The sequence below is a fragment of the Helianthus annuus genome, chromosome 1, assembly GCF_002127325.2.
Source record: "Helianthus annuus cultivar XRQ/B chromosome 1, HanXRQr2.0-SUNRISE, whole genome shotgun sequence".
Lineage (NCBI taxonomy): Eukaryota > Viridiplantae > Streptophyta > Magnoliopsida > Asterales > Asteraceae > Helianthus > Helianthus annuus.
Window position 1 is genome coordinate 75,649,392 of NC_035433.2, and position 72,089 is coordinate 75,721,480.

At 37.4% G+C, this 72,089-nt stretch overlaps 4 protein-coding genes and 2 long non-coding RNA genes across 25 annotated transcripts; 3 read left to right on the forward strand and 3 right to left on the reverse strand.

Annotated features, from left to right (window-relative positions):
• The first annotated feature begins 20,227 nt into the window (after positions 1 to 20,227).
• LOC110869422 lies at positions 20,228 to 22,637 on the forward strand. The gene is made up of 3 exons (XR_002553031.2): positions 20,228 to 20,776; positions 21,080 to 21,173; positions 22,095 to 22,637. It is a non-coding gene; the product is annotated as an uncharacterized LOC110869422 (long non-coding RNA).
• Positions 22,638 to 23,876: 1,239 nt separating this feature from the next.
• LOC110869430 lies at positions 23,877 to 25,989 on the reverse strand. The gene is made up of 2 exons (XR_002553034.2): positions 25,601 to 25,989; positions 23,877 to 24,116 (listed from the first exon to the last, which is right to left on the reverse strand). It is a non-coding gene; the product is annotated as an uncharacterized LOC110869430 (long non-coding RNA).
• A 2,899-nt stretch (positions 25,990 to 28,888) lies between these two features.
• LOC110869435 (uncharacterized protein At3g17950) lies at positions 28,889 to 29,872 on the reverse strand. Its single transcript, XM_022118690.2, has one exon. The coding sequence runs from the start codon at positions 29,625 to 29,627 to the stop codon at positions 29,022 to 29,024; it is 606 nt and encodes a 201-aa protein (XP_021974382.1). The 5' UTR covers positions 29,628 to 29,872; the 3' UTR covers positions 28,889 to 29,021.
• Positions 29,873 to 39,166: 9,294 nt separating this feature from the next.
• On the reverse strand, positions 39,167 to 41,522 carry LOC110869441 (biogenesis of lysosome-related organelles complex 1 subunit 1). Its single transcript, XM_022118697.2, has 3 exons — positions 41,310 to 41,522; positions 41,015 to 41,220; positions 39,167 to 39,396 (listed from the first exon to the last, which is right to left on the reverse strand). Exons 1-3 carry the CDS (start codon positions 41,461 to 41,463, stop codon positions 39,307 to 39,309), a joined length of 450 nt encoding a protein of 149 aa, XP_021974389.1. The 5' UTR covers positions 41,464 to 41,522; the 3' UTR covers positions 39,167 to 39,306.
• Positions 41,523 to 55,862: 14,340 nt separating this feature from the next.
• Positions 55,863 to 60,679, forward strand: LOC110869455 (ATP-citrate synthase beta chain protein 1). 20 transcript variants are annotated; one of them, XR_004866815.1, is made up of 9 exons: positions 55,863 to 56,500; positions 56,784 to 56,860; positions 57,174 to 57,328; positions 57,423 to 57,571; positions 57,923 to 58,024; positions 58,116 to 58,410; positions 59,804 to 60,090; positions 60,156 to 60,470; positions 60,551 to 60,679. XR_004866815.1 is itself a non-coding variant. In XM_035977427.1 (7 exons), exons 1-5 carry the CDS (start codon positions 56,310 to 56,312, stop codon positions 57,242 to 57,244), a joined length of 411 nt encoding a protein of 136 aa, XP_035833320.1. In that variant the 5' UTR covers positions 55,863 to 56,309; the 3' UTR covers positions 57,245 to 57,328; positions 57,423 to 57,571; positions 57,923 to 58,025. The 20 variants fall into 20 exon arrangements, 4 of the variants coding, with proteins under 4 accessions (XP_035833320.1, XP_021974401.1, XP_035833318.1 ...); XR_004866819.1 differs by lacking the exon at positions 57,923 to 58,024 and having other exon boundaries at positions 55,863 to 56,542; XR_004866817.1 differs by lacking the exon at positions 57,923 to 58,024 and having other exon boundaries at positions 57,178 to 57,328.
• Positions 60,680 to 62,895: 2,216 nt separating this feature from the next.
• On the forward strand, positions 62,896 to 67,091 carry LOC110869447 (peroxidase 4). The gene is made up of 3 exons (XM_022118702.2): positions 62,896 to 63,117; positions 63,215 to 63,406; positions 66,444 to 67,091. Exons 1-3 carry the CDS (start codon positions 62,902 to 62,904, stop codon positions 67,005 to 67,007), a joined length of 972 nt encoding a protein of 323 aa, XP_021974394.1. The 5' UTR covers positions 62,896 to 62,901; the 3' UTR covers positions 67,008 to 67,091.
• Positions 67,092 to 72,089: the final 4,998 nt, after the last annotated feature.

Here is a 72,089-nt window from a genome sequence, read left to right on the forward strand (position 1 = left end):
CTGATTAGCTGGCGCGAGGTTGAGAAAGCTACCAAATTGGTTTGATAAGAGTATGGTCCCACGCGCGACCTGAATAATCAGCGCAGAATTTGGGATCATACCCCTTCACTACATAAACCCTACAAGATTTGGCACCTTTATGTTCACCATCTCTATAAAGTTCACCAAATGAGAAATTGTAACTTACCTTATGATTATGAGGCTTAGATGATTAGGAAAAGATATTCATGCATAAGATTAACCTTCAATTTCTTCTTAATTTGCTGAACATTTAGATGTAGTTTTTTGAAGAGAGCTTTCTCTCTTCCCTCTCTATCTCGACACACACACACACATATGCACACCTACACTTTTTTTATCTAGTTCTTCAAAAACCCACTTTTAGCCCTTCTAGTTTTACTTATAATTTATCTGGTCATAACTCACTTTCTTTCATTTAAAGTTAACTTTAGGGAAAATAACTAGGTTAAATACCCCTAGTCATCGTGCTTCATACTAAATGCTAAAATTTCAATAAGCTACTAGTTAACGTTTAATGGTTCGTGACGCTAGTTACCATTTTCCATACGAAGGTATTAAGTATAAAATAAAAATAAAAACATATACGCATTTTGGGATGGGGGAAGGTTCATTTGAGAAGAATATTCTTAAAAGAAGAAAAATAAATTAATCTAGACCCCATAGTTTTTTGATCAATGGTGGTGAATCAAGATATCATTTTTATCCACTTTTAATTAATGTTTTAATTACTAAGGGTAGTATAGACAATTTGATGTGGAATATTAATAAATATTTTAAAGTGTCACTCAAGTCTCATTAATGCAACCATAGTTTCCTCCTTCACCACCATTAATGTGTTGGTTGTTACACCAATTTTATTAGATCTGGAAGAAATATTTTAAAAATGTTGTGTCCTACACATATTTTATTATGAGTCATAAAGTTTTTAAAAGTGTTTGAGTTCTACACATTATGTATCCTACATTAAAATATTGTTTTAATAGTGTAGGAAACGTTGAATATGTAAGATCATGTGCGGGATTGTTTTTATTATGTAAGGTGCACAACTATTTTATTAGATAGACTCATTAAGGGTGGGCGGTATGATTATCGGGGAGTGATTCGGTGAGTGGGTGTCACCGAGCGGTGACCATACCGCGGTGATGATTGGTTTCGGTGAGTGGGTATGCGGTGAGCAAAATCGGTGTGTAGTCACCGAATGTGATTGATGAGAAAGGTGTGCCCATTTTTGACCGTTACATTTTTTTTGACCGTTGCTTATTTTTTTTACCGTTCCATATTTTATATAAAACCCACAATTTTCAATCAATTTAAAACACACAACTCTTTCAAAACATCTCACTTTCTACACCCACAAACACCATGGATAAACAAAACACACGTGAACCCAAGTAAAAAGGTTCCGCTAGCCGAGGATCGGATTCAAGAAAAAAGGTTTCACAAACGAGACAAGGTGATTTTAGAGGTCCAAGTGCACCGGTTCAAACCTCCTACGGATATTCACCAACCTCTCAACCTCAATTTTTTTACCCCCAAACTTCACAACCAACTTTTTTTAGCACCCAACCTAATTTTCCACCACAAATATTTTCACACCCAAGCTTCACAACCGAGTTCGATCCATTTGCATTTAGGACCCTGCCAATTCAATCTCTAAGAGAGAATGTCGAGCGCCCACTTCCTATCTACAATGAAGACCAAGATTTAGAAGTTGTCTCCGAAACACAACATTTGGATGTAGATAGTGGCGAGGACGAAGAAGAATATGAGGATGAAGACGATGATATTGGTGAAGCAAGTGAGCTGACACAAAAGGGAGTCAAGGCGGAGCGTCAAACTTGGACGAAAAAACATGAAGAGTCGTTAGCCAAGGCATGGGTTGATTGTTCTTTAAACAAGAAACAAGGAAATGTACAAAAAGGGGACAATTTTTGGAAAAAAGTTCTCGACCATTACAACGAAACGGTCGGCGGAAGTACTCGAACAGTTCATCAGGTATGTTCAAAATGGATGCCTATGTTGACTAAGATAAACCACTTCAACGGTCTTTGGCATCAAGCGGTAATATTTTATTTGAACATTTAAAAAATATTTTCCATAACATTGTTTATGTTTAATTTTTTTTACTTTATATTTGTTATCTATGTAGGATCGTATTCGTGGTAGTGGGTGTAGCGACCTCGACATCATGAATAGGGCTTTAAGTGATTTCAAACCCAAATATCTGAGTGGTTTTCAACATATTGAGGCATGAGAGGTCGTTCGTAAACATGACAAATGGGCACCGGTACCATTTTTGGCTGAAGATAGTGGAAGTTCGGGACAAAAAAGAAAGTCGTCCGATTCGGATAACTACAATACGGGTACACCGGGAACCGAGTCACCGATCGATATACCGGACATAAACGTAGACCCCTCACCGACAAGACAAAAAAAGAAAGAAAAGAGGCCCGCAACATTATCAAACGATAGCCAAGAGGCCCTCACCGAGAAGCTCGCGCAATACACTCTTATGAAAGAAGAAAAAAAAGCACGGGCGATAGAGTTGACGAATGTAAGAAAGAAACGCGAGGAAGACACCATAGCGTTAGTGGCGGAACAACGCGAGGCGGTGAAACAACTTATATATGATCGGGATTTGAAGACATTTACTGAGCCACACGACCATGCTCCACCCGAGATGTTGCCGTTTATTCTTGCGAGGAAACGAGATATCGTAAAAAATATAATTGGCCATGCAATTTCTAAATATTAGGTTTATTATGGTTTATTTTTTTAGTTTTAAATGTAATGTGTTCTTTTTAATTAAAAGTACATTTATTTAGTTTAAAATATGTTTTATTTATTTATGTATGGTTTAAAAATATATAACTCAAACACCCTAGAATGATTAACCATACCTAGTGATTGAGTGCAAAATGGGGGGTGGAATGGGGAGTTGACATGGCATAATATTATTGGATAGAGAATCACTCAATCACCCTAGAGTGATTAACCATACCCCCACCCTAAGTGATTATAGTTCATTAATTTGATTAGCAAAAATAAATAATAGACTCATTAAATGATTTGTTCAAATTACCTTTGTATCCTTTATTCTTTTTGTTCTTAATTTGTAATTTTTTCTCATTTGAACTCTCCACTTATGGGGTGTTACATTTTAAAAATCATTATGTAACAATATTCCAAAAGCTTTTATAAAATCGTCAACGAATTTAACTTCGAGCCTGGATTGCACAACTAAGTTAATAATATGCACACCATATATGAAGAAAATCGCCTCCACAAATCAGTTTATATTTTAATTTAAAATTTTCAATCACAGTGGTATTATTTGAGGTATTATCGAATGACATTGAAAATAATTTATTTTGTAAATTAAATGTTGTTATTCTATTATCGAGTAAATTACTTTTTGATTCCTTGTGTTTTAGTGGTTTTAACCAATTGAATCCAAAATCAAAAAGTTTAACGTCCTAAGTCCCTAACTGCTCATTTTATAACGTTTTGAGTCCAATTTTTAACACTTGTACTTTTGATTTTGGACTCAAGTGGTTAAAACCACTAAAACACAGGGATTCAAAACGTTATAAAATGATTTGTTTAGGGACTCAAGTGGTTATGGACTGATGTGTGTAAAATGCAACATATAAATCACATCAATTAAGGCATAAAACTAACCCTTTTTGAGTACTAATGTTGGAAAAATAGTGTTTTTGTCTTCCTTTTGTATTTTCAGGATTAAATGAGCTCAAAATCACAAAAGAAGCAAAAAGACAACTAATTCTACCATAAATACAAGAAAAGGAACAAAAGTAGACTGCCCGGACCCTCAACGGCACCTCCCAAAGCAAAGGAGAATAAACAGAGTCTGAACACGCCCCGTGTCCAGCGAACACGGGGGCGTGCCCATGAAGCAGCAGAAAAGACAAACCAGTAGAAGCTTCCATTGCCCACCACGGGGCCGTGTCCAGCGTGCACGGGGGCGTGGTGAAAGTACAGCAGGCGCATTAATTGTAATTCGCAATTACAATTAATGAAGAGAGAGAATGTCAGACGGGCACGGGGCCGTGTCCAGCGGACACGGGGCCGTGTCCAGCCTTCTGTTCAGCCTATAAATAGAGAAGCTTGGCTTCATTCTCTCTCATCCCTTGGCACACCACCTCTCTCACACTTCATCCACCACCCACCACCACCATAACACCATCATCCACCACCATCATCCATTGTCCATCGTAGAGTGTGTGAGTCGTCTCGGGATCCAAGATTGATCGTAAGAGTTCTTGACAATCAAGGCCATGTTTGCCTAAGTCTCTTACATCACTTGGTGAAGACAAGTGTTTAGTATAATACTTTTTATTTTTAATCTTTTGCACTTTTTATTTGGTTTTGTATTAATGACTTTAATAACTAGTTACTTATGTTGAAGGTGATCTTTCCTTATCGTTTGTCCGTGGTGTCTTGGCATTATTTTACTGTCTATATAAAATAAAAGATTTTCACCATTCATATCTCCACGGTTTATATGGAGGTATGTTGGCTACCTGGTCGGGGGTTAAGGGAACGGTTTGGTAAGGGTCTTGCCCTTGTTCAGCGTTTAGAGGTCCTGCTTGGGACCTGGGTCAAATTTAGTAGGATCTCCTTCAATGCCCATAGGTATTGGATGGCGGGGATCCAAACTCTTTGACCCCCTCATAAGTTAACTACTATTAATACTATAACCCGGCTATTTAAGACTGTATCCTTGCTGACTCAGACTACTTAGCCGAGGGTAACGTCACCGCCAAAAGCGGGGCCTACCACAATTTGCATTAATAACTTAATTCATTATCTTTCAATAATCCGACCCTTTAGGATTGTATCCTTGCTGACTCAAACTACTGGGTTGAGGGTAACGTCGCCTTCAAAAGAGGGGCCTACTACAATAACTAAGATAATCTCTTAAACAAGTGCAAAAGTGCAAAAATAATCAAAGGTTATACTAATACACGTGTCGGATCCAAGTGATTCATCTTGTCTATCTGTTTTTATTTTATTTTTATTTTCAGCATTTAGTTAGTTTTTATTTTTCTTAGTTTAAAACATTTTTCTAACTTTTTGATTTGATTAGACGTTGAGGATAAACCGGTATTAAAAGCTCTTGTGTCCTTGGACGACCTCGGTATCTTACCAACACTATACTACGTCCACGATGGGTGCACTTGCCCATATGTGTGTTTAGTGTTAGTGAATATCGTGTTTTATAAATTTAAAACTTGACTAAAAGTGTAAAAAAGGGGCTTAAATACTCATAAAAAATATAACACACTTCACGCACATCATGGACTCAGAGTGTTAAACTTCTTTATTTTGGACTCAAGTGGTTAAAACCACTAGAACAAAGGGACTCAAAAAGTAATTTACTCTGTATTATCTTTAATTTTAAATAAATTAGTGGGTTACGTGGAGACGGAAAACTTTCAAACGCCATCATCCGTTTCATCATTTGCCATGAATTGGGATCTATCCAATGGACGGCGACACAAATGTACGATTCTTGTAAACTCTGTGGAGCTGACCAAACATCACTAGTTAAATTCACACCATTGTTTAATTTTTCAAAAAAATACAATTAAATCATTTTTTGCTTCATTCCACAATTTTAAACAATGACGTCTAAGTGTAGAAAGACTTACGTGAATGTAACGGATTTGAAGCGTCTCTGGAATCATGGTTGTTAACCGAGGGTTGTCTAAGTGCTTGAAAGTCAACGCTTCTTGAATCACCAACTTCGCCATTTTACCTTGAACCGCAACGGGGTCGTAGCGAAATATAGTAATGATGTGTTACAAAATACATCTATTTTCCGTGTATAATTTGTATAGTTTTCGAGTCCATTTACGTCGTTTTTAGGTAGAATGTGTATATTACTGATTAGTTTGTGTTTTCCAGGTCTCGGGTGATAAAGATAGCTGAAAAGGGAGAAAAACGAGCCATATATTTAGAAAACCGAGTACTGGAATGCGTACGGGAGATCGAGAAGTTAAACCGCACAAAAACCGAGAGAAAATACCTCGTCGTGTCGCGTGACGGGGTAAAGGAAGCCTCCTCGCGTCACGCTAGGATGAGAATTGACCGGAGTTGACTATTAGCTTCTCGCGTCACGTGGCCAACTATGTAATGCTCCTCGCGCGACGCGAAGAGCCTGTTTTCACAGAAAGAAACGGTGTTGGCCACGGCTGTGAGGTAGATTGTCGACTAAGGGTACTTTATTAGTCTAGTTGGATAGCCCGTCAGGGAGTTTACTTAAACCGGCAAATTAACAACTTATTAGGTTTCCATAGGTGTCTTCTCGAGAAGGGTCGAGGGTTCTGTTCGGTTACCCCGTATGTTTAGTACTCTAAGATCCCTGTTCTATAACAATTCATGTCCGATAGAAAGCCAACTTATAATAATGTGTAGGATTCTAGCCTAGGTGGTATTCTTATCATCATCTGAGTAAAATCCAAAAACCCAATTTGCGTCTTAGTTCGATTATTGAGTTAGTCTTTAATTAACTGCAATTTAAGTTATTAGAAAACCCCTCTCAAAATATAAAACAATTTAGTTGTGTCAGTCAATAAGTCTAGTGAGTCTAGTAACGTAATAAATAGAGTCTCGTGGGTTCGATATCCGAACTTACTTAGCTATTCTAGAGTCGATCGATTCACTTGTCGGTTAGTAGTTTAGTCTGGTTTTAGAGAGTATAGAGTTTAACTTAGTGTCTAGATTAGGGTTAATTTAGTTAATAATTATTAAACTATTTTTGCCACATCAAGTACCATCACCACCCAATTCGGCCTGTTCGACATCTGGAGATTCTTTTAACGCCTTACAAAATTTCCTTTGAATATGCTTATTCAAAGTAGAGTTTGAATCACTTTTTAACAAAGTGTCACAAAACTTGCAACGAGCCTTTGTAGAACCATCACTCATCTCCACCAAATCTCAATTGCACCATATTTCCTTGTTCCGATTATGCGGAATTACACCAATAACGAACGGGGCGGAGGAAGAATCAACACCAACAGTTGATGTTGATTTTAATGCCATAACGAGTGTAGAAGCTAGAAAGTGTTGAACGAGAGTAAACTGAGAGTATCTTTTTCGTTTTTTGAGTTCTTTAATGCGTTTTCGAGTTAGGTAATCAACCATTACATCCCCCAACTATTTATACTCATTTGTGGGGGGTCAAGAATAGGTTCTAATGGTTATAAAATGGTTGAAAACAACTATATAGCCGTTACCAACAGTTGGAATCGATCCCCCAACTATTTATACTCATTTGTGGGGGGTCAAGAATAGGTTCTAATGGTTATAAAATGGTTGAAAACAACTATATAGCCGTTACCAACAGTTGGAATCGATTCCAACGTGTTTCAACAGTCATAACCGGTTCCTACCCAGGCACCTTCGGGTCACTACTAGAAAAGTGTTCATTTTTGTTACGAAAATTTCCTACGCAAAAAAAATGCGTCACAAATTCTAACACATTTGTAACGCATTTTTTACTAAAAAAAACCCATAATTTTTTTAACAAATTTGCAACACAATAGTAACACAAACAAAAAAAATCCCAATTTTGTCACAGTTTTGTTACAAATGTGATGGAAATATTTTAGTAAAACTATTAACTTAACGAAATTATTATTACCAAATACAATCTAACTATTTTACGACACATTTCCAGCGAGATACGTAGACATTTGCTACGCAGTTCTAATGAAACTTTATTAAATTAAAAAACCCCTTGGATTACGGGACCCATAACTCAAGTGCAAAATAACCCATATAATTACATTTCTGCCATCACTTTTAAAACCACTATGGAAAGGGGAAACCATACCTTCTGTCAAAAAAACATGTTTGCTAATTTAAAATTCGAAACCCTAAATCCCCAAATATTCATCATCGTCATCGTCCGGTAAGTTCTCTTCTCCGGTGAGATCCACATCTCTGATGAGAGTCACCAATTTCTTCCATTTTCAATCCATTACTTCCATAATCGCACTATCTTCACATTTTCAATCCATTCATCTTCCAATTTATTGATCAATAACCAGATCATATCTTGAATCGCAACTACGATGAATTACTGGATGAAATTTGGGAGCTAATACTGAACCAATTAGGAGATAATCATCATCAACAATTCGAAGAACTTTCATTGGTAAGCAAACTATTATCGGTTACGCCGCCATTTCACCGTCGTAGATCAGACGTAAGTCGTTCACAGTATGATTTCTGGATTCATTTACCGATTTAAAAACCTAAAAACCCTAGATATTAGTTAATTGCAAAACTGTAAGGTAGAAACTGCTATTCGTGAGATTGCTCGTACTTCTGTTGCTTTGAATTTAGAATCTATTGATGTTTCGATTTGTGTTTTGGTTCTGATTGATGGATTTAGGGTTGAGTAATAGGAAAATTAAGGTGTTGAGATGTGCGAATGTTGATAAGTTACGTGATGTTGATTTGATAAAGCGAAGTTTCCTCTGGATTTGGAGGAACTAGATGTAAATTATCCGCGTAACAAGCTTGAAATTGATGAGTTACGTGATGTTGATTTGATATAGCGAAGTTTCATCAAGATGTGGAGGAATTAGATGTAAATTATCCACGTAATAAGCTTGAAATTGATGATTTACGTGATTTTGATTTGATATAGCGAAGTTTCATCCAGTTTGAAGGAATTATATATAAGTTATCCGCGTAATAAGCTTGAAATTGATGCTTTGCGTAGTTATAACATTAGTGAAATTATGATCACTGGTGCTGGAATTGAATGTTTGTGTTGTGGTTTGTGTAATCTGATTAAAATTAATATCTCAATGAATCCTCTGCTTACAGATAGGTCACTGATGCGTGTGTAGTGTAATATATTTTTGATATATAATTAAGCCCTTTTTACACTTTTAGCCAAGTTTTAAATTTATAAAACACGATATTCACTAACACTAAACACACATATGGGCAAGTGCACCCATCGTGGACGTAGTATAGTGTTGGTAAGATACCGAGGTCGTCCAAGGACACAAGAGCTTTTAATACCGGTTTATCCTCAACGTCTAACCAAATCAAAAAGTTAGAAAAATGTTTTAAACTAAGAAAAATAAAAACTAACTAAATGCTGAAAAATAAAATAAAATAAAAACAGATAGACAAGATGAATCACTTGGATCCGACACGTGTATTAGTATAACCTTTGATTATTTTCGCACTTTTGCACTTGTTTAAGAGATTATCTTAGTTATTGTAGTAGGCCCCTCTTTTGAAGGCGACGTTACCCTCAACCCAGTAGTTTGAGTCAGCAAGGATACAATCCTAAAGGGTCGGATTATTGAAAGATAATGAATTAAGTTATTAATGCAAATTGTGGTAGGCCCCGCTTTTGGCGGTGACGTTACCCTCGGCTAAGTAGTCTGAGTCAGCAGGGATACAGTCCTAAATAGCCGGGTTATAGTATTAATAGTAGTTAACTTATGAGGGGGTCAAAGAGTTTGGATCCCCGCCATCCAATACCTATGGGCATTGAAGGAGATCCTACTAAATTTGACCCAGGTCCCAAGCAGGACCTCTAAACGCTGAACAAGGGCAAGACCCTTACCAAACCGTTCCCTTAACCCCCGACCAGGTAGCCAACATACCTCCATATAGACCGTGGAGATATGAATGGTGAAAATCTTTTATTTTATATAGACAGTAAAATAATGCCAAGACACCACGGACAAACGATAAGGAAAGATCACCTTCAACATAAGTAACTAGTTATTAAAGTCATTAATACAAAACCAAATAAAAAGTGCAAAAGATTAAAAATAAAAAGTATTATACTAAACACTTGTCTTCACCAAGTGATGTAAGAGACTTAGGCAAACATGGCCTTGATTGTCAAGAACTCTTACGATCAATCTTGGATCTCGAGACGACTCACACACTCTACGATGGACAATGGATGATGGTGGTGGATGATGGTGTTATGGTGGTGGTGGGTGGTGGATGAAGTGTGAGAGAGTGGTGTGCCAAGGGATGAGAGAGAATGAAGCCAAGCTCCTCTATTTATAGGCTGAACAGAAGGCTGGACACGGCCCCGTGTCCGCTGGACACGGCCCCGTGCCCGCCTGACACTCTCTCTCCTCATTAATTGTAATTGCGAATTACAATTAATGCGCCTGCTGTACTTTCACCACGCCCCCGTGCTCGCTGGACACAGCCCCGTGGTGGGCAATGGAAGCTTCTACTGGTTTGTCTTTTCTGCTGCTTCCTGGGCACGCCCCCGTGTTCGCTGGACACGGGGCGTGTTCAGACTCTGTTTATTCTCCTTTGCTTTGGGAGGTGCCGTTGAGGGTCCGGGCAGTCTACTTTTGTTCCTTTTCTTGTATTTATGGTAGAATTAGTTGTCTTTTTGCTTCTTTTGTGATTTTGAGCTCATTTCATCCTGAAAATACAAAAGGAAGACAAAAACACTCTTTTTCCAACATCAGTACTAAAAAAGGGTTAGTTTTATGCCTTAATTGATGTGTTTTATATGTTGCATTTTACACACATCAAATACCCCCACACTTGAACTTTTGCTTGTCCTCAAGCAAAACTCTTTAAATGTGGCTTACACTCCCAAATGGAATAGGTAGAAGAGAAGTTTTTAGCTTGTCCTAGAGTGTCGGGAATCCAAGGTTTTTATAGGCTTTATTTTTATTGATTTACAATCCTATTCGTTATGATTTATTTTGAACTTTTCATAAGATAAATTACTTATTTGGGCATAGCATGCCTTATTAAAATTCCATTTATATACAAGTTCACATACCTCACGGGAGATCACTCAACACTCGGCCGAAGGTGTATATTTTAGTGAATCACTCGAGAGCGGCACGGAACTTACGTCTTTCCATAGGCTTGCCAAGCAATCAATCCTCCTCCTTTTTAACTTTTTACCTTTGTAAATATCAAGAGGACTTTTTGGGTGAAGGCTTGGGTTTAAAGGTGGGTGGTTGGTTAGTGGTTAGTAAAAAGGGCGAAAAATCGTAACAAGCGTCGGTTTTCGTGAAGTACCTTATTTTTAGTGACTTTTTATTTTTGAAGTATTTCTCCAAACAAGCTTTTTATAGCTTTTGTTTGTTTTTGACTTCATCATCATATAATTTTTTTTTTTTTTTTTTGATGTCACATGAAAGGGCAATTTGACGAAAAACCGAGCTTGTTACTAAAATAAAGGGTGAAAAAAAAATGAAAAAGGTTTTTGGTGGGTAAAAATGGTTTTTGGGGTAATGAAATGAAAGGTTTAGGCTCAAAGGGGCTATCTAGGGGGATTTTGGGTAGGTAAAAAAAATGAAAAATAATGGTTTTGAAAGAAAAATAGTTAGTCCTAATGCCTCCATCATTTACTTACTTGGGTTTAAGTTGGTAAGGACCGGGAATGTATCGTCGTGGCAAGTTCTAGATTTGTAAGGACCGAGCGGCTATTCACACAAGAAACGAAAAATGAGCATTTAATCTAAATATGTGTATTTTTATGCTCAATAAAGGCTCAAAACTCACTTTTGTGGGAATGGGTTTTTAATGTGACCAAGCATATATAATCGAATTTTAAACTAGACTTATTATGCCGTTTCATAATTTTCTTATGTTGGTTCCTTTTTTATCACGACGCTATCGGTTGTAAACTTGTAAAAATATAACCTTTTTTTGAACTTGTTCTTCCCAACTTAAACTAAGACAAGTAAATAAAAAAAAATGAAAAAGTTTTTGAAAAAATTTGGGGTGTTTAGCGGTTCCAATAGAGTTTTGTGTAAGGCTTGTGTTTAGGATTTTGCAAAATTTCAAGGTTTTAGCATCCCCCCCACACTTAAATTACACATTGTCCTCAATGTGTCCAAAAATAATATTTTTGGTTGATTAGAATGTATAAAAGTGTGTTAAAAAGCAAAGATTTATGTTACTGGCATCCTGGACACGGCCCCGTGTTCACCGGGCACGGCCCCGTGGTCAAGTGCCAGTAACAAAATTTTCAGAATTGAAACAGAAGCCTGGACACGGGGGCGTGTCCGCTGAACACGGCCCGTGTCCAGTTACCTGAACTGGGTGATTTTTCTGCAGGGGCTCAGCACGGGGCCGTGTTGGTTGGGCACGGCCCGTGTTGAGCCTTCTGTAATGGAGATTTTTGTCGTGTTGCTCTGTTCTTCGTGCATGGTTCCATTTTTTCTCGTTCCCTTTTTCATCCATTACCACCATGAGTGTGTTTTATTCTCAAAACAACCATCAATCATAAAAACTATCATAACATTGCAAATCATAGAGAGACATTACACTAAGATAAAGACTACATAGATATTAAACTTATGGAGTTCTAGCCCTATGTTTTATTTTAATTTAGCAAAATTTTCAAGAAGATACTAGTCTTGGTTAGATAAGGCTTTGTAGAACTCCTCCTTTCGGGTACGGTTCTCCTCATATGTCGGCAAGCCACTCCTCTACCTCCCTTGGGAGGAGAAAAGAGGGCTCGTTTGCATTGGTTTGAGGAGTTTCAACTTCCGCTGGGACTTCTTGTGGGTTTTCCATAGGAGGTTCTGCGGGAAAGTCTCCCCACCCGGTAGGGTTGTTAACACCGAGTGCCAAGTTCTAGTCTTGTTGTGGAAGGACTGGTTCCATAGGGGGTGCTACCAAGATGTTTAACCTTTGGTGCAAAAGGTTAATCTCTTGGAAGCTGCTTTCCAGTCCCATTGTAAGATCGTTAATACGGTCAATGAGGACCTCCTCTACGGACGTCATCTCGTCGAGAGCTTCCCTTAGCGCTATCACGTAGTGCACAAGTGTAGCTTCAACGGAGGGCCTCCTTCCCCTTCGGCTGTTTGAGGAATGAACGGATGATGTTTCGCTGTTCTCACTCGCCATTCTACGAAAAATAAACCAAAAATAGTTTATAGGACGAAACAGTTTCTAGACACAGCCCCGTGCTCACTGAGCACGGCCCCGTGTTCATCTTTCTGCAGAATTTTGGAGCAAGGAATCTTGGGTTTTTAAGTTACTTTCTGAGTTCATGCAAGCTTTTTGACAGTAAATAACTTTAAACAATGTTAAATAACATGTTTTCACCAAGATTCTATGATCAAAACTCATTGTTCCCTACCACAAAGATTGAAAATTCAAACTTTTCATGGTAGTTCTTGAAGAAAGATGAAGAAGAAGGAAATGTCTAGAAGAGGAAAGGACAAGATGGGTTGTTGGAAACTTCTTTTAGACTTACCTAGGATTGTTTGAGAGAAGATTCCTTCAAATCTCTGTCCCCAAGTTGGTCCAAATGTGCAGGATTTTTGGCTGCATTTATAGAAAATGACAGCCTGCTGGACACGGCCCCGTGTCCGCTGGACACGGCCCCGTGTGCAGATGAAATTCTGACACAGTTTGTCCGTATTCTGACGTTCTGATCAGAGGGGAATCTTTTGGTGGACACGGGGGCGTGTTGGCCGGGCACGGCCCCGTGTTCGGAAAGCTGACTTATGAAGTTTTGTCTTTATTAAGGAGCTAATTTGTATCGGGTGGCTCCTGACTTGTTGGAACAACCCCAAAGTGCCTAAGATACCTTAATTGTCCTATACTAAGGCGAGAACGCAAGAGGTTGTCGGTGAGGGTAATTCCTATTTTCATTCTAGGTGGACAAGTCCAACCCTTTCCCGGGCTCTCGTTAAAGAAGGTGTATGCCGAATCGCTCAGGTCTATGTATGCACCGAACGAAGTCGATGGGGAGTCCTTCACGGCACAATCGGCACAGGGACGACTATCGTCCGCGTCTTGTCTAGGTAAGAAGGTATTTTCGTGAGCAACGAGGTTGTCGGAATGCGGTTCCAACATTTCCTCATGGTCATCATGTCACACCCCGATTTCCACGTGTCTCACCGGTGGGCCCGGTGGGGGATTACCGTGACGATGTTGGCAACAATATAGTCAAACCACACAATTATATAATGCACAGCGGACGCTTAAAGATAAATATATAAACTCAACCTCTGGTTGTAATATCAAATGTATTACAGAAGTTGAATATATCCACAGTGGATTGTAAATAAACATAAAGTATTGTTCCATCAGATACTGCAATCAAGCTTGCGAGACTTATCACGACGCTAGGGAGCTAATACCAGCCAATTTACGTTTAGGTACCTGCACTTAATCTTTTTGGGGAAAATACGTCAGTTTACACTGGTAAATACATTCAACTGACACATTTGAAAATGTTTATTTAAAATTGATTTGAATGCACAAGGCACAAACTCTTTTATAACTTGGGAAAATTATAATAAAATCTTGTGAACGTTTTACATGTTCTTTTATGCGTTCAGTAGCCCGGGTCGTGCCGGGTTAAAGATTTATAGACACACCACGTTTGCGTAAAACCGTAGTATAAAAACCAACGACTACGTCTTTTAATTTAATGTCGACACTTTATACCGGCTGTACGCCTACACCGGGATGTCGACCTGTCACACCCCGATTTCCACGTGTCTCACCGGTGGGCCCGGTGGGGGATTACCGTGACGATGTTGGCAACAATATAGTCAAACCACACAATTATATAATGCACAGCGGAAGCTTAAAGATAAATATATAAACTCAACCTCTGGTTGTAATATCAAATGTATTACAGAAGTTGAATATATCCACAGTGGATCGTAAATAAACATAAAGTATTGTTCCATCAGATACTGCAATCAAGCTTGCGAGACTTATCACGACGCTAGGGAGCTAATACCAGCCAATTTACGTTTAGGTACCTGCACTTAATCTTTTTGGGGAAAATACGTCAGTTTACACTGGTAAATACATTCAACTGACACATTTGAAAATGTTTATTTAAAATTGATTTGAATGCACAAGGCACAAACTCTTTTATAACTTGGGAAAATTATAATAAAATCTTGTGAACGTTTTACATGTTCTTTTATGCGTTCAGTAGCCCGGGTCGTGCCGGGTTAAAGATTTATAGACACACCACGTTTGCGTAAAACCGTAGTATAAAAACCAACGGCTACGTCTTTTAATTTAATGTCGACACTTTATACCGGGTGTACGCCTACACCGGGATGTCGATGGTCGTGGCCATTTCGTAAAATGATGCCAAGGATATCCGGGACAACGGTCATTAAACCCCCCCAAAGGCTTATAAGCAACAAAACTGTTTAAATGAGCCGATCATATTTAATCAATTAACCACCTAAGCGATGGAATTATATAATGCTCAATCAAGCGGTATTAATATACCGTAACCCAAGCCCATATAGGGGAAATAAGTTAAAGTATTTACCTTTGCAAGTATATTTCCTTATTTTGGATTAAATCACCGATAGCTTTTACTGGGGCTCCTAATCTGGAACGAAGGTTTTAATTAACCTCTTAGAATCCTAACGGGTCGTTATAATGGCCGTAGCCTAGACCGGTTGGTTCCGATATGTATAGATATGGTTTAATCGCGCGAAAAGGCGAAAACCGAGAATGGAGTGTGATTCTGACCCAACAAGTTCAGAGACTTGTTTTATATGGGTTAATGGTTCACACTCTGGATTTTGGGGTTCAAATAATATAATTTGACCCGTATCGGCTACTTTATGAAAACTAGTTTCATAAGCCGAACCGTGCGCGCAATAGGCGAAACGGTTAACCATGAGAGTCGTACGCTTATTTCCTAAGTCAATATGCCTTAAATGGGTTGTGGTATCAGTAAGATACCTTCCGTGATGCCCGTAACGAGTTTAAGTTAGTAATATGCCCCGTAGGGGCTTTTCGGTCATTTTAAAGACTTTAAAAGGGCTTTTCGAGTTCTACAGGAAATCTGAGTTTCCCGAACAGCTTATAAAGCTTAAAATACTTTATTTATTATTTAAAACCAGTAGCAACTGGAATCGGGTCAAAAGACCTTGTAGAACTCATATTTTGGCCGAAAAGGGCATATTCGGTATTTACCGAACCGTAGCCATAACCGCAGGTTATGAGCAAGGTAAAAATTATTAAAAATCTTTAAAATTCCCAAAATATTAGTTTATAACAGTGGGTAAAAGATTTGGTGACGAAATCTTGGTTTAGATAGGCGTTATGCTAATTGCGCCGTTAATTACTAAAGTTTACTTTAATTGCGCTTTTTAGCATAACTCTCATTCTAGACCTCGGATTGACGTGAAACTTTAAGGACATGCTTATAATTTAATAAGCAAGGTTTTGGCCCGTTCACGTGTCCGTAATACTCGTTTTAATTTTAAAAGGCCGTTACGGTCAACTTTTAGGCGAATGACGGAAATGCGCAAAAGACTCGGATAACTCATGAACCGACCACAGAGGTTTATACCAACATGTGACCTGGTCCTAAGAGAGTCCTAAGGTATATTCATACCTCACTAAAATGGGTCAGAACTGAAGTCAAAGCAAAAGTCAAACTTTTGCGACATTCGGCTCCGAACCGGTTCAATATAGCAAATGATCGATTCAAACGAGCGCAAACAAGTTTATATACTTATTATCATGTTTTATGATTGTCAAAACAGGTTCCATAACATATACATTACAGATTATGCATAAATCGCTAAAATAGCTTTCTGTTGACTTTTTAACCGCACGTTTGACTCGATATTTGACATAGTTAGAGTGGTGATCAGGGGGAACCTTTTTAGAGGTTTATTACCCACATAATTACCTACTCAAAACTACTTTTGATCCGTCATAAGACTGAACCATTTGCAAGTTATTGTAATGACAACCGTTAGTTACGACGGTTGCGTTTTTGAGCTATAACTATGGAAATGCAGGACCAAATGAGTATGAACGACTTACAGAAGTGTGTTCTTGCTTATAGAGCAGAGAAAGATGCTAGAGAGCTCTTGGAATGATCAGATGAATGTGTTTTTGTGTTGTGTGATTGTAATGCACATAGTGTGGCTATTTATAGCCAAGGAAAGCTCTCTAGATCACTACACAACATCCTATACTGGTCATGATGATGGGTAGATGTCCCCTGAGTGATATGGGTCGAGCATAGAGTGCCCATGCCCCATTAATTGGTTGTTGGTCGTTCAAAGGGTCCAAAGGTCAAGTAGTTACAATGTTTCTGCATCTGGGCGTCCCACGCGGCCCACGTGGGAGTTCCATGCCATTTTAATGCGGGTCGCCTAGGATTTGAATATCAGACGCGTAATACAGGAGGCTCGCGGCCCGCCTCAACTTAACCATAACCTTCACGCGGGTCGCGAGAGGTTAAGTTTTCAGAAATTTTAAATCTTTTGTCATGATTGCGAAATCCTGGTAATTAATAACGAAATCTTTCGTAATGATTTACCTGACCTTTCGGGTTTGAAGGGGTAACTTTGCGGTTTGGCCCTCGGTTATTTACCGATAGGGGCCTCGTGTTATTTACCCGCATTATAAAGTCCCCGGTTTATTTATTAATTATTCAGAAAGTCTTAACTTTCATTATTGACGCTTTTAGCCCTTCTCATACGAATTCGAGTATAACTCTGTCGTTTTAAAACGGAACTTTGCGGAATTTATACAGTATATTCTAGTGAGCGTATAATACTGTTACGAAGCTTTGGGAACGTTAAAGGGTCACTCAGAGGTGTAATTAAACATGTTGACACAGTTAACCCCTGTAGCTCGTAATCTCTCACTTTCTTCCGCGTTTTGCTTCCGTATGATTTATGATTTATTCGTTTGAAGGTACAAGCATTTATTTAGGGTTACTATACAGTATATTTACCCTTGTTGACATTTATAACCCTCGAATTTATATACTTTCAAGGTTTGTCAAAATTAATCCTTTATTTATTATAGATGCCACGTGTAATCAAATGACACGTGTTAACACATCATTGGACACAAAAATTCGAGGTGTTACACATCATCTTGGGATGGATCTAAAAAATCCTTCCTAAGTTCTTTTGACCAATTTAGAAGTAGTTCTTCTAGTTGAAATAACTCGTCAAGGAGCATTTCTCCTAGAATATCTGGCTGGGCGCATTCGAGGGAGAAATAGTGCTTATTTTTACTTTCGCCCCTCTTAAGGTTACAAGGAATCGGTGGGTCTATATAGTGGGGCCTATAAGTGAGGAAGAAACATTTTAATTCCTCATGTTCGCCTCCACATATTCGACACCACAAACCATAAGAGTGCCGAAAGTAAAAAGAATTACTATCACTCATGTTTGTGTCAGAAATTACCAACCGCCGGGATCTAACGGTTCTGTTTTCAGTAACTGAATCTTGGGCACGGGGGCGTGTTGAGTGGACAAGGCCCCGTGTTCAGCCTACTGTCTGACTTAAAACAGGATTGCCAGTTCCAATGATTGAGCACGGGGCGTGTTCAGCAGGCACGGCCCCGTGTTGAGCTCTGCAGAAGCTAAAAATCTAAGAAAAATCCTAAAAAAAAATAAAGAAAAATAAAAATATGATTAGGCCGTTGATTCCTAACTTTCTTAAAATCCTTGTGTCCCCGGCAGCGGCGCCAAAAACTTGATGCGTGTGTAGTGTAATATATTTTTGATATATAATTAAGTCCTTTTTACACTTTTAGCCAAGTTTTAAATTTATAAAACACGATATTCACTAACACTAAACACACATATGGGCAAGTGCACCCATCGTGGACGTAGTATAGTGTTGGTAAGATACCGAGGTCGTCCAAGGACACAAGAGCTTTTAATACCGGTTTATCCTCAACGTCTAACCAAATCAAAAAGTTAGAAAAATGTTTTAAACTAAGAAAAATAAAAACTAACTAAATGCTGAAAAATAAAATAAAATAAAAACAGATAGACAAGATGAATCACTTGGATCCGACACGTGTATTAGTATAACCTTTGATTATTTTCGCACTTTTGCACTTGTTTAAGAGATTATCTTAGTTATTGTAGTAGGCCCCTCTTTTGAAGGCGACGTTACCCTCAACCCAGTAGTTTGAGTCAGCAAGGATACAATCCTAAAGGGTCGGATTATTGAAAGATAATGAATTAAGTTATTAATGCAAATTGTGGTAGGCCCTGCTTTTGGCGGTGACGTTACCCTCGGCTAAGTAGTCTGAGTCAGCAGGGATACAGTCCTAAATAGTCGGGTTATAGTATTAATAGTAGTTAACTTATGAGGGGGTCAAAGAGTTTGGATCCCCGCCATCCAATACCTATGGGCATTGAAGGAGATCCTACTAAATTTGACCCAGGTCCCAAGCAGGACCTCTAAACGCTGAACAAGGGCAAGACCCTTACCAAACCGTTCCCTTAACCCCCGACCAGGTAGCCAACATACCTCCATATAGACCGTGGAGATATGAATGGTGAAAATCTTTTATTTTATATAGACAGTAAAATAATGCCAAGACACCACGGACAAACGATAAGGAAAGATCACCTTCAACATAAGTAACTAGTTATTAAAGTCATTAATACAAAACCAAATAAAAAGTGCAAAAGATTAAAAATAAAAAGTATTATACTAAACACTTGTCTTCACCAAGTGATGTAAGAGACTTAGGCAAACATGGCCTTGATTGTCAAGAACTCTTACGATCAATCTTGGATCCCGAGACGACTCACACACTCTACGATGGACAATGGATGATGGTGGTGGATGATGGTGTTATGGTGGTGGTGGGTGGTGGATGAAGTGTGAGAGAGGTGGTGTGCCAAGGGATGAGAGAGAATGAAGCCAAGCTCCTCTATTTATAGGCTGAACAGAAGGCTGGACACGGCCCCGTGTCCGCTGGACACGGCCCCGTGCCCGCCTGACACTCTCTCTCCTCATTAATTGTAATTGCGAATTACAATTAATGCGCCTGCTGTACTTTCACCACGCCCCCGTGCTCGCTGGACACGGCCCCGTGGTGGGCAATGGAAGCTTCTACTGGTTTGTCTTTTCTGCTGCTTCCTGGGCACGCCCCCGTGTTCGCTGGACACGGGGCGTGTTCAGACTCTGTTTCTTCTCTTTTGCCTTGGGAGATGCCGTTGAGGGTCCGGGCAGTCTACTTTTGTTCCTTTTCTTGTATTTATGGTAGAATTAGTGGTCTTTTTGCTTCTTTTGTGATTTTGAGCTCATTTCATCCTGAAAATACAAAAGGAAGACAAAAACACTCTTTTTCCAACATTAGTACTAAAAAAGGGTTAGTTTTATGCCTTAATTGATGTGTTTTATATGTTGCATTTTACACACATCAGTCACTCTTTACAAAAATCTGATTTAGTTCTTGATGAGAACTTTCATATTGTTATTTCTTCAAGGTTTGTCTTTATAGGTGTTTATTTATTAATGAACATTTTAAATAAAAAGATGAAATGACCAGAATACCCTTAAATAGATAGACATAACTGAAAATTTTAACTTGGTTAGTGCTAAAGGACGAAAGGTGTAATGCGTTTTCGAATAAAGGACGGTGACTGTAATTATTGAAGTTAAAGGTTATCCATTGCAACTCGCTACAAACATAAAGGACGAAAAGTGTAATTTACCCTTTGTTTAATCAAGCTAATACTGGTTGTTAATTATGAATCAAGGTTCTGTGTTAATGATTCTCGTTGTTCGTTCGGTTATCAATGCTGGAGTTGTGATGGACATTTGGTATGACATAACTGCTGTTTTTGTTGGTTATGTTATGAGTATTATCATTCAAATTTGTGCTTGCAGAACATAGTTGAGGATTGAGATTGAACTTAGTTTTGATCGCGAATTCTAAACTAAACATGGTGCATAGTAGTTGGGAAGCTGATACGATGTAAGCACTCTTCATCTTTTTTGTTCTAGTTGTTATTCATTAATGGAGCATTATTAGTTACTAAACAAGTGTTCTGGTTGTAAACACTTGTTGCCTGAGATTCTGCCATAAGTTTCTAATCAAACAATGGAAGTTGGTTATTTGCTCTCTAGTATCTTTTTTTTGTGATAAAATAATAACATAGGTGCTTAAAGCACTTCACTAAAATGGAAATCGACTCAAAATTCACCTTTATGTGTATACTGTACGCGGAATCCGTTCAACCAAATTTCACTCTTGATGTGCACTACAATCGTGATTTAGGTTGTTAAATGCTGGACCCACTGTTGCTGTTCTATCAACAAACTCAGTCTCCATTTTAACCTTTATTGTTGGAGAATTAACAATCTAAGTTCAAGTAAGATGCTTCGTCGAACCTTACTTTTCTATTTTGAATGATATACTTAGGAGATTTGGTCATTCATTACTATATATTGTTTTAATTTGCTGTTAATTGTTGATTTCATTCACCATAAACAATTAAGTAACATTTGGTAGTTTCGACTCTTGACTGATGGAACAAAACTGCATGCTAGCTGTGCTTAGTTGTCGATATCGAATAGCGACAAGGCACCTATAGGCTACGTAGCGAATAGCGACGATTATTTTATAAATAGCGATTACACTAGAAAAAGAATTTTGAAAATTTTTATATGTATATTACATCAAAATACCCTTGTGTGTGCAAAAAATGAGTTTATGAACTGGAATTTAATTGAACTCGTGCGTGCCCGCATCCTGCGGACACGAATGCAGCTCCGAAAACCCGGGCCCGCGTGGGGCATAAATGGTCCAAAGAGGTGCGAAATACAGCCTGAAACCAAAAAAAACTGTCGCCATACATTGCTAAGACCCATTTAACCTTCGTTTTTTAAGCAGGGTTATGCGGTTTTTTTCGGTTTTTAAATGGTCCAAACAAGAGGAAAAGAGGTGCGAAATACAGCCTGAAACCAAAAAAAAAAAAACTGTCACTAACTTCGCTATACATCGCTAAGACCCATATAGCGACACTTGGTCGCATGGCTACATAGCGCGCTATAGCCGCTATTAACAACTGTGTAGCTGTGTGAGGCTAAAATTATAGTTAACCCCTTAATCTTTGATTCTTGTGTTTTTATCTTAATCTATTTGATTCTTGTGTTTTTACCTTAAACTTGATATTTTTGTACATGAATAGTTTGCGTGCACTACTCAGAGAAATATTTCTTACAAACCATTTTTATTATATGTGAATCACAATAAAACATTAAGTGTAAATTATTAATTGTATGTCATCCAGTTGCCTAAAAGGAGACTGAACCATAGTCACATAATTCGCTAGTTGAGCCATGATCTCCGATCCAGTTTGAACGATCCCAATCGCGGTACGTTCGCCATCGACCCGGATCGCGATTTCGAAGTTAAAATTGGCATTCCCAACTCGTCAATTCAATCGTATTACGTGCTATCGGGATCGCGATTTGCTGGAATTCGGAACGTGTAATCGTGTATGCAGTTCAAGAGTTAACTCTAGCAAGTAAGTATTCACTATGCTTTAAGTGATTTGAGGATGTTTTGGCTATTTGTAAGGATCGATCTTTAGTGTCCTATGATTATATGCTTTAACAAATTGAGGCTGTCAACTGGCTGGTTAATCTCACAGAAACAACAATTGCTTATGGGAAGACGAAGGGTGCATAAAGTTTATTGTATTGAACGTTAGATTGTTAGAAAACATATTGTTATGTATGATTTTTGAAGTATGGCGACTTCAAACAGGATTTGGAAACTTTTTGGTCAAATTTTCTGCAATTTTTTAGAAAAAAAAAGGATTTTCCAGTTTTTTTTTTTTTTTTTTTTTTTTTTGTTTTTTTACATATTCCGTCGCAATTGCGTTGCAAATAATTTGTTTATTTCTTAGATATTCCGTCACAAATGCGTTGCAAAACTTTAAAGAACAATTGGGAAATGGCGTAGGAAATGCGTTGCAAATTTCTGGCACAATATTTTCGTAGGAATTACGTTGAAAATTGCGTAGTAAATGCGTAGTAATTAGTTTCCGACGGGGCTTTTTCCAACATCAAGGTTCTGTTGCAAATGCGTAGCAAATCTGAGTTTGCTACACATTTGTAACGAAAAAGCTTGTTAGAAAAAGCCAAATTTCTAGTAGTGGGTAGGGCCGGGAACCGGTTCGGGTAGGAATCGATTTTCAAAAGAATATGAAGAACCAAGTAGGAACTATCAGATAGTATTAGGTCTGAACAGGGGGTTGATGCCACCCGGTCAGACCTGAAACCGGTTCCAAGTCGGGTCCGGAATCGGTTTTTTATCCATTTCTAAATTAGACCTCTCTAGAGCATGAAATTACTGCAACTTCATGATCTTTTTATGTGTTAATCGAACTACAGTACTTAATTGTTTTTTTATTGTGTTAATCGACCTACGCTACGTAAATGAGAAAAATAATTTGGCACTTTTTGTTTACCTAATTTTTATATTTAGATCATGGGTAGTTTATTTCCGTTTATTTCAACACTAGAGGGTCACGTTCCAGTTATTTCTTTCCATGTAGCCTATATATGGCATTGCATATTTGTTATGGTATTCGTATGTAACCTTTTTAATCATTTAGATTATGCACAACTTTGTGTGCAATCCTTGTGTGTGAACCGCCCCAGGTTCCTACATGCAACACTTTGTTTATTCCACTTCAAGTTACCAAAGACGACCATTTGCAACTTTAAAAAGAAAACAATCAATGAGTTGGAGGCGAGCCGAATTGGAGCTCAGTTTCTGGCTCAGCTAGAAAAATCATTCAAGCAGATTCAACCTGTATTGTTACTACTATCACGAGCTGATGCAAGCTTGACTTAAACTCAGCTCGTAAAGACTAAACAGGGTGATTTAATAACATTAATTATAACCTCTTTTTTTAAATAAAAAAACCAACTCACCTTCCAGAATTTGAACCATTCACTTTTTAGATAGCGGGAAGACACCTTTAATCTAATGGTAACCTCTTGTTGATTGTAAACTACTCACCTTCCAGGGGCTTGAAAAATATTCAGCTATTGCATCGGGGTGTTAAAATATATTATATATTAAGGGATATTTTTTTTCTGGCAAGTTGTACAAATAATTACACGATAAATCATTCTTGCTCATTTACCTTTGACGATACCATCATTTCATTTTCCCATGTAACTTCACACTTTTTAGATATATGTAACTATGTTTAAATTTTTATTTCCATGGTAGATTAAAAGCACCAAAATAATCACAACAATAGCCACCGCAACCATCACAACCGCTAACACCACAACTGTCAAAACCAAAGTTGGAAAAAGGAAAAAAGAGGATCAGATTCAAACATCCCCTTCGGCATAATCAACAAAGCAAGACTTAGTGCCGCTACGGTTGCAACCGGAGTTGCCATGTCAAAACCCGCCGCACCACGCGATGCGGCGGGGATTGATTTCATCTATATCATAGTTAATAAAGCCCAGCCCAACTGTTTTCACCATTAAAATTTTTTGAAGATGTTTCTGTTTGTACACTTGTATCCTCAGTTTGCAAAGACAAGTACAAACCAACTATTAGGACAAAAACGACTTAGCTTACCACTAACCATTTTTTTTAATTACTCGGCGACGGTTTCTTTATATTTATGCCACCAAGTTTATCAATTACAAAATCAAAACGAAGTACTGAACAATAAAAATTTAGGTGAAACTAAATTATATAATAGTATTTAAACTTCATTTTTAAGGCCAAAAATAAACCACTTGTGTATGATCAATTCTTCAAAAGAAGATTAAATTATATCTAATTTGTTGAGTTATGTATACTTACAAAATTATACCCAGATTATTATCGAAGACAAGGGTAGACTTTCGTTCATTGGACCTTGGTCGTAACATGACCGGAATTGAGAGGCGCTGCCGTGCGCAGCCGGGTTCACCACCATAATTGGTTAGTTACCCAAAATAACCTGATGATACCCGTTAAGCGATGTGTTTCTAATAAGTTTAAACTTTAGTCCCTGAATCAGGTTTAAGACGAAATGACTATTCTACCCTATCGTTTACACCCCGTGGTCTGTAATATATAAGATTTTTAGGCCCAGAAGTTGGTTAATGTTTCCTGCCTAAATTAGGTTTGACCATGCAGAGTCAAATGATGAATTAAAGTTGACCTATAAAGTCAAATGGACAATTCAATTCATAAATCACACAAATCGACGTGATATACACAAAGACAATAGCTATAGTTAAAATACCATTGAGTTTAAATATGTATCTTAGTTAAGTACATCTTACTTAAAATACCATTCATGATGATAGTTAAAATAATAAAGCCCTAGTGGATGATTATAGATAATATACTAAAGGTGGCTTAGATGATCCTCTGTCTATCCCGTGGATAATGCAGGTTCACGATTGGATGGCCATAAACCATGACCACCACATCAAATATCTAGGATGTGTGTGTCCAGTTGGCCCTCAATTCAAGTGCAAAACATGAACGATTATAAGCACATTACACTCTACATTAACAAATGTACACTATTCAAATTTTCAATGATCTATTAGGTTGGACATTGCTGGTTATACCATCATTTTATAGCAATAGCATGAAAACCAAAAACTTATCGGTTTACTAAAAGTATGACTTTACTTAGTCAAAATGATGACTTGATTCAATATCATATATACATGTTTAACATGGATACAGTTTGTTCTATTGCGGTTCCTTAAACATCAGTATCAAACCAAAAATTTAGTGACTAAAACAATCTTATCTTACCTCAAAATCGGAGACCTGGTAGAAACCCTAGTTACCGGTAACAGATCTGAACCCTAAACAGATTTGAACCTTAGCCGGTAGTACTGCCATCATCGTTCGCTTGAGTTAACCGACGCCGCTCTAAGAACCACCGCTGCGAGGCTCCATCTCCTTTACCGGTAACAGATCTGAACCCTAAACATATCTGAACCCTAGCCGCTAGTACTGCCATCATCGTTCGCTTGAGTTAACCGTCGCCGCCCTAAGAACCACCGCTGCGAGGCTGGTCTCTCCCTCTTGAAGTCTCTCTATCTCATGATCTCATCTGATCCCTGAGTTTCTTGATTATGTTGCAGGTAGAAAAGGCCGCGTGTGGATAACAAAAAAGTGTTGGAAAAGCTAGTACAACATTCTAAGCAGGATGTACCAACCTCATTGCACCGAATTGTTGTAAATTAGAGTATATATAAATAGGTCGATTATCGATTCCATATAAAACCATACGTAATGGGCATTATAGAGACGTGAAGGGCTTGATAATGCCTCCAACACTGTCCCTGGGCGTCACAGGGGCATGAAGAGTAAGGGACGTTTATAGTATAAGGGTGGAGGGAGTCGTTCAATCACTTTAGGGTGCTTGAGTTATTCTCTAGCCAATAATATCATGCCATGTCAAGTCCCCATTCCACTCCTCATTTTGCACTCAATCACTAGCAATGGTTGTTTAAACGCCTGGAGAGTGGTAAAGAATTTAAAAAAAAAATTGTGATTAGTTGAAAGGGGTTGGGACCCACCATTAAACTCCACTCTCTCCTCCTTCCCTCCTCTTCCCGCATCAGTGAGTAGCAGGGCCGGCTTTGGGCCCGGCAAACCCGTGCCGACGCCCGAGGCCCAAAATTTCAAAGGGCCCGAAAAGTCTTTATAAGCTTGTATATATTTATTAAATTAAATTATATATTTAGTATATTCATCTATTTATTATACAAAAAAATATTGGTGGTGTAGTGGCAAAAACCATCTCAAATAATATAAAGGTCTCAAGTTCAAGTCTTTGCTCTATCACTAAATTTTTATTTCTGTAATCCATTTACCCTTAACCATAATTTTGGGCCTACTTCTTTTCGTCGCCCGAGGCCTAAATTTTTTCAAGAGTTTTCGGAGACTCCTCTGATGAGTAGTCACCGATTTAATCTTTCACCAAACACCGAATGGGGAGTGGCGGCAATATCCTGATCGGCAAACTTGGTCCCCGCTCCCCGCCATGACTCCGTTCACCCAAACGTCAAATGAGGAGAAAAAATTGGAAAATAATGAGTGAAATGATATTAAAAACCATTAACCATTACACATTTTCTGAAGAGACGTTGTAATGCCGATGTGGTGTAAGATGCATTAAGGGGTATTAACCATTACAGATTCTAAGGTATGATGCTAAAACTATGTAAGGGTGTAGGTAGACCTGGCAAACGGGTTGGGTCGGGTTGGGTCGGGTCATGGGTCAAAACGGGTTCGGGTCGAAACGGGTTCGGGTCGAAACGGGTCAATTAAAAAATGGGTTGTTTTGGTTCGGGTCGAAACGGGTTCGGGTCAAAACGGTTTAGGGTCAAAACGGGTTCGGATCGGAACGGGTTCGGGTCAGAACGGGTTTCGGGTCGGGTTGGCTAATTTTTTTTTTTAAAGTGACTGTACATCAACTTTTCCTAACATAATTTAATTAAATAAGCTTACAGATCTGAATTCCATCAACTTTTCATAACTGGTGCCCAGTTCCGTATCCCTGCTGCACATGTGATTGTTTAACTAACATTAGGTGTTGTTTTTGTTTCCATATTCAATGAATAATTTAACGGTTCGATTCGAAACGGTTCGCGTCGAAACGGTGCGCGTCGAAACGGTGCGCGTCGAAGCGGTGCGCGTCGAAGCGGTGCGCGTCGAAGCGGTGCGCGTCGAAGCGGTGCGCGTCGAAGCGGTGCGCGTCGAAGCGGTGCGCGTCGAAGCGGTGCGCGTCGAAGCGGTGCGCGTCGAAGCGGTGCGCGTCGAAGCGGTGCGCGTCGAACCGGTGCGCGTCGAACCGGTGCGCGTCGAACCGGTGCGCGTCGAACCGGTGCGCGTCGAACCGGTGCGCGTCGAACCGGTGCGCGTCGAACCGGTGCGCGTCGAACCGGTGCGCGTCGAACCGGTGCGCGTCGAACCGGTGCGCGTCGAACCGGTGCGCGTCGAAGCGGTGCGCGTCGAAACGGTGCGCGTCGAAACGGTTCGCGTCTACGCGTCGAAACAGTGCGCGTCGAAACGGTACGCGCCGAAACTGTGCGCGTCGAAACGGTGCGCGTCGAAACGGTACGAAACTCGTCCCGATCCGAAACTCGTCTCGTGCGGTAACTCGTGCCGGCCAGAAACCTGACCCGAACCGACCCGTTCCGATCCAAAACCTGCGTCGTGCCGAAACCCGACTCGGCCCGATACTCAATTTGAACTGATCCCGTTCCGATCCAAAACCCGTTTCGTGCCGTAACCCGTCTCGTGCGGATACTTGTGCCGGCTCGAAACCCATTCCGATCCGAAACCTGACCCATTTCTTTAAGACACTAACCCGCATCGACCCATTTCTTTAATGTTGTCGACCCGTTTTGACCCGAAAATAACAAGATGGAATTTCAAGTGACCCATTATGACCCATTTAGTTAAAATATCTTACCCAAACCAACCCATATAATTTTAAAAGCAACCCAAATTGACCCACTTGGAAGGCTTTGGGTCAAGATTACCCCCTCTAGGTGTAGGGAGTGGTTACGCACTTTGAATATGTAAACTCTCAAATCACCCAATCAAACAGTGTCATGTCATTTTACTTATTTTGTTTACCTATTGCTCAAAAACGTGACACTTTGAATATGTAAACTCTCAAATCACCCAATCAAACAGTGTCATGTCATTTTACATATTTTGTTTACCTATTGCTCAAAAACGTTGACGGTGGTTAGACATTTTGGAATATGTAACATGTAAGTAACCTATTTAAAAAAAAGAAAAATATGTGATTGGTTGAGAAAGCATGGATCCCACCACACACCCCTCTCTCTCTTCCCTTCCCTCTCTCTCCCCGATTCGGTGAAGGTTCACCGAAATCCTTTAATCTTGATCGGTAAACTTATGTTGGCAGTGGTATTCCTGATAGGTAAACCAAGTTTACCGCATGAAACCGATGACACTCCGTATAGCGTAAGATACTTGCATGAAAATAATCATTAACAAGAAACAATTAAGGAAATAATACAAGGTCAAATTGAGACAAATAAGTGGTTTGTCAGCTTTACTAAAGCAAGCAGTGAAATTAGGGCATATTCTAAAGCAAGCAAATCAGCAATCAGTCATTTCATTGATCAAATCAATTGCAACAACAATCTCATATTTACCTAAATACACAATTTCACCACCAAATCTCTCATCCACCACCACCACTACACATTCCGGCCAACGAAACCGAAAACCTACACAAAGAACAAACAGATGCCGCCGTACTCGTACCTTCACCACCATCAGACGACGCCGTTTCCTGTTGCCGTTGCGGCGGCGGTAAAACCCTACCATCAGCAAACAACGTTCCACCGTTACTCCGATCCTCCACCGCCACCGGCATATTCATCACCGATTCACCGCCAAACAACGCCTCTTCACCAAATCGCCTTTCAACCTCCAGAAACTCACCAAGCGACGACGGTTTTAGATCCTCGCCGCTGCACAGCCACCACCACCGCCTCCGCCGTAACCGCTTCCGCCGCCGTTCGGAGACCAGATCCACCGCATTGTTCCTGTTCCGCCGTCTCCTGCCGTTGCTGCTCGGAGCAGATCCGAGTGTGACGGTTGGTGTGCCGTCGCGGCGCTGCGACGGGACGCGGAACGTGGTGGCGACGCCCATGAGAGTGCCTAGGGTTGTGCTCCGGTCGTGGAAGAAGGAGCCGGTGGACTCGGTGTCGAGATCGGAAGATGAGATTGAAGAGATTGTTGGTGAGGAGAGTGGCGGAAGCAATTCCATACCTGGATCTAGCATTTTTACTTCATCTTGTAATTTTTAAGACTTGGAGTCAATACTTAGATGGTGAGATGAGATCTCTTTGGTTTATATCGGAAACTGGTGTGAAATGACTGATTTGCCCTTTTGTGAAAAAGGTGTCGTCACTTGTCAGGGGTATAATGTGTGGGTGTGAATATTTTGCTAAAGTGGACTCGCAAGTGTTTTATATTGTCTTTTTGCCTTTTTGGTATTAATAAAATAAAATATTTTAGTAATTTTATGAAAATATTATTGTGTAAAATGTTTAGTTTATTACTAATAAAATTAAATATTTTAGTAATTTGTTGAGAACATTATTGTTTGATATATAGCTAGGCGACACCGTGTCAGTGGTCTCAAAGGTCTTCATGTGATATCGTCGGTTGCCTCTCTACTCTGGTTCTCTTCCACTTGGATCCGGATTTATAAAACTTGGCTATCCGGTGATTGTAAAGTCGTATATGAGACATGACCCAAGACCCATAAACTATCAGGTATACCTTTATAGACATAGGGGCTGTTTGTTTACCTTTTAATGAAGCTTTTAATGGTTCAGACCTCTTACTGGTTCAGCACTTAATGGTTCAGACTGTTTGTTTCATGAGCAGATGTCTGAATGATTCAGACATTTGTCTCTGAATGATTAAGTTTTATACAGAGTCTGAATGATTAAGACCTAATCTGAATTGGTCAGACATTTGCCTCTGAAGGGTTAAGCATTATACTGCCTCTTAATGGTTCAGACCTCTTACTATTCAGCACTTAATGGTTCAGACCTCTTACTGGTTCAGCACTTAACCATTCAGAAGTTGCCGAACAACCCCATAGTGTGTTAGAATTTACCCTTGTGTCAGAAGCCGTGGTACTATTTAGTCGAGTTCAAATAGTTATGCGTAGTAATGTTATAACTCCGAGATCTATAGATGTAATTTTTAAAGACTTGGTTTTGTTATTTAAAAAAAAAGATAAAAGAGCTTGTCTCCATTTTATCTTTTATTTAGATGTAATTTCCAAGAGTTAAAATCACTATTCTATATACCTTTATATATACATTGTGTTAAAATTACTCATTTAGACTTTCATATACGTTTATTACTATTCAAACTTTTATATAATTTTATTGCCAAGGAAATTAGAAATTCAAAACTAAATATTAGTGAATTAGTAGATAATTCTATTAAAGAAAATAAAAGCAAAATGTACACGGGTATGATTTGGGTAAACGTGTATGTATGCTTTGGGTATTACCAAATACCCTACCCAGAAGTGAATGGTGTCCCCCAATAGCTAGGTGACGCGATGTTTTACTAGTTTTTGGGCTGATGTGGAATGGCTTGTTATTCCACAATGATCATCCTTACTATGTGAAGAAGACTTGTTTATTGCTTTTGTTACGTGTGGTATGGCATAATATATACGTTAATTTTTAGTGTTGATTACTACAAATTTGTGTTCCTTTTTTGTGATTTAATAACTGATAAAGTGTTTGTGGTAAAACAAACTTACGTAGGTGATTCATATGAGAGTGGATAAGAGGCTCGTAAGATTGACGTGGAGCCGTATGAGATTGAAAATCTAATGTATGGTTCCATAAGTAAAACACAGAAAACCGCAGAGATAATTGTAACCATATCACTTATTCACAAACTTCGTATGGAGCTAATAATTTTCATTTCCCATCTTAGTCGCATAGATTCGACTCACACATTTTAAAGACGCAACTTGTTAAATGCTTTTTTTTTCTTTCAAAATCAACATTATTTTTTTTTTTGAACGGCCAACAGAAATTTATTTATTAATACTAGCAAGGTGCTAGGCACCACAATTATAAAACATCAACCAGATGTTACACCAGACATTACGACAATCAACTAACTACCAGAACGAAATTAGTCAAAAACCGAGAAATTACTCCAATCTTCCCACGTCATGACCGCCCTTTTTGATCTATTTTTTACCCAAAGAAAGCTCAGGGATTTTACCTCCTCCAGCACTTTAAAAATGCTTGGTTGGGTACTATTGAAAATAGCATCATTCCGCGATTTCCATAGACTCCACACGACAATCAACACAATAGCATGGAGTGCCTTTTTTCTATAACGCGAGTCCGGGCTGTAGTCGTGCAGTTCCAGCAAATCCCTTATGTCAAAGGCCAATATTGGAGGAATTCGACACCAGATGGCAACATTCTGCCATACAGTTTGCGCCAAATGACACACCACGAAGATATGCTCACAAGACTCGGGATATTCGTTACAAAAAATGCAAGCGTCATCTGGAACGTTTACACGTCTTGTAACATGTCACACCCTGGCTTTGTGGAAGCGTGGTTTATTTTGGTGTGACTTCTTAATACCATAGTTTAATCATAACAAAGCTATATGAAAGTAAAACCATGCAGATCATCCATTGATTTAAGTTTTAAAATAAAAGTAACACAACATTGTCTTGAAACGTTGACACATGCAACGGAAATTACAACCTAATAACATAGAAACATTGTTTGAAAGACACAACCACAAACTTAAAATAAACGTCGTTTAAGACTTGCGACTCGTCCAGGTAAAAGTCGCAATCCCTAAACGTGGATGATCCCATACTCTAACGCAGCGTAGCATACCGTGCCAGAATCCTTAGTTCTCTGAAATACATGTAAGTTGGAAAAATCAACAAAAATTGTTGAGCAAGTTCATGTGTAGTGAGTAAGTAAAACCTTTGTAAGTATAAAAATCCTGGTATGTAGCAAATAAGGAAATAAAGAGATCACCAATGGTTTGCAAGGCCATTGATATGTGTGATGTGCAGTAGGAAGACTCAAACCTAGCATATTTTGCATTGGGCACAAAGTCACCCCGAGGTCCGTTCTGCTGGGCCTGGGGCTGGGCTCGCTACACCCAGATAGATCTACCGCTACTGTCCCTCGGTCCTACTCTGAGGATTAATGGCCTTCAGTTCACGCCTACCCACTCACATGATCTAAGTAGTACCCTCCTTACGCTAACCATACCATGTAAAAAGTACTTGTAATCATAGTAACATGTATTTCACCCCCGCAGTTTAGAAAACTGAAAACAGTTAAGAGAAAAGGGGGACATGAACTCACCGAAGTGCGTCTCTAAAAAGTATCTCCCAGAAAATCTGCTGTGCGACGACCTACACGTACTAACTTCTATTAGACGGACGGCCGTGCCTTAGTTTAAGGTTTAATGTCTTTGGGAAATAGTTAGGCAACTATTTCGTGTTTACACTTCGTAATTATTTGGTAAATACATTCCTTCCCAAGGATGGGGGTTTTAATACATGTGCGTTCGTATAACTTCGAAATATATTATTAAGTCTCACTTATAATATATTCTAATTCTTTCTCCAAAATATAAATGTTTTTCCCAAAAATATTATATTCTATTCCATATAATTTTCCAAAATAATATCCTTGTCAAAATACACACTTATGAGTATTTTCTAAAAATGCGTAAGTCACGTTGTAAGGTTCGGGTGGTAATAATAATACCGTTGTAACTTAAATATTTATTGTGAGGGCGTTAGAATTATTTTGGAGTCATTGATATTCAGTAATATTATTTTTACCCTAAAAATAATATTTACGTAGTTCATAAAATAATCATAAAAATTTACACAAGTGTTGTTATGAAAATATATATTAAATATATATTTTAGCAAGTTTTATTTTGTGAAAATCCCACCTCCGACACTTGGAAGTTTTGTAATAAAAATCGTGGCGAAATTTATATTTTGAAAACAAGTTAAAAATTATATTCATAACACTTGTGATAAAAATATATACAAGTGTTAGATTTTTGGAAAAATTTGCCAGAGTTTCCCCTGTAACTGGGGGCGGCCACGCTTTTAAAGCGTATCATTTTCTTTTAAAATTCAAATCAACAATGTGCCCAACATTAACAAACAATATTCCATCATCAAACTAGATATAAATCGCAAAACACATGAACTTGGGATTTGTGTAAAATATGTAGTAACTTTCCCCATCTTTTTAGTAGATCTTTCCATAAATAAATCGGTTTCTTGCGAATCTTGTTTTCAAAGAAGACACGTCTTTACAACTTCTTGTCAAAAATTACAAAAATAATTCTTGTTTAAAACTTTTGGTTACACAAATGTCCACACACTTGTGTGTTCACAAAAATCACTTTTATTTAGGGAAAGATCCGGCTTTCAAAAATATGATTTCATTTGACACTTGGTTCTTCGAAAATACCACTTGTAGATCCTTAGATCTACTAGTTTAAAACTCCATTTCATAAGAAAAATTGTTTTTACACAAATTCATGTTTATGTTGGAAAGGGTTCGTCATCTAGAAACTTTACGACTAAACATAAGGCTAGTTCATGTTTCGTGAACATGATCTAGCGGGGTTTGATGACGATCCATTCCCATACTAGCAATCAACAACCATAAATAATCATAACAACACTAGTTTTATAAGTTTTACACCATTACATTGCTTTTATCCAACAAGTTCATCATTTTAGTGGACTTTTAGTAGGTGATCTTGTATGTTCATGATTTTCAACCGACAAAGTTCATATTAACCACTTTAGAATAGATCAAGAAGGTGTTTAGAGTCACTTACTACTAGCTCGAGGCTAGGGATGAAACTAGTCGAAAAACGGGTGGTTAATAGCAACGTAGTGAGGTCCTTAGCAATCCGTGAGCATCGGGCTTCCTCGTATGAGATCCTTCACACTTGTGGATGCTTGAAATAGCTTGATCAAAATCGAAAATGGATGGTGGGTGAGGCTTGGTTCTCGCCCGTAAGTCAAGAGAAGGAGAGAGAGAAGTTTGATTTTTGTTAAGTGGTGAAAATGATATGCTTATCCTAGAGATATATTTATAGACCATTTAATCAAGATTACCCAAAGGATTTAGTGTTCTCTAGATTTTGAACATAAGGATTAAAATAATCTTGCAAGGACAAGGGGTGTCACCCCATGGTGACCGAACTCGTTGAGGGGGAGGGGGTATTCGGTTAGATTGTAACTAATTTGTTAAGTATTAGTTGTTAAGTAGGACCCTTAAGCTAGTTACAAGAGTGTAGTGTCTTGTGGTGGGTGTTAGGGTCTTCGGGGACCCTAACTGGCTCAGAAAAAGAAAAACAATGTCAATGACAATATTTTTGTGTTCCGGGTAAAGTCTGGTTGTTCGGTTGGATACTGATCCGTTAATGTGCTTAACAAAGCTTTACAGTGTCGTTAATATTATTTTTAGTGACACAAAGAATTCCCGACACTTTGGAAAGTGTCTAGTATTATTTTCCCATGTTTTTTGCACTTTACTAGTTGTATTAAAAGCTGAATTTTTGTGATAAAGTGCAGGATTTGTGTTTAAATCATATTTTAGGCACATCCGGTCACTATAATTATCACCTAGTGACGCAGTTCTACAACCCTCATTTCCATATACTAGTGTAGTAAACTATTCCCGGCTCATACAGGCCTTAGAGGCAGTACCTGCCTGGTGCTTGCTATGTCAGCACGTTTACTGGGTTATCCGTTTATTGTGCTACTGTGCTTTTGCGCATCATGTTTGTAACTAAAGTTCTGTATGTAAATGATTGAGTGACAGTTAATAAAGTATGTTGCAAGTAAGTGTATGTATCAGAATTCAAGTAGCAGTTTTACCATATTTGTAAGCAAGCACAGTAATTAAGCAGTATTTAATATTAATTAATTCGTATGGATACCTGATTTGGTGAGGGTTGTCACATAACAAGCGTCGTCCTAGTTGGAAATCTTTCAATTACCGTCCGCCAAGCCACGATTCCAACTTTCTTTGGGACCCAATTATTCCACACAAACGCACGATCGATCCTTGTTTTATTGAACGAGCTGAGTATGCGTTTGATACTTGAGACAAAAAAAATACCTGATGTGTCCAGCTGACAAACACACCTGTCTTTGCCGGTCGCGAAGGATACTGACCTTAGTAATCCAGTTAAGGCCCCAATTCTTGTTGTTCGCTGCTGCCAAAATTAGGATTAGATCAATCCTAATGAAGAATAATCCCGGAGTTATGTTGACTAATGTGATCTGCCACATTACAAAGTTTATATTTTTCTAATACAAATAATCGAGGAAAGAGACGGTGTAGTGTTAGCTCCCCCATCCATCTGTCTAGCCAAAACAAAGTGCTCAAACCATAAAACAAAGTGCTCAAACCATCTGCCACTAGAACTTTTATTGCCCTATGCAAGTTCTCTTTAATAATTGTTCTTGGACTTGAATAATCTGCTTCCAAGGCCCGGTTATTGAAATCTTTGCCGGAATAGCTATCCACGATCTAGAATTATGTGTATTGCCCAAATTATTTTCCTCCATTGGCCTTCTTTTTCAGTTATAAACCTCCACCACCACTTGGCGAGCATAGCTTAATTTGCATCTTTAAGCTACCCGAACCCAAGGCCACCATACTCAACGGGAGCAATTGTTTTTTCCCAAGTGACCCAGTTCATCTTTGCCATTTCTTCTGATCCCCCCCCCCCAAAAAAAAAAACCTCCTAAGTTTCTCGAGATACTCAATAACTTTGGCCGGTGCCTTAAAAAGGGATAAATAATATGTCGGTAAGGGGTTTAGAACCGACTTTAAAAGAGTAATTCTCCCTCCGTACAATAATTGCTTCGCCTTCCAAATCGAAAGCCGAGATTTAAAAACTTCCACCACCGGTTTCCAATTACGAGCAAGGTTCATGTTTGCACCAACTAACAACCCCAAATGTTTAAAGGGAAACGACCCATGTTTGCAATTTAAGATGGACGCCATGTTTTGAATTTGGTCATCGGTCACCCCAATACCATACACACTACACTTTGATAAGTTCACTTTTAGGCTGAATGTTAGGTAAAAGAATCTAAGAATCCTGCGGAGGTTTAGAGCATTCTCGGAAGACCACTCCCCAATGAACATAACGTCGTCCGCGTACAAAAAATGTGAGATATATGGCCCATTACTTGTACACCGGAGCCCATTGAATAAACCAATGGAGCCGGCCGTCTTCATAATTCCGGATAACGCTTCCATGGCGATGACAAAGAGAAAAGGAGAAAGTGGATCCCCTTGCCTAAGGCCAGGAGAACACACGAACTCCATCGTTGGCGAACCATTAACTAAAACTGAGGCCCTAGCCGAAACTAACGTAGCCATAACCCAACTTCTCCACTGACTCGGAAAGTTCATTTGCGCCATAATTGAGTTGAGAAACGCCCAATTAAAACTGAATCATAGGCCTTATTTATATCCACCTTAAAAAACATTCCTTTCTTTTTTGATTTCTTTAGCCATCCCAATATCTCATTTAGCATAAGAGGACCATCCATAATACTTCTCCCTGCCAGAAGGCCGTTTGTTCTTCCGAGATTAAATTCCCAATCACACCCCTAAGCCGATTCACCAAGACTTACGATATCACTTCATTTATCACCCCGATTAAGCTAATAGGACGGAAGTCGGATAGACCAACGGGGTCCTTTAGATGTTGTACAACAACAGTTTAGAGAAGTCTCCGAGTAAAAGCAATCGAAAAGCCTGATGAAATCATTTTGTATCCCATCCCAACATCTCTTAATAAATTTGAAGTTAAAACCATTAGGTCCCGGGGCCCGATCCCCGGCACATTCTCAAATAGCATTCTTGATCTCCACGATAGAGAATGGAGCTTCCAAAGATGCCGCTTCCGTATCCGTGATTGTATTAAGATTTGGACATACGATACCAGGCCTGTGCTCCATGGGGTCTTTAAATTGCTTGGAGAAAAAACATAGAAAATCTCTTTAATGACCAATGGATTAGTTTCCCATACCCCATTCACCATAAGACCATGTGTAGTGGGCAACTTGATACCCTTGGGCGTTTTACACCATGTGGCAGCCCAGTCAGCAATGGGGCATTATTGGGCGTTTTCTAAAATGGGTGTAGTGGGGATGGGACATTATTGGGCAATATGTTTTGTAGTAAAATAAAATTAAAAAAAAAAAACACCTAAAAATCTTATTGGCCAAGCAAATGGAATCTCTAATGTGATTGGCCAACCTTTTCCCTATTCGGCGTTTTTCAAACCACGCCAAGAAGCATTTTTTGCAAGATAACGCCCAATAACGCCCAGGTGTAGTGGGGAAGGGGCGTTATTAGGCGTGATTGGGTAAATTTTTTTTTTAAAAAAAACGCCCCACTACGCATGGTCTATGACCATTAATTCGATTGTTGCTAAGATTCGAATTAATAATCTGATGAAAAAACGCAGAATTCTCATCACCCTCGATGGCCCATCTCGCCCGCGATTTTTGCCGTGTATCCATCTGTTTTAAACGATCACACTCCGCCACATAGCTTTTGTATTCAGCCAGCCCTTTCTCGTAGTTCATCCGCTTCCAATAAACGGTCGCCCGCCAAATTATCAAGGGCCGCCACACGCCTCTTCCTGTTGCCATATAAACCGTCCGATCTGCACTTTTCTTCCTTTATCCATATTTTGGATTTTGTTTTTTAACCATCTCAACTTGACTGCCAAAGCTAGATCTTCGAGTCCTGTGAATACAAAAGAGCCACAAATTTGTAGAACATAATTCATGAAACCATGAAGTTCGAGCCACGAATTAAAGAATCTAAAGGGTACGTGTCCGAAATCCGATTGGACCGTAGATAAGATGATAGGCAAAAGAGCCACAAATTTGTAGAACATAATTCATGATACCCAAAATCCACATTATTAAGAAGCCTTAATTTCCCCTTTCACATAATAGATTAATTCATTCGTTGCTGAAAGATTGCCTAACCTTTCAAAAGTGTACATTATTGGTGTGGCCTAACAACACTTTCAAATATCGCCAAATAAAAACCTACAAAAAAACCTATACCCGAAACATTTAAGACGGTATTCGAGTACATGAGCGGATATGAGATTAGTTATAACTTCTTTTACGGGTTTGGACAAGTATGGAATCAAACGATACCTAGGTATGGTATCAGACGGTACCTGTTAGGTTACCAAAAACTAAACATGTTGTAAATATACAAACGAGAATTTTTTGAAATTGTTAGAAGTTGAAATTATTAAATATGAAATACTGATAGAAGCTTAGAATTGTACTTTTGAGTATGTGATATTTCAAGTCTGTATTAGGGGTGAGACTGAGACAAGGTTTTGGGAGATTGGGATATCTTCGTGTAAATTTTAACAGCACGAGTTCATAAAAGGGGACCCCAGTAATCCGCGAGAAAAAAAACCCATGAACCCGACATTTAACGAGCAAATGGGAACCTCATCGGTATGTGATCAGGCATGGATATGGTTTACAAATTGGGTACAAGACTCAGGCTACCAAAACCCAACCCATTGACATCTCTATCCTCTTCAAACTCTTTGTTGTCCATACCCAAATTTGCTAGCAATGCAAGAGATTGCTTCTGATTTAACCCATATGAGCCTTCCTAGAACATAGACTATTACTGCCCGCTACAACATAACATTATCCGAATACGACCCATTCATGATCAATTCAGAAACACTGCAGACTGACAATCACTTTGTTGGCATTTCTTTCATAATGTTAAGATAAATACATATAACGGAAGAAAACAGAGTGGGCAAACAGAAGTTAACTGACACGTAGTCGGGTTTAGTGAGTTAAGTTCGACATAATATCATGACTGGTGAATGTTGGAGATGGCCGCTGTAATGCTTTTACAATCTAGTTCCATTGTCTTCATCCAGTTCTCAAAATCCCCTATTTCCTGTGCAACCAAATATAATTTCATCACTTAACAAAATAAACTCTCACAATGATAAGCTGAACTCTAGAGTCTAGACTCTAAACAGTATAATTTCTCAAGAAAGCTAGTGAAAACGATTATTCATAAGTATGGACGCATGGTTCAACATCAATCAATTAATACATCAATGAACAAACTAGCCTCCATTTTATAAAATAAGCATGTCACAAAGATATAGCGTGCTTGATAAAACGAATTTTTGTGGGAAAAAAATTATTGATATTCAAAGTTTAGATAAGAGAGAGTATGAATATATATGCAGTATGCAACTCAATTTATAACTGATAGCTCAGAAATCCTACTTGTTTGCAGGACAGTTACATGTCTTTAATTCCTGCACGTTTATTGCCTTCTATTTTCCGCACGTTTATTTCTTTTCTTCCAGCAGTTAGTTAGTGGAGTTCATGTGCTTTTGTTATGCACTTTATTTCCATTGTTTTATTTCCATTAAAGCTTATTTGAAATGCAGAGAAGAATTAGTAGAAAAAAAGTGTTTGTTTTAACTCATACTTCGTGGGTTAAAACCTTATCCAATGCTAAATCAATCATGGAGACTGAATGGTGATCTCAGGTCCTATATTCAATCTAAATGGTGTATCTATATCTTAGTTTAAATTTATCGTTGCCCTACGAACTAGCTCGGTAAATTTGTATCTCAGGTTGTTCATGCCCTCTATCCAGCCCTACTGGTTCGTTTGAGTGGTGAATCTACATGACTACATCTCAAATAAACCATGGTTCTATCAGTTTTATTTTGAGCTTGGGCCCCATTTCTGACCCTTCTGTGATGAATCTGTATCCTGACCATGTAGCTTACTTGCTTGCTATGTAGTTAATATCCCGATATATCAGTGATATATCGGGATATTGGTGCAAAATATCGGTCAGAATATCCGTACCGATAATATCGGCAATATTGACCAATATTTGACCGATATATCACCGATTTTCTCGATATCAGTACCCTTCTTCTTAGTTCTATCATTCGTCTTTCTTCTTAATGCTGCTATTAGTGTTTTAACTTTTAAGACTTAATGACTAATGAGTTCCTACTTGCTACAATTGTTGGTGTTTTGCAAGTCGCAAAAGGTTAATTTGTTAATGGTAGGAGAGTATACTGAATTGTTAGTGTTAACTAAATTGCTATATATAAAAATTTTAGATATTAAAATAACCGATATCCAATATTTTACCGCATTAACTACTTAGCTTGCTTGACATCACAGCCCTACAGTTTGGTTCGGTAGTGTTTCTGTATCCAAACTAGCCATATCCTAACCCAATCCCTCGACCTTTGCATTCGAACCGCTGTTGTCTGAGCCAGAATGTAACACTACTCTAAGAGATCAATCATAAATTTTGAAAGTAACATCTATAAAAAGTTCAACATCAAAGCAAAAATGACATGATTTTATCATAGGGAATCTATTTTCCATAATTAAGCTGTCAATCCAGTAAAATGCCTCAAATATAATGCAACAGCCAACAGTGACACAAATATCTATAGTTGGATTAACCATAAAACTAAACAATTGTATCAAAAACATTAACAATTATCATCTAATAACACTACACGAACCTTAATAGCGTTATTAATCGCATGAGTTGAAGCAAGCCACTGATCGGTTTGCTTCGCAAATCGCATAACAGTCGCCTTCAAAGCTCGAATTTCGACTTCGATACGCTTCTCATTCACAAAACATTCTTCAACACCTCCATTAACCGCCTCAACTAACAGATCGGATACACGAGAGGCGCTTTTGATCGCCTCTTTCTTCGATTTCTCTGTCAAATTGTTAGGTTAAAAACAGTTAATAATCAAATTCCTCAAAATTACACGTTTCGAAAAAGAAAAGTGAATGAATTGAATCTACCTGTTTGTTCACGGAGCCGTGTAGCGGTGGTTTGATGATCGTTGACTAGCCGGAGTAGCGAAGATTCCAGACTTCCTGATTGAACTTCCGGTCGATTAATCTCCGGTGAGGGTTTTGTGCGCGCACGCACCGGTTGTCTTCGCGGTGAACTCATTTTAGGTTTCTGGTGCAACCATAGCTAACCATAAAAACAAATGTTAGACACTCGTTGTATTGACGATATCGGTTTGATCCGTTACTATATCCGCATGGTAAGGTAATGGCATTCGCTATAATTTACGATACCAATAAAATAAAAGCTTTATTTTGAATACCACTCTGTTTCAACGAAACTTATGCTGGAGCGCCGAGAAACAAAATATAAACGTGGCTGCGTATTTAGGTTTAAAAAAAAAAAAACTAAGGAACGAAGGTTAATAGAGAAAAATAAAATGATTAAAAACTTAAATTAGTTAAGGACATATGTTATTTATGATATAAGAAGTAAAACTGAAACTTAACAAACAAAAAATAAATAAATAAATAAATAAATAAATAAACAAAGTACTTACTATTCACTATATACAAATTGTGTGTATAACTAGTAGTTGCCCCGCCCGTGTTGCGGGGCAATGTCCGAATAATTCTCAATCAATTAAAAGAACACTACGATAATTTTGCTAAGAAAAAAAAACTAAAACGATAATAAGACCGTAATTTTCGGCTCAAGGCAAAACTATGATTTTTCAGGACTAATGAGCGAGTATTAGGCAGCTCCTTGACACCGAAAAAAATTAAACGGGGTCAACCAATTAAAACAAACTTTTATAGTTTTGCTAAAAAAACTAAAACGATCGTAAAAACGTAATTTTGAACTGAGGACGAAATCATTTTTTTTCATTCAGTGATAAAATCGTAAATTAAATGGACCAATGAGGGAGCCGCAGGCAGATGCCGGCATGACTGTAATTTTCACTGGGGGCAAAATTGTAGTTTAACCAGGAAAACAAACAAAAACGATGGAGAAAATGTAAATTTAAGTTGAGCGCAAAATCGTAACTTGGCTGAGAGAAAAAAAACCTAATGGCAAAACTGTAAATTTAAACGGGGCAAAATCGTAAATTTGAACCGATGGCAAATTTGGAATTTTTAGCTGGGAGCAAAAGCGTAAATTTATTTTTATGTGGGGGTAAAAACATAATTTTGAACTAATGGCAAAATCATAATTTTAAGGAAAAAAAAACTAATGGCAAAACTGTAAATTTAAACGGGGCAAAATGGTAATTTTGAACCGCGGGCAAAATTGATATTTTTAGCTGAGAGCAAAAGCGTAAATTTATTTTTAAGTGGAGGGTAAAATCATAATTTTAAACTCATGGCAAAAATGTAAATTTAGAACGGGATAAAATCGTAAATTTGTTGGGCTAATATAAGAGTGTCAGGCAGCTGCCTCGCACTATAATCTTTGCCGCTCATACGAGCCAATAAATGGTGACCCCCTCCTATTTCACCCAATCGGTGAAAAACACTATTCCCGCAAGTTAACTTTGTATACGTTGAATAATTTTTTTTCTCAAATATCTCATTTTTCACGTATATTTGGATACGGCTAGAGCTTAAACGAGTCGTTCGTAAATTACAAGTTTGAATTCAGATGGATTTGGGTTTAATATCAAAAACTCGAAATTGAGTCGTATATATGTAATGTCATAGGTGAAGCTTTTAAGGGGCCAGAGGGTCCCCTTTCTGTTTTTGGTCAATAGTATAAATTTACGTTTATTTCATCAGAAAATTTACATGTTACAGACAAGTCTAACTTGATTTTAATTAGATTTTAATCAACAAGAAGATGAAATATTGTATGTGTTTATTTGGAAGATGACTTTATCTGACCTCTTGACATAGAGAAAATCTTGTGTTTAACTACAGAAGTTACTATATTTGCACTGGTCTTAAGTGAATAAGTGTGTGATGTGAATGTGAGGAAACATGTGGTGTTGACTGTTGAATGTTAATTCAGTTTTGAGTATTAACTATTTTTTTGGGCTCGGGCAGCAGTGTTTTTTCAGTTCCAATGATAAAGTCTTGAAATGTGCAGTGCTGTTTGGGCCTAAGACTGCGGGGCATGGTGGGGCGGGGGTTGGGCTTGGGTTGGGGCATTTGTTGACACGTGACTTGGGGTGGCAGACATGGGGCGACCCACATTTAAACAGGGTATGGTGGGGCGGGGGTTGGGGGCGTGGGTTTGGTGGGCTTCGCTAGATCTGAGCCATTGATAGTTAAATCAACGGTTAGCCCAACGGATTCTTTGGTTTGTCCAATTAGAGCCCGCCATGTCAGCTTGGCCAGACCGCCCCACGCCCGGCTTGAAACCCATGCCCCAAGGGCCACGCCGAACCCATGCCCACCCGGGGTGGTGGCGTGGGCGTTTTCCCCCTACCCACGCCCAAACTCCCGCCCCATACCCTGCAGTCTAACATTAGACCGTGGGGTATGGTGGAACTTAGGTTGGGGGCATGAGTTGATACGTGGAGTTTGAGCCCCTCCACCGGTGAGTGACGTGTCCGTGGGGTATGACGGAGCTTGGGTTGGGGCGTGGCTTGGCAGTTTATTAAAAAAAATTACAAAAAATTAAAAAAATACACACACATTAAAAAAAAAGCCTAAAATTTTATTAAATTTTTAAAACGATTACAAAATAAAAAAAAAACCTAAAAACAATTACAAAATAAAAAAAAAAACCTAAAAATGATTACAAAAAAAAAAACCTAGAGCGTTAGGTAAATTTCAAAAAGCGCGAGCTTGTCGAACGGCTTTCGCTCCTTGCCCTGAAATTCAATGTTCGCCACCGCCACCGGGTCCTCGTGGCTTAACTCACCGCTCGGAACGGCTTCGTAGTAGGCTTTGAAACGATCAAGCTTGGGCCGTAGCTCGCGCCATTTATGTTAGCACGCGTTTAAGTTGTGCCGGTCGTGTCTGACGTTATGTTGGTAGCTTGCAAAGGCTTCTGGCCAATATTGGGGTTGACCGGGTTGTCGCCCCTTCATAGCGTCAAGGACGTTCGTGACGAGAGCTAGCTCTTCTTCGTGTATCCAAGAGGCCATCGGTCAAGTGGGTTGGGATAGCGGGTTTGATCAAGTGGGGTAGCGGTGGACATCGATTGTTTGGGTTGGGGTTATATTTATAGTGATGTTGATGGGTTGGGGTGACCGCTTGGCTTGGCCAAATGGTTGAAATTTAAATTTTAAAATTTAAACACTCCGCTATAACATGGCCACCAAGCGAATAGAAGCCCGCCACATAGGATCGCTAGCCCACCTCACGCCTGGCTTCAAACTCCCGTCCCTTGGGCCATGCCCCAACCCAAGCCCACCCGGGATGATGGCTTGGACGTTTTCACCCAACCCACGCCCCAACCCAAACCCCATACCCCACAATCTTACTATATTAACAATTTAGGTAGCATTTTTGCGACAGTAGGTCAGTAGCCAATTAAACATTCATTCTAAAGATATATCAAAGTACCATTTGAGTATTATCTCTTTTTTTTTCATCAAACAAACAGATCTGAGTATTCGATGGTTTTTTTTCTTTTATTTTTTCTTATAGTATAATTTACATTTTTATTCCTTTGGGTATTTAGTTGGGTATTTATTTTTCTCTATGAAGTTGAGTTCGTCTACATTTTATGTCAGCTCGTGATATAAGTTTGTTAGATGTATAAATCAAAAGAAGCCCAATATTATCCATAACTTCTAATTAGAGGTGCACAAAAAAACCGTACCTAGAACTGGACCCGGTGGGTATTCTATACCTGGAGGGTATAGATAGGGTATGCATTTTGATCTCAATACCTGGAACCGGAACCCGAACCGATCATACCCGATTAATACCCGAAACTAGACAAGAACCAGAACCGAAACCGATTATACCCGACTATACCCGATACATGATTCTAATATCTTTCTTTTAAATTTATGTTAGTACATTTATTTTAATTTTCTTAGATTATACAAGTCATACTTAATAATAATAAACAAAATCTACGGGAAAATAGGGCAATAAAAACGCAATAGAGTATTAAGAAAATCCGAAAATATAGAACTAAAAAACTCGGAAATAGGGTATAAAAAAACCTGAAAATAGGGTATTTTAATACCCGGTTTCTTAAGAACCGGAACCAAACCCTACCTGGAACCGGACACATAGGGTATTGTTTGTTGGTCAAATAACCGGAACTAGAACCGAACCGGTTATAGCAATAACCGGTTCCAACCCTTAAAACGAGAAACCGAAACCGATTCCATAACCAAAACCGGTTATTAAAAATACTTGGTTTGTGCACCTCTACTTCTAATTAATACCATTAGGCTGGTCTCATCTCAGTCCTCAAATGTAAATTTTACTAGATCATTTTATATTAGTAGCGTATTAAGTCCAGTGAGTGAGTGAGTGTGAGTGATGTTTAATACATAACCAATTTTAGATAGACAAGTGTTTTGTTTAGCTCCAATATATAATACGATTATTAAAACACTACGTACAAGTGTGTTAGGGTGCACGGTATGGCTTTGGTGAATGGTTCAGGGATGCCATTCACCGATCGATGAACCATTTCCCCTATTTGGGTGACCCCCATTCGGTGAACGGTGAATGCTTTTTTCGGTGAATAGTCACCGAATTGATTGATGAGAAGGGTGAACCATTTTCGACCGTTGCAGTATATTTTTTTGACCGTTGCCCTCTTTGACCATTGCCCTCTTGACCGTTAAACAACCCAATTGAAAAAGACAATCAGTTGCCCTTTATTTTTATATAAAACCCACAATTTTTAATCATTTTAAAACACACAACTCTTTCAAAACATCTCTCTTTCTACACCCACAAACACCATGGATAAACAAAACAAAGGTGAACCCAAGAAAAAAGGTTCCGCTAGCCGAGGATCGATTCAAGGAAAAAGGTTTCGCAAATGAGACAAGGTGATTTTAGAGGTCCGAGTGCACCGGTTCAAACCTCCTACGGATATTCACCAACCTCTCAACCTCTATTTTTTTACCCCCAAACTTCACAACCGACTTTTTATAGCACCCAACCTAATTTTCCACCACAAATATTTTCACACCCAAGCTTCACAACCGAGTTCGATCCATTTGTATTTAGGACCCCGCCAATTCAATCACCAACAGAGAATGTCGAGCGTCCACTTCCTATCTACGATAAAGACCAAGATTTAGAGGTTGTCCCCGAAACACAACATTTGGATGTAGATAGTGGCGAGGACGAAGAAGAATATGAGGATGAAGACGATGATATTGGTGAAGCAAGTGAGCCGAAACAAAAAGGTAGTCAAGGCGGAGCGTCAAAGTTGGACGAAAAAACATGAAGATGCCTTAGCCAAGGCATGAGTTCATTGTTCTTTAAACAAGGAAACCAACAAAAGGGGACAGTTTTTGGAAAAAAGTTCTCGACCATTAAAACGAAACGGAAGTACTCGAACAGTTCATCAAGTACGTTCAAAATGGATGCCTATGTTGACTAAGATAAACTACTTCAACGGTCTTTGGCATCAAGCGGTAACATTTTTTTTTGAACATTTAAAAAATATTTTCCATAACATTGTTTATGTTTAATTATTTTTTACTTTATATTTGTTATCTATGTAGGATCGAATTCGTGGTACTGGGTGTGGCGACGTCGACGTCATGAATAGGGCTTTAACTGATTCCAAAACAAAATATCCGAGTGGTTTTCAACATAATGAGGCATGGGAGGTCATTCGTAAACATGACAAATGGGCACCGGTACCATTGTTGGGTGAAGATAGTGGAAGTTTAGGACAAAAAAGAAAGTCGTCCGATTCGGATAACTACGATACGGGTACACCGGGAACTGAGTTCAATAGCGATATACCGGATATAAACGTAGACCCCTCACCAACAAGACAAAAAAAGAAAGAAAAGAGGCCCGCAACATCAACAAACGATAGCAAAGAGGCCCTCACCGAGAAGCTCGCGCAATACACTCTTATGAAAGAAGAAAAAAAGCACGGGCAATAGAGTTGACGAATATAAGAAAGAAACATGAGGAAGACACAATAGCGTTAGTGGCGGAACAACGCGAGGTGGTGAAACAACTTTTGTATGATCGGGATTTGGAGACATTTACTAAGCCACACGACCATGTTTCACCCAAGATGTTGCCGTTTATTCTGGCGAGGAAACGAGATATCGTAAAAAAATATAATTGGCTATGCAATTTCTAAATATTAGGTTTACTATGGTTTAATTTTTTTAGTTTTAAATATGTAATGTGTTTTTTTTAATTAAAAGTACTTTTACTTAGTTTAAAATATATATTATTTATTGATGCATAATTTATAATTTCTAGAAACTAAAAAATATATAACTCAAACACCCTAGAGGGATTGAACCATACCTAGTGATTGAGTGCAAAATAGGAAGTGAAATAGGAAGTTGACATAGCATAATATTATTGGCTAGAGAATCACTCAAACACCCTAGATTAATTGAACCATACCCTCCACTCTTATGTTGTTCAACCATTTTTCTATTCAAAAGTGGCATTTTTCTATTCAAAGTGATTCTGTATTAAACACGCCCTTAGAGCATTCACATCCAAATAACTAAATTATGTGTGTGGTGTTTTTAAAATATAAAGAGTATAAAAAGTGATTATGAGTGGAGGAGAGAGAAAATGTTACTGTTCATCTGTATATTTGGGGGGACACTGTTCACCCCCTATAATTTTTTAATATATTTTGAAAGTGGTTGTGAGTAGAGGAGAGAGAAAAGATAATGATAAAGGTATAAAAAAATATTATTTAATTGAAAAAGAGAGAAAAAATATAGTATTTTTTAGTGTAATTTAGGTTGAAAATATGGTGGATTGAATGTGAATGCTCTTAAGATGAGGTCGGTTACTTATTTACAACCAAACCTAAACAGAAGTAAAACTTTCTGTTCCGTTGGTTTTCTAATTGATTTGCAACTGTTTTTGTAGTTGAAGTACATTTATGTTTGTAATGTCAAAAAGTGATTATAACCTATTGAAACAAATTATTTTGTCCAATAGCTTCCTAGTAAAAGAGCTTTTTTAAAAGGTTGATGTCGACGTAGCCATACCCTAAGCTTAAAAAGGGTCCTAAAACCAACCTATGAACATGTTTATGGGATAAGCCAATGAGAGTTTTTTTCCTATCGTGGTGTTGATGGACAAAGTATTTATCATAATAGTATTGATAGAAAAGTATTTACTAAAATAGTGTTTTTTAAAGATTTATTTATTTCTTACTCTTAATCTCATTGGAGAAATCCAATTCATTAAATAATTATTATGGTTTTAATTATGGTATTGGATGCCTTACCTGATTTATTCTTTTTAAATATCTTACCACAAAAAATGATTTTTTTATAAAATTTACTTAAAAAAACCTATTTTAAAAATCTAAAAATCTACATTAAATACAAAAACTACTACGTATGATTCTAACAACTCTAGTAACACCCTTTTTTAAAAAATGTTATAAAGACTGAAAATCACACGAGTTTATATACATTTGTTAAAATTCCTTTCGATTATGTTCTTTTATATACATAACACAGTACAGTAACTTATTTTTCTAAACTTTAGTTTATATTGTTTTTAATCACGTACCAGTTCCATTATTATCTTTTTTTTTTTTTTTTATAAATCAAGTTCTCAGGCTTTGGGTTAGGTGGTTTTATTCCCTCCATAGTAAAACAAGACAAATAAAGTTTATAGTTTTACCAGCAAATAAAAAAAATATTTTGTTTATAATTATCTTTTTTTACAAAAAAAAGATGTTTGTGGATTTAACTACAACAGGTAACATTTAAAAATCTAAATTGTGTTTTGAGTAAAATATTTTGTAATTAGAATAACATACACAAAAGTTATGCATTTTGTGTGTGAACAAATGAATGAGCTGGTAGGTTCGAATGTAATCTTTACCCGTTCTCAAAGTGTCCAACATATCTTTAACTAATGCACTTAGTTTTAGAATATATATATATATATATATATATATATATATATATAGGGTAGGGCTAGATAGAAAACCCTATATATATAAAAAACCCGAGAAAACCCAAGCTCCCGACATTTTTTTTTTGAAAAAAATAACACATGTAATATACATGTTTTTAAGACTTTTGGGCCAAAAAAATCAAAAAAGCGCCGAAGGGATATTTTTTTAAAAAAAAAACAAGTTTCAGCAATTTTCAGCGAAATTATGTCTTTTTTGCTTAACACGTGTTAGGAGCTGAAATTTGTTTATTTTTTTTTTAAAAAATCCCTTCGGCGCTTTTTTGTTTTTTTTGGCCCACAACACTCTAAAACATGTATATTACATGTGTAATTTTTTTCAAAAAAAAAAAAAATGTCGGGAGGTTGGGTAAAAATGGCTTCCCATTTGGGTTTCCAGAGTTTTCTAAGAATTTTAGGGTTTTTTATCTAGCATTATCCTATATATATATATATACTATATCATCTTATTTATATATAAAAACATTAGCTGATGGAATTACAATTACGATTTAAGTGAATTTTAAGTTTTTAGATTTAGTATATTTGTAGTTTTTATTTATTATATACTTGATTAATTAATTATGAGTGCATCATGAAAGTTTTTCGAATCACAGGAAGGTTTTTTTCTTATTAACAGAAAATTTGAATTTTAAAACAAGTTTTTTAGTAGATTTTATGAAAAAATAGTTTTTTTTTTTTAAGATCCTAAAACAATACTTTTTTTAGATTCTAAAAAAATAAGTTATGTTAAAGACCAAGTGCTAGGATTAAACTAATAATTATTTAATGAATTGGATTTATCCAATGAGGTTAGGAGTGAGAAACACATAAATCTTTAAAAACACCATTTTGGTAAATATTTTTCCAACAACACTATTTTGATAAGTACTTTTACCACCAACACCAATATGAGAAAAAACTCAAGCCAATGAGGTAGTGGTGGAGTGGTTGGGGAAAAATTTGGTATTCCTTGTGACCTAGCTTCGACTCTCACTCTCCCTATTATTTTCTGCGGCATCCAGGTGAAGGCGAATACGGGTGGTGCCGGTTCGTCTTGGATGGGAGGCGAGGTTTACCGATAGTTCCCAATGATGAGTTCCTACAGAACGCATGCGACGACAAGTCGACAACCGATGGGCAGAAGCAAAGTTAATGATGCTTAGTTGTTGTTAGATTGTTATGATTTAGAGAAAAAAGCTCGAATAGTACTTGTCGTTTGCCCTTTTTTCACCTTTAGTCCCTAACTTTCTAAAATTACAGCTATAGTCCTCAACTTTTGCAATTTCGTTCCCGAATAGTCCCTAAGCCTGATATCAATTAGTTTTCTCAGTTAAGTGTGTGTGAAATAACAAAAATACCCTTACGATAAAACCAAATAACTTAACCTAATTAAATAGATTTATTATTTATGGGACCCACTCTTTTATAAAAACAAAATAACAACCCCACCCCCCACCTTCTTCTCTCTTCCCCCTGCAACTCCATCATCTTATCTTCTTCACAAGAACACCCAAAACCCTATCATGGTTTTTCTTCTTCTCAACAAAGACCAAAACTTTCCACAACAACAAGAACCAAACTCCTCGAAACCTTCACTTACACTTTCTTTACCATAATAATATTCTCCGCGTCACAACCGCCATGGATGACGACAGCGATCGGAGCTCCGAAGCAAGTCAATTCGACGGCGACGACGGAAGATCTCTACTTTGGCAAATTACAAGCACCCCTCAAGTTGACTGACATAAAATTCATGGTAAACAATCGTGTTCTTCTTCCTGCGTGCATCGGAATTAATAAGGAGAAATTAAGGTAGGTGACGCATTGAGATCTTTGATCCAGCAGACTGTAAGTTTGTTCATCAATTGAGGTGTGTTTAGATAGGTTTTGGTTTGGGGGAAGTTTGAGGTGGTGTTGGGGAAGGATTGGGTTGACTCTAGACGTCGTCGGAGAGAGTCAGGTAAACGCAGGTGGGGGTCAAAGGGTAAGAAAAATGTTAAAGGTGTGTGATGTTGTGTGATGTGGTATGGGCTGCAAAATACAGGATGCACCCGATATGCCGGTTTCCATCTTTGTATTTTTATGATGGTAACTTACTGAATGGTGATGGGATGTCTAGTAAAGAAAAACCATTTCACAAGACGGGAGGCCTTGGGCCTTATTTACTTTTTGATATAGTGGATGGGCTGGAGTCTCATGGTAAGAACTTTGGTTCTCTCTAAAATGAGTGCAAGCCGCAGACAACTCACACTTTTCTTCATTGAAGTTTCCCGGGAGATTGTAATAAATTAATAATTTTGATCGTGGGATTTAGTGAAGGTGGTTGCAGGTGGGGGTTATGGTGGAGGTGGGTATTGGTATGGTGGTGGCAGGTAGTGGAAGAAGAAGTGAGGGTGGGGAGGGGTCATATAAGACTTTTTTTAATTATATTCTTTTATTTAATGGTGGGCCCACTAAATTTTAAATGTTTAATTCAAATTATCTTTTAGTGTTTTAATTTGTATTTTTTATTAGTAAGGGTATTTTAGTCATTTCGTATCCACCTAACACCAAAAACTAACCCTCAACCGCGCCAAGGACTATCCAGGAACGAAATTGGAAAAGTTGGGTACTATAGCTGTAATTTTAGAAAGTTAGGAACTAAATGTGAAAAATGGGCAAACCACAAGGACTATCCATACATTTTTCTCTTATGATTTATAAGAAAGTATGCATCTTGGTTTCTTTAGTGTATAAAATGAACTTGGAAGGTTCATTTTTTGCTATGATAATAATTAGATACTTTCATATACATGAAAATCATAATACTTTAAGATCTACGGGAACTCATAAGCTTTTCTAAAAATTACGAGCAAATCAGAAACCTTATAAATATTAGAGATGAATACTCTCTAATTGCTTCTTTCACCGCTACTTCTTTTTCACAAACAATATGACACCGAAAAGCCAGGTGCTCGCTTGGACTCACGAGCTCATCTATGATATTACAACTACCGCTATGCTTGTTGTACATGAGAGATAGACATATTCGTCTTAAGCGATATATGAAATCTGTTTTAAAGGACTCATGTCGAACACTAATTCTCAATCAAAGTTAAAGATTTAGTTTGTTCGTTTATTGTTTATTGCAGCCAAAGATATTGCTCATTATAGACATTAGTTGAAATCTAATTGAAGATGTTATAATGTATATCATCACAAGTCATTTTATATAAAATCACAACACAAATTTCATATAGCCAAAGAGAAAATATTATAAAAGCTTTGTTCAATTTACGTAAGTCGTGTCAAGTTAAGGAATATAAAATCTTATTAGTTGATAAATGCAATGGCGTAGCTAGGATTTGTTTCCTATGGCTTTGGAAATTTTGAAGGGCCAAATGACGATTGTCTATCGCTAAGTTTTGGCATTTTCTGTCAGTTCCGGTTAAGCGGTTCGGGATGGATCACATAATAAAAATTGCAAAAGTTAAATTAAAATACGAATAATTAATAAAAAGGTGTGCCAACTTTTTGCAGCTTTTCTTTTCCATGGCAGATTCATCCTTGATAACCCCCTTATGTTAAGCGAGATATGGTCTTGGCTGAAAAAATCAAAGAAGAAAGCTTTCATTTTTAAGATAGATTTCGAGAAGGCATATGATAATGTAAATTGGGGTTTTGTCGTGAAAGTTATGTCTCAAATGGGCTTCTCCCAGGTTTGGTGCAAATGGGTCATGGGTGTGCTTTCGTCGACTAGATCTTCGGTTTTGGTCAATGGGTCCCCCACTTTCGAGTTCCAATGTCAAAAAGGATTAAGGCAAGGAGATCCGCTGTCTCCGTTCCTCTTCCTTGTTGTGATGGAAGCTTTCTCTTGCATGATGTCCAACGCTTGTGATTCGGGGAGGTTTAAAGGAATATCCCTTCCCAACGGGGGCCCGAATATTTCTCACTTATTATATGCAGATGATGCCCTCATTATCGGTGAATGGGAGGAGGATAACATTTTAGCGGTGGCTAGAATCCTAAGGGTTTTTTATGCGTGCTCTGGCCTCAAAATTAACCTTCAAAAATCTTGTATCATGGGAGTTTGGGTGGAAGACGACGTTATTTCCCGTATGGCGGGCAAGTTGGGTTGCCTTAAAGGTGAGGTCCCGTTCAAGTACTTGGGGATCCCTCTTGGTGCTAATATGAACAGGGTCTCCAATTGGGAGCCTATTATGTCTTTGTTTATCAAACGGTTAGCCGGCTGGAATGCAAATTCTCTATCCATTGGGGGGAGGGTCATTCTAGTCAATTCGGTTTTGGAAAGCCTCCCTCTGTATTATATGTCAATTTTTAAAGCTCCGTCTAAAGTCATTGATAAGCTGGAATCCCTTATGAGAAAATTTCTGTGGGGAGGCTCGGAGGGGACTAAAAAAACACATTGGGTGGCTTGGGAGGTGGTTTCATTACCTAAAAAATGTGGCGGCCTCGGAATTAGTAGGCTGAAAATGGTTAATGAGGCTCTCCTAGCCAAGTGGGTATGGAGATATAAGCGTGAGGAGTCTAGTCTTTGGAGAAGGGCTGTCGCGGCTATTCACGGCAACAAAAGAAGGTGGTCGTGTCTTCCGTCTAAACAAGGCCTTACAGGTGTGTGGCTTAACATTGTCAGATTGGAATCGAAGCTTTTGATTAATGGGAAGAGGATCAGTAATTATATTGCTGGGGTGTTGGGGAATGGCGATAGTATTCGATTCTGGATCGACCTTTGGGTTGGCGATTCTCCGTTGATGTTAAGATGGCCGAGTCTTTTTGCAATCGAAAAACATAAATCCTGTTTAGTGAAGCATCGTATTCAGGATAGGGGGGCCTCGGGTTCGATCAATTGGGAATGGTCCAGAATGCCTTCGACTGTCTCGGAGTTCAGCGAGTTGGCGGACAGTGATTCGTTGCTCTCGGGTGTCTCTTTATCTTCCAACTTGGATAAGTGGAAGTGGATCGCTGATGAAACGGGATTGTTCTCTTTAAATTCGTTTAAAGAATTATACCAGGTTCAAGCGGAACAGGATGCCGTCTGCCTTGTTAAGGGATGTAATTGGGTGCCCTACAAATGTAGAATTTTTGCTTGGAGAGCGGGGCTCGATCGTTTGCCCACTAAACAAGCCTTGGCTCGAAGGAACATCCTGTCTGGATCGGATGAATGTGTACTTTGCCAGGAAACATCGGAAACTGTCGATCATCTTTTTTCTGGGTGCCGGGTTGCGCTAAGAGTTTGGAGCAAAATCTCGTCTTGGATCAAAGTTCCCCCTATATTCGTGTTCAGCTTTAAGGATCTTATGGAAGTCTATAACACGATGGGCAGCGGAGCTGATCAGAAGAAGATCGTCCTTGGGATCATCATCGTTGGATGCTGGTGCATTTGGAGAGCAAGAAATAAAAAAACCTTTGACAATGGTAAGGGGGAGTGGTCTGAAATTGTTGGGGAGGTTAAGTCTCTATCTTTCTTTTGGTTCAAAAACAGGTCTAAGTGTAAGAAATTAGATTGGAAAGAATGGTGTAAATTCCCGTTGTATATGTTGTAATTTTGGGTGGTGCGGTCCTGCTTTTTTGTGTCAGGCCGGCCGGTTTTTAATGAAGTTTTCCTTTCAAAAAAAAAGCTGGATTGGTTACACTAGATTTTCTGTAAAACATGTTACATATTTTTTCATACACTACAAATTAAAAAACTCATAAAATCTAACTTCGAATATGTTACAGTTCATAAAATCTAAAAAATTTATTGTTGAAACAAAAAAAAGTATAACAGATGAAGTTATATATAATGTAAATGAGTGAAAGGTGTAATATATTCTTTCTTTCTCTGTGACACAAAAAGTACATATTTCAGAGTCTGTAAAGTTGTAACATGTGGCAAGTTGTGATCCACCTATTGAGTTTAATGAGTTTTTTCAACTCATATGAGATTTCTCCCTATAATTACCCTCTATATATATAGATGTCTCAACATTAATATTAATTGTTTTTTAATAGTGAGGTCATTTTAATCATTTTACACCAACTTAACTAGAAAAATGAACCTTCATCCACCTGAAGGACTATCCGATAACAAGTTGTCAAACCACACGGAACACACATGTAATTTAGAGTTATTTTGATTTTTTAGAATTTTTTTTAATGTTTTAGATTTTTTTGAATTTTTTTGTTTTTTTATAATTTTTTTAGATTTTTTTGAATTTTTTTGATTTTTTTAGATTTTTTTGAATTGTTTTGGTTTTTAGAATTTTTTTTATTGTTACGATGTTTCGGGTCGTCGTTCTTCCTCATTCAATTTAGGTACACTTCAAGATCTATGCTAATTTAATCCATTTTTCAATCTTGCAACTCATTTTTATTCTTTGTGATATGGGAACTCAACTTTTTTTTAAATAGTGGGGGAGATGAACTGCACATGTTCCTTTTCAAATATATATATTGTTACATTGTTTCATGCACGTTATTTTGGTTTTAGTTGAAATGTGCACATATATATAATGCTATTATATCTATATACTATATATAAGCATTTTCCATGTCTAAAGTTGTAATTTACATCCTATTTTTTAAGATGGCATGTGAAAAGGTAGTTAAAATCCCTAATTTTTTACCTTTTTCTTCCCATTATACCCCTCTTAACCTTCTTTCATCAATTCTAACCTATGATAAAACTGAAACCGTCTAAAATGATAATCACCTTCTTCAATGTGCAATTCAATTCATACCTTTAAGTCTTCAACCCCTCCGACTTCACTTAAATCAGCCTTCAATTCGGCAAACGAAGCAAATTGGACTTCAATTTATTCAATGGAGCATGCCTTCAATTCGATTTTGGTATTAAAGAAGTAATCTCATCACCCTGGTCTTTTTAATCCCATCCCCTGGTTGTTCATGCCATATTTTGACTTGAACTCGAACGAAACACAACAATAACCGGAATATCTGAAGCCACCAGCTATGGAGTCTGTGCTCTCCTTCTATTTGCCACCGTGTTTGATTCTTTTATCTCAACATCCCAACGCAGGTAACTCTAATTTCAATCGTTAGGGTTTTGATTGATGATTTGTTGTTTTTTTTCTTGCTTTTTATAATAGATCTGGATTCTGGAAACTGCTGCTTCATGCTTACTACAATTAGTATTGACAGAGGTATAAATCGCGTTGCTTTCTCTGTCATCTTCTCTTATTTAGGTAAGAGAATGAACACAGTTCTTAAGCAGAGACCATGTTAAATCAATGATTTCTCTTTCATTTGATCGAGTTTCTAGGGGCAGTGTTATATACTTGTTACGGATTGGATGAGTTGTGAGCTTGACTTCAAAGAAACTTCTATATTTGTTATCGTTTGTGTCTATGAAGTGTTCGATGAAATGCACCAATGGGCTTTCTATTAAAAATGTAAAATTATTTGAGTAATTTACTTTTGAAACAGGTTTACTAACAATGGATCTTCGTTTTGGCGATGTCATTGATGACGCGGCTCGATACTTTAAGGATGCATATAACAGAGTGAGTAATGAAAATTTATTTTTAAATAGTTTTAGTTAAGAGTTCATTAGACTAAATCTTGGCATTTTCTCTTGTTTAACCCAATATTTTGGAAGAACCTTGCACCATATAAGTTTGTTGAAGGCATGATTGACAGAACAATTGAGAAGCTATGGCCTAACAATCCAATGCTGGCATGCGATAGTTCCTGCCAAAGTAATTTAACCCTAATATTAAATGTGAACAACAATCTATGCAACTCAATCGTTTCTGCCTCAATGGCCTTGTCCGTTTATAGCAATCCACTGTCTTAATAAGTCGTCATTGAAATCAGGTAGAGCTATAACGGACACACAACGGAGATTCCATTTTCCGGTGTCGGTTTCATCATTACAAGAGCGGTAGGGTTGTTTTTGGAGAGTACAACCGTTACTCCGATTGTTTGGTTGTGATAGAAAATATTCAAGGGCGGACTAGAGTTCAGGATAGGTAACGAAGCTTGGTGTTTGGGGTCCGATCGGAGGTAATGTATGGCAAGAGTTGGTGAATTACCCACTGACGTTTTTTACTTTTCAAATTGCAGGAATCCAGTCGCACCATAGGTACATCTTCAATGATCAGTCCGGTTTCTGATCCCTCACGAAGCCCTTTGCTCAAACCGTGCACGTCGACGTCCACTCAGGACAAATAGACGGAAGGAAAATCAACTTAGTCGCCACCACCGTTGCCAAGGTATACGATTTTCAGTGTCTTTTAATAGGTTAATTGATTTCACTTAGTCGCCACCACTGCTACCATCACTTATATCATTCCCATTACTTTCCTTATATACACTACTTGTTTTGTTACTTTCATTAGTCACAAGACACACTAGATTGACCATTTTCAACACTCTTCTCCAACGTACTTGAAAATACACTAACTTATGTGCTGGTGAAGGCTTGAAGCTTTCTTTCGCTTCTATAAAAATATGTATTTGAACACAAACTGTTTTGTGGGGTTGGGCAACTATTTTCGCTTCTTGTTGTGTTTTGCTGCTTGTGACTAAACTATCTTCTGTTGTTGCATGGATCCACATTTGAGCATCGTTGGCAACTATTTACGAGCACAACTTTACGTTAAAACACGTATGAAGATTGTTAGCGAAATGATAATGTTGTCAAATTTTCTAAATGGTTTACCATGGTAAATAGTCTCTGCATTGTAGACTAAAGATACGTGGCTAAGATCTTGGTTTTGATCTGGAATTTGTCGCTTTTGTGTGACTCATTCACAGGAAAACAAATGGTTTGTCATCGAGGAGGATTTAAGCAACTCGAAGTCTTGATATAATGGAAGCTGCAAGGGTTGGAGGAATGGGACGTGGAGGACAAAGCAAAGGACAACCTTAAAAATTAGACATCAGACGTTGCCATAAGTTAAAAAACAACCCTTGCAGAATACTAATAAAATCAAGGCACCTGGAGAGATTAAATTGACATACATGCACAATGACTCTCTAGACCAGATCACAAAGGAAATATCCAGACATTACTCTTACAACCAACCATTAGAAGTTAGTTCCCTTGCATGTGAGTATTCCTTTTCCTATAGTTGGAATTTGAATTTTTGTGATCTTATCTCACAGACTCACAGCCAACCATTAGAAGTTAGTTCCCTTGAATATGAGCTTGAAAATTATCTATGAATCAAGCTCAAGCTCCAGCCTTCATAAGTTAAACGAGCTCGAGCTTGGCTCGGCTCGTTTACCGAAAGTACCGGTACCAAAAAATGGGGAATGGTGGTACCGGTACCGAATACACCGTCACCGGTTCGGTACCGATACCGGTACTTACCGGTGTTTTACCTGTAAATACCGGCACCGTATTGGCTATGGTGCCGAAAAACGGGGGAAATGTGAACTGGTACCGAATATACCCAGTATGGTTCGGTACCGGTTCGGTACCCGTACTCGATACCAAATGCTCATCCCTACATCTATCCCACATAACATTAGTAAATATTCAAGAATTTTTTTTTTTGTGAACCGACTCTTACAGTTGTATCGATGTAGATGACAAGTGAAGAAAATGGGAAACAAGTCACCTAGCATTATTACATATGAAGAAAAAGAATCCCGTTCGCCTGCTTTTTGAAATTATATTGTTTAAGTGGTCAGAGAAGAATAAAAGCATTTATTGTTCTGTTATTTTCAAATTGATATAACATAGATTGTTTTGGTATGGAATTATAGATTTGTTATTACTTAGTTTAGAATTTAGGAGTGTTATATGGAGTTATAGAATTGTTGGTACTTTGAGTTCTTACTTGATGTCATTAAATTTATTCATGGAGGTTGCAGATGTGAAACATTGCAGGGATCTAATGCATATCCACCTGCATTGCATATGCTCATTTATGAGGGTAAAATGCAAAAAGATGGAACCATCTTGGAAGAAAACAATAGTTTTATCATTATCATGTTATCCAACATAAAACTGAACTTTCAGTTTCACATTTTAAAATTGTGGTATTGAAGCTTTTAATTATCTTCAACTTGAAGCATTGTTTGAATTACTTCATTGCAATTGCAAAGGAATGCGATTTACACTATTAAACGGATAAACCATTTGTATAATTAAATCTGATATTTGTAATAGATTGTACAACGACGTCCCATGACATCCTCATTTCACTCCTAATTGTTTGATGCGTATCATGTTTTCGCCGCGTATTGTCGACTCCGCCGCAACGCGCGGGTTCCCCACTAGTTATATTATGAAGGACAAGAATAGATTTAAGCAAAAATAGTAAAACACCACAATATCGATTCTTGGTTCTGGTAACTATTTGTAATTGTTAAAAGATATGTATTTTATTTTTAGTTTTTATTCTTTTATCTTTCTTTTTATAAATCTTTATTTCTTATTTATTTAAGCTTTTTATAAATGATTTAATGAGATTTTTCTTTTTTGTGTACACTAGTAATGGAAGATAAAAGTATGCAAGGACAAAGCTCCAAAAGACGTATGAATGCTTATGAAAAGAGTAGAATGTCAAGGATTCAATAGAATCAAAAAAAATTACAAGCTTTGGGATTGAAAAATATTGTTAAATCTTTGAGAAGTCTAGCAGAGAGTGACAAAACAAAGAAAAAGAAAAAGAAATCAATGGATACCAACGAGAAAGATATAGATGTAGAGTATATGCTTGGTTCTGATGTTGATGTTGAGCAAGATTATCAAGAAGCTGCTACAAAAATCTCTAAAAAGGTACTAATATAAAGAACGGATAATATAATTTATTTCGGTTTCTCCTCTAACAATTCGACTTACAGAAACAATGTCCAACATACATTGCTCCGCAGTCCCTGAAAAGATATACTAATTTGTTTGAAAACTAAAATCTACGTCGAAGATGAAGTTTTCCTCAAAAGCATTCTAAACTCTACCGAGATTGTTGCAAGAGGAAGGGTCCAGAGCTTGGACCCAAATGATCTAGTTGGTGGTACAGAGATTGGACCAGAATGGTGTGAGGTAAATGTTCAAGTACCAATAAAAAAGATGAAAACTTGGTAAGACCATATGGTTTATTTTCTACAATTCAAGATTGTATTGGTGCATCCATCGCATGGCCCTATCCATTCATCTCGGTATGTATTTGTTAAATTTGTGATACAAATAATTTAATATCATGGAACTTAATGCTTATACATGGATGGTTTATTTGTAGGTAGTCTATGAGGATTGAGGATGCATGATGAATCAAGATTCTATGCTTCTTATTTCTTTAATTGCTTTTAATTTCTTTGTTGAATGTTAAGACCTTATGTTAGATAATGTTATAACTTATTTATGGTTAGTGTTTTTGTTATGAACATGCTTATTTGAAATATAATGATTCTTTCATTAGTTGATGTTGTATAATAACTATTAGGATGTTATATGTTGATGGTCTATTTATAAAATTGGTTTTATAATTTTATTTGGGATATTAGGACCATTTTCTTGATATTAAAGTAGCTATCATTATATCATAAGGGTCCTATAAATTAATTTTTAAGGACGGTTGTATGTGTATCAAAAGATTAAAAGCAGGTAATCACATATTAGAACATTCTAAAAGTGTCCTAATATGTTTTTTAGGACGCTATTTAAGTTGTCTATAGACATATTATACGACCATAAAATTGGTTTCATAATCTTATTTGTTATATTAGGACCCTTTCTTGGTACTAAATTAGCTATAATGTTATATCATAAGGGTCTCATCAATTAATTTCTAAGGATGCTTGTAAGTGTATCAAAAGATTAAAAGTATGTAACTATATGTTAGAACATCGTAAAAGTGTCATAATATATTTTTATTAGGACACTATTTTGGTTGTTCAAAGACATATTACGCGACCATAAAATTGGTTTTATAATCTTATTTGAGATGTTAGGACGCTTTTTTAGTTCCAGGACTTATTACGATCCCTTTACATGAAACGCTTTTAACGTTGGTCCTATTAAATGAAAGGTCATATAAAATAGCATTTTAGGACACTTTTACGTGTACTAAAAACCTAGTTTTCTTGTAGTGAAATGTGAGAACTAAAGGTGAAACTTTACTAAACGACAAGGATTATCCAGACATTTTTACTCTTTTTTTAGTAGAATGTGAGCTTAGCAAGTTATTCTTTTTTAATTGAAATGTTTGTTAAGGCTCTTTGTCAAATTTTCTAATGTTCGATATCAAGTTTTCTAAGGGTTTGGTATTAAAGGGTTCGGTGTAATGGTTTTTACGGGTTTGGTGTTGAAGTTACTACGGGTGTATATCGAAATCCAGGTGTATATTGAAATCCACGTATATATAACACTAAAAAAAATTGATACAGGTCCGATCGAACCCAAATGTACATGCCATTTAACACATGATCACTTGGACATGTTGCATATCAACACAAGGTATTTATTTTAAATATAAAAGTCAATTACAATTTTTTATTTTTTATTTTTAGCCCAGCAAAAAAGACAAAACTTTAAATACTATCTTATTATTTTTAACGGCAAAGACTTTATAAAAACGACTAGCTAAAAACTAGTAAAAATAGAGCAATTACAAATACATCAGAGGATTTTATAATCACTCGTTCTAGTTTTGATTAACTCTTTCCTCCTATTATCAACCCACAAGGAGGAGAAAAGAAATTTCTCTTAAAAAACCATGTTCTTCCTTTGATTGTTCGGTCGAAACAAAGTCTCATTGCTAAACCGTCATATCGCCCACCAAGTAGTAAATACTATAGCTTCAACCACATCTTTCTTTTGGACCTTCATTTGAACCCTCTTACAATCACGAATCAACTGATCGAGTGCTAAAGCCTCCGAGCCAATTTACAATTACGAAGTAAATGCTCCATTGTTCCGGAAGGCAAAGACACAAAGGACATTTCTACATCGATTTATTTTTATCTCTTCATATTCAAAACCTAACACATAGATTATATCACTAGACCAATAGGTCATGGGTTCTCACAATTCATAAATAGTTAATTAAAACACGTAATTTGGAAATCAACGAACCAAAGATGATTATTTTTGCAACCAAATACATAATAAATTCTAATTCTTTGGCATATTTCAGTTCCTTAAAGAAAATTTTGTAAACTAAAAGCCTCCTATATAACCAAAATAATACCATTACAAAACTAGTTATTATTTAACAATTATCTTTTAAGGTTACATGTTACTTTAGATTATATTTGGGAAAAAAAGTCAAATAATAACTAAATTTTATATTTGTTCCATTTAACTGACTAGCTTCTAAGGAATAATGAAAACTTTATAACATGTAAATAATATCAAACTTTAAGTGGTTTTACAGTTAAAAAAGTTTCATGAGTTTAATGACACAACGGAATATTTAAATATCTTCAAAAAATATCGTCTGGCTGCCAACTCTTTTAAAGGCTCAACTCAATAGGCATGCACAGCTTCAAAAGTGGAAAACAGGCCTTATTTGACCTCAAGTGTATGTTACTATATATAAATGGTAACCTTTCCTTCTTCAAACACTCACTACTCACTCATAGTGACAAAATGGCTGCATCTACAACCATTGCCTTTGCATTGATTGCTTGTACTTTGTGCTTTATGAGTGGCACGTCTTTGGCTCGACTCACACCTAACTTCTACTCTAAAACTTGCCCACAAGTTTTTGAGGTTGTAGGCTCAGTGGTTCGGGCTGCTGTGTCTAGAGAAAGGCGCATGGGTGCGTCCCTCCTTCGGCTCCATTTCCATGATTGTTTCGTGAACGTATGTCGTGTTCGTTCTCTCTAGTTGATTTTACCAGAACAAGAGTGATTTATTTGAAAGTGATAATAGAAGCTAAATGTTTTTTTTTTCTTTGTAGGGGTGTGACGCGTCAATTCTACTAGACGATACACCTACATTCAGAGGGGAAAAAACCGCAGCACCAAATAATAATTCGGTGAGGGGTTTCGATGTGATAGATATGATCAAGTCGAACGTTGAAAGAGTTTGCCCTGGTGTTGTCTCGTGTGCTGACATATTAGCGATTACCGCACTTAAATCCGTGGTTGCTGTAAGTATAACTTAGTATATATTAGTCTTGGTTACCATTTTGTTTAGCATGTTTAACTCGGAACAAGTCAACCAAACCGGTAAACTCGTCTAAACTCGAGCTCAGATCATTTAACTTAAGAGAGGTCTACCTTAACTCATGGTAAATTTTAAACTCAAGTTTAAGTCGGGCTCCGGTTGTTTATTACTTTAATTATTTTGTTTATATATATATTAGGTTAGAACCCCGTGTATTACACGGGTTGAATAAATGCAATTTTATATACCAAATGATAAAAGAAATGTATCTTTAAAAATCTCGTTTATTACACGGGTTGAATAAATGCAATTTTATATACCAAATAATAAAACAATATATATTTAAAAATCTCGTTTATTACATTAGTTGAATAAATGTCATTTTATATATTAAATAATAAAAAAAGTTATATCTTTAAGAACCTCGTGTATTGTACGGATTGAGTAAATTTAATTTATATATTAAATAATAAAAAAGTTATATTTTTAAGAACCTCGTCGAGCTGAGGAGCGAGACTAAGTTCGACCGTTAGGGATACTAAAGCGGGAGGCTGTGTTATACGGGTTGAACACATGTAATTTTATATACCAAATAATAAAAAGTTATATCTTTATAAATTATATGTATTATATGTATTAAATAAATCTAATACACGTGTCCAAAACTTGGTTTCTTTTATTATAGTAGATAGATTATTATTATTATTATTATTATTATTATTATTATTATTATTATTATTTTTATTATTATTATTATTATTATTATTTGACTGGTGTATCATAATTGATTGATTCATTATGGTTAAACTTTGTGTCGACTTCTATTCTGTTCATCAAATTTTCTTCTCATTTGTTTGATTTTTTAGACGTTTGTAAATGTAAATATATGATATGAGTAGTTATTTATAGTTGGTAGTTATATCAACAATTATTGAAATCCTCTCCCCAGAGCAGTTGGTCCATGTGGTTGGGCTTGTGTCTTTCTTTGGAGGTCACAGGTTCGAAACCCGGCTGTGGCATTTTGGGGGAGGACGTCCTAATGATGGATCGTTCCTACCGAGGTATGGTGCGGTCCTGAGGGCAACCCGGTTTTACCCAGCTGTTACCCCAGCGAGTCTCTCGTGTGGGGGCAGTATGGTTTCCGGGCGAAGGTCAGCTTGCGCAACGGCCGGGGCCCGATCGAACATCGCGTCCGGAAGAGCGGGGCTGACGGAGGATTGTCATCGACATGAACCCGGTGACCAATAGGTTCTGTACATAGAAAGTCACCCTTCAAAAAAAATATCAACAATTATGGATGTTTGTAGTTAACACTTGATTTAAACAAGAAGTTTATTAGATAAATATAAATTTATTAACTGAAATTAGTGACTTCACTCATTTTTCAAATGTTATGGTAAATGGATTGTTGATCAAATTAGTTGGCTCATCTTTTTCAAAAATTGGATTAATCGGCCATTTATTCACGTATCCGATTCTTAGAGAAAAATATATAAAAAGATTTGATTAAATATTATTGATAATAGAAATTTGTATTAGATTAGATTAGATTTTAGATTTGATTAAATATTATTAATAATAAAAATTTGTATTAACTTAGATTAAATATTATTTTTATTAGTATTATTAATAATTTTAATCAATTAAATGAGAGAATGACAAGTGTCTCAAAACAGGTTTCTTTTACTAGGGTGTGTGGGGCACAGTTCGGTGACCCCATGCGGGGACCGAATGTGCCGATAGGGGAGGTGGCGCCAATCACTCGGGGACCAAAATCGGGGACCAAATCCGTGGGATAGGCACCGATGAGAGGGGAGGAGAGAGAAGGTGGGCCCCATTCAATCAACCAATGAAAACTTTTTTTCTTTTTTTTAATAAAAAAACAAGTCACCTAAGAGGGGAGTGCCGCCATCAAATTGGGGTGTGAGGGGAGTTTAAGAGGGGAGTTGACGTGGCACAGGAGGATTAGTTGGGCGTAAGAGAGAGGACTCCCCTCTTAGGTGAGTGCCCCTAAGGGTGAAGGGGGTGCTCACCTAATAGGTGAGTCCCCTCTCTTACGCCAAACCAATCCCCGTGTGCCACGTCAACTCCCCTCTTAAACTCCCCTAACACCCCAATTTGATGGCGCCACTCCCCTCTTAGGTGAATTGGTTTTTTTTTTTTTTTAAAAAAAAAAAAAAAAGGAAAGCTTGTGATTGGTCCCCTCTCCCTCTCTCCTCTCTCTCTCCTCCCCTCTCTCTCGGTGAGCCGCCACCTACAAGCTTCCCCGATTCACTCCCCCGCCTTAATGGCGGTACCCACCTAATCGGCAAAATGCCTCCCCGAGGTGAGTCCCCGAAGACGCCCCGCCCTCCCTAAGAGCATTCACATCCAACCCCCTAAAATTATACATACATTCCACTAAAAAACAACTCCTATATCAATATATTTTCACTAAAAACAAATACTTTTCTCTCTCATTTTCAATTAAATAAAATTTTTATACCTTTATCATTACATTTTTCTCTCTCCTTCACTCACAACCACTTTCAATATATATTAAAAAATTATAGTGGGTGAACAGTGTCCCCTCAAATATACAGATAAACAGTAACATTTTCTCTCTCTTCCACTCACAACCATTTTTATACTCTTTATATTTTAAAAACACCACACTCACAATTTAGTTCTTTGGATGTGAATGCTCTTACACCATACACATGTTCGTTATTTTTATCATAATTATATATAATATAATATATATATGACAATGTTTATCATATTAGAATTATATTATATTAAATAAAATTAACATATTTATATAAACAGTAGGCCTGTTCAGTCACGTGTGGCCACTCAAACCTGGTATATGAAGTTTGGGGTTTGAGCAACTCGTTTATCAAATGAGCGCAAACTTAGGCTCAAATTCGTTTAAACTGTTACCAACAAGTTATTATCGAGTAACTCACAACGATTACACTCATATTTCAAATCTACAGTTTTTCTTTTTATGAATTGCACATCTATATACTTGTGTTCAGTTAGGTGGCCCAACTTGGGAGGTTAAACTAGGAAGAAGAGACTCCAAAACCGCCAGCTTCTCCGCCGCCAACGGCGGCGCCATACCATCACCACAATCCTCACTAACAAACCTCATCAACACGTTCCGAGCTGTGGGTCTCTCCGCCCACGACATGGTGGCGCTCTCCGGAGCACACACAATTGGACAAGCACGTTGTACAAGTTTCCGAGCCCATGTTTACAATGACTCCAACATCGACTCTTTATTCGCCATCTTGCGTCAATCAAACTGCCCACGTTCACCGGGTTCCGGTGACAATAATCTCGCACCACTTGACATTTCAACACCCACCAGGTTCGACAACCATTACTACAAGAACTTGATCATGCACCAGGGTTTGCTCCACTCTGACCAGCAGCTGCTCAGCGGTGGTTTCACTGGCTCCTTGGTGGAGCGGTATAGTGTAAACCCGATGAGTTTTCGTGTGGATTTTGCGGCCGCTATGGTGAATATGGGTGATATTCGTCCCCTCACTGGTGCTAATGGTGAGATCAGGAAGAACTGCAGGGTGGTTAATTCGTAACTGTTTTGTGTTTTTAAGTAGAGAGGGAAATAAACAAAGCTTCGTTTTTTTTTTTTTTTTTCTATTTCTTTTATTGATTAACAACATCATTTGTATGGTATCCTGGGAGGTTATGGTCATCTAGCTTGTTATAGCAACTGAAAAGAAAAATTAAAAGAAAAAAAAGTTCTCGCATGCTTAAAAAGATATTGACACATGTTTTAAATCGATTGAAAACCATGAAAATAAATAGTAGTGTCGCGTTTGATAATACCAATACTGATATCGATGTTATTTAACTGAAATAAGTTCGATCCATCACACTACCTTACTTTACCAAAAAAAATATTGTATTTTAAATTGGGTCAAATTAATCTTATTTTATATATATTATAAGTTTATAACTGATTTCAGCATATAATCGCTAAGAAAGAAATTAGTCATAAAATATATGAAAATAAAAATCATGAAAGTTTATTAATAAGATTTTTTTTTATAAATTATAAGAAAATCATAACAAGTTATAACCTTATATTACATAACTAGGTTAAAATCTCATAAATTATAAGAAAATCTTAGGAAGTTATAACCTTATATTATATATAACAAGGTTAAAATATCATGTATTATACTGATTGAATTAGTAAAACTTGGTTTTACTTCTGTAATTTAAAATAGAGTAAATTGTCAAAATCGTCCCTGAGGTTTAGGCATGTTTGCCAGTTTCATCCAAAATGATTTTTTTTTTTGTGGCAAATAGCTCTTCACCTGTGGTTTTTTTTTTGTCATTTTCATCCAAACCACTTATTTTACTTTTTCTGTTAAGTTGAAGAATATTTAGATGAATCTGACAAATATAAAATCATAGATACGATTTTGGTAATTTACTCAAACTCTTTTTAATTTCTTTTATTTAATTAATTTTGTCACATATATAATAAAAAAGATATACATGCAATTTTTATGTAAAAAATAATAGTTTTGTCACAAAATTTTTATAAATTTTCATGGCAAGAAAAGCTGATTCCAGGAGGTTGTCAAGTGTTTTCACTCGACGATTCCATTCTTGGGTGATTGGTTTGGCCTTTGTTCCTGTAACTCGAATCCTAACCCGATATATCCCATTTTAGTTTTACACCATTGTGAACCTTACGCCTTTTTTACTCTCTGATTGAGGTTCTAGGCATTAAAAAATCTTCGTAAACTAAATCACACGTGTATATGTTTACATTTAAGAGATATACAGTCAAGAAAATCAAGAGCAATGGTGATATATATGCGGATTAGACACCAAAAAATAAACACTCAAAAAATTGCTACAATTTAAGGATTGTGTTTAGTGACGGCATCAGATTCTTAATTGATGGAGAAAGGTGCGGTGGCAAGAAAATCTGATTCCAGGAGGTTGTCAGGTGTTTTTGCTCGACGATTCCATTTTTGGGTGGTTGGTTTGGCCCTTGTTCCTGTAACTCGAATCCTAGCCCGATATATCCCATTTTAGTTTTACACCATCGTGAACCATACGCCTTTTTTACTCTCTTATCGAGGTTCACGGCATTGAGAAATCTCCGTAAACTAAATCACACGTGTATATGTTGACATTTAAGAGATATACAGTCAAGAAAATCAAGAGCAATGGTGATATATATGCGGATTAGACACCAAAAAATAAAGACTCAAAAAATGCCTACAATCTAAGGAATGTGTTTAGCAACGACATCAGATCCTAATTAATGAAGAAAGTTCTGGTGGCAAGAAAAGCTTCTTCCAGGAGGTTGTCAAGTGTTTTCGCTCGACAATTCCATTCTTGGGAGGTTGGTTTGGCCCTTGTTCCTGTAACTCGAATCCTAGCCCGGTATATCCCATTTTATTTTTACACCATTGTGAACCTTACGCCTTTTTTACTCTCTGATCGAGATTCTCGGCATGAAAAATCTTCGTACACTAAATCACACGTGTATGTGTTGACATTTAAGAGATATATAGTCAAGATATACAGTCAAGATATACAGAGCAATGGTGATATATATGCGGATTAGACACCAAAAAATAAACAGTCAAAAAAGGCTAAAATTTAAGAAATGTGTTTAGTGACGGCATCAGATTCCTAATTGATGGAGAAATGTCTGTTGGCAAGAAAAGCTGCTTCCAGGAGGTTGTCAAGTGTTTTCGCTCGACGATTCCATTCTTGAGTGGCTTGTTTGGCCCTTGTTCCTGTAACTCGAATCCTAGCCCGGTATATCCCATTTTAGTTTTACACCATTGTGAACCTTACGCCTTTTTTACTCTTTGATCGAGGTTCTCGGCATTGAAAAATCTTCGTAAAATAAATCACACGGGTATATGTTGACATTTAAGAGATATACAGTCAAGAAAATCAAGAGCAATGGTGATATATACGCGGATTAGACACCAAAAAATACACACTCAAAAAATAGCTACAATTTAAGGAATGTGTTTAGTGACAGCATCAGAGTCCTAATTGATGGAGAAAGGTCAGGTGGCAAGAAAAGCTGCTTCCAGGAGGTTGTCAAGTGTTTTCGCTCGACGATTCCATTCTTAGGTGGTTGGTTTGGCCCTTGTTCCTGTAACTCGAATACTAGCCCTGTATATCCCATTTTAGTTTTACACCATTGTGAACCTTACGCTTTTTTTACTCTCTAATCGAGGTTCTCAGCATTGAAAAATCTTTGTAAACTAAATCACACGTGTATATTTTGACATTTAAGAGATATACAGTCAAGAAAATCAAAAGTAATGGTGAAATATATGCGGATTAGACACCGAAAAATAAACACTCAAAAAATGGCTACAAATTAAGGAATGTCTTTAGTGACGGCATCAGATTCCTAATTGACGGAGAAAGGTCTGGTGGCAAGAAAAGCTGCTTCCAGGAGGTTGTCAAATGTTTTCGCTCGATGATTCCATTATTGGGTGGTTGGTTTGGCCCTTGTTCCTGTAAGTCGAATCCTAACCCGGTATATCCCATTTTAGTTTTACACCATTGTGAACCTTATGACTTTTTTACTCTCTGATCGAGGTTCTTGGCATTGAAAAAGCTTCGTAAACTAAATGACACGTGTATATGTTGATATTTAAGAGATATACAGTCAAGAAAATCAAGAGCAAAGGTGATATATATGCGTATTAGACACCAAAAAATAAACACTCAAAAAATGGCTACAATTTAAGGAATGTGTTTAGTGACGGTATTGGATTCCTAATTGATGGAGAAAGGTCTGGTGGCAAGAAAAGCTGCTTCCAGGAGGATGTCAAGTGTTTTCGCTCGACGATTCCATTTTTGGGAGGTTGGTTTAGCCCTTGTTCCTTTAACTCGAATCCTAGCCCGGTATATCCCATTTTAGTTTTACACCATTGTGAACCTTACGCCTTTTTTAGTCTCTGATCGCGGTTCTCGGCATTGAAAAATCTTCGTAAACTAAATCACACGTGTATATGTTGACATTTAAGAGATATACAGTCAAGAAAATCAAGAGCAATGGTGATATATATGCGGATTATACACCAAAAAATAAACACTCAAAAAATGGCTACAATTTAAGGAATGTCTTTAGTGTCCGTATCGGATTCCTAATTGATGGAGAAAAGTCTGGTGGCAAGAGAAGCTTCTTCCAGTAGGTTGTCAAGTGTTTTCGCTCGACGATTCCATTCTTGGGTAGTTGGTTTGGCCCTTGTTCCTGTAACTCGAATCCTAGCCCTGTATATCCCATTTTAGTTTTACACCATTGTGAACCTTAAGCCTTTTTTACTCTCTGATCGAGGTTCTCGGCATTGAAAAATCTTCGTAAGCTAAATGACACGTGTATATGTTGACATTTAAGAGATATACAGTCAAGAAAATTAAGAGCAAAGGTGATATATATGCGTATTAGATACAAAAAATAAACACTCAAAAAATGGCTACAATTTATGGAATGTGTTTAGTGGCGGCATCAGATTCCTAATTGATGGAGAAAGGTCCGATGGTAAGAAAAGCTGCTTCCAGGAGGTTGTCAAGTGTTTTCGCTCGACGATTCCATTCTTAGGTGGTTGGTTTGGTCCTTGTTCCGGTAACTCGAATCCTAACCCGGTATATCCCATTTTACTTTTACACCATTATGAACCTTACGCCTTTTTTACTCTCTGATGGAGGTTCTCGGCATTGAAAAATCTTCGTAAACTAAATCACACGTGTATATGTTGACATTTAAGAGATATATAGTCAAGAAAATCAAGAGCAATGGTAATATATATGCGGATTAGACACCAAAAAATAAACAATAAAAAATGGCTACAATTTAAAGAATGTGTTTAGTGACGGCATTAGATTCCTAGTTGATGGAGAAAGGTCTGGTGGCATGAAAAGCTGCTTCCAGGAGGTTGTCAAGTCTTTTCGCTCGACGATTCCATTCTTGGGTGGTTGGTTTGGCCCTTGTTCCTGTAACACGAATCCTAGCCCGGTATATCCCATTTTAGTTTTACACCATTGTGAACCTTACGTCTTTTTTGCTCTCTGATCGAGGATCTCGGCATTGAAAAATTTTCGTAAACTAAATCACACGTGTATGTGTTGACATTTAAGAGATATACAGTCAAGAAAATCAAGAGCAATGGAGATATATATGCGGATTATACACCAAAAAATAAACACTCAAAAAATGGCTACAATTTAAGGAATATGTTTAGTGACGGCATCAGATTACTAATTGATGGAGAAAGGTCTGGTGGCAAGAAAAGCTGCTTCCAGGAGGTTGTCAAGTGTTTTCGCTCGACGATTCCATTCTTGGGTGGGTGGGTTGGCCCTTGTTCCTGTAACTCGAATCCTAGCCCGGTATATCCCATTTTACTTTTACACCATTATGAACCTTACGCCTTTTTTACTCTCTGATGGAGGTTCTCGGCATTGAAAAATCTTCGTAAACTAAATCACACGTGTATATGTTGACGTTTAAGAGATGTACAGTCAAGAAAATCAAGGGCAATCGTAATATATATGCGGATTAGACACCAAAAAATAAGCATTCAAAACATGGCTACAATTTAAGGAATGTGTTTAATGATGGCATCAGATTCCTAATTGATGGAGAAAGGTCTGGTGGCAAG

Bases quoted from the DNA above. Each gene is read 5' to 3' on its own strand.
- LOC110869435 (XM_022118690.2), bottom strand. From the start codon at position 29,627: ATGCTAGATCCAGGTATGGAATTGCTTCCGCCACTCTCCTCACCAACA.
- LOC110869441 (XM_022118697.2), bottom strand. From the start codon at position 41,463: ATGAGTTCACCGCGAAGACAACCGGTGCGTGCGCGCACAAAACCCTCA. The intron at 41,221-41,309 runs GTAGATTCAATT...ACAATTTGACAG, and splicing joins ACGGCTCCGTGAACAAACAG to AGAAATCGAAGAAAGAGGCG. The intron at 39,397-41,014 runs GTTCGTGTAGTG...TTGGTTGCACAG, and splicing joins CGATTAATAACGCTATTAAG to GAAATAGGGGATTTTGAGAA.
- LOC110869455 (XM_035977425.1), top strand. From the start codon at position 56,310: ATGGAGTCTGTGCTCTCCTTCTATTTGCCACCGTGTTTGATTCTTTTA. The intron at 56,543-56,783 runs GTAAGAGAATGA...CTTTTGAAACAG, and splicing joins TGTCATCTTCTCTTATTTAG to GTTTACTAACAATGGATCTT. The intron at 56,861-56,955 runs GTGAGTAATGAA...ATATTTTGGAAG, and splicing joins TTAAGGATGCATATAACAGA to AACCTTGCACCATATAAGTT.
- LOC110869447 (XM_022118702.2), top strand. From the start codon at position 62,902: ATGGCTGCATCTACAACCATTGCCTTTGCATTGATTGCTTGTACTTTG. The intron at 63,118-63,214 runs GTATGTCGTGTT...TTTTCTTTGTAG, and splicing joins TCCATGATTGTTTCGTGAAC to GGGTGTGACGCGTCAATTCT. The intron at 63,407-66,443 runs GTAAGTATAACT...ACTTGTGTTCAG, and splicing joins CACTTAAATCCGTGGTTGCT to TTAGGTGGCCCAACTTGGGA.